Here is a 61,498-nt window from a genome sequence, read left to right as displayed (position 1 = left end):
GAAAAGCCGGCAATTCAGTGTGCGATACAGTAAAATCACGCTGACAGGTTTAATAACACAAACGAAAGAATAGATATAGACACATAGAATACACATATATATATATATATATAAACAACGACAAAGCAAAGTCCAGCAATAACGTGAGCAATCCAGGATGCTGTTAAAAATTTTTTTCTTTTTATTCATAAATCCATTAAAATGCAATGGTCCAAGCAGTTCAAAACAGCAATAACGCAGGAAAGTCGTGCAGATAGGACTACGCGTTTCAGCGGTAGAACCCGCCTTCTTCACGGTCCAGAATCTAATCTGCTTTCCAAACATGGAACCTTATATACATCCCACTCCCATCAGGGTAATTATAAACATGTGTGAGAGACTTAAAAACATGTGCTATAAAAGCAGATCAAACATATAAACTATCCACATATTGATCAGTATACAACATGCATAAAGATTATAAGGAAAGAATTCAACATATTGGAGAAAAATACATTAGGAATGTCCAATAACCTGACCATAAGATTTAAGGCCCTGTGCACACAGTGCAGACTCCGTGCAGTTCCGCAGCAGATTTGGCCCTGCAGAACCGCAGCAGAAAAGCAACAGAACAGCACGTGATGCACAGTACCATTTAAGGCTATGTAAAACAAAAAAGGCTGTGCACATGCTGCAGATTTTTCCGCGCAGATCTGGTGCAGAATAAAAGAAGCAGCATATCGCTTCTCCTGTGCGGCTCTGCTGCAGCTCTCCACCTGCTCCATTATAGAAATCTGCAGGCGGAAACTGCAGGGGAAATCCGCACAAAGACTGCACCAAATCTGCAACAAATCTGCAGGCAAAACGCAGATCATCTTACCTAAAGATTTAGCAAAATCTACGCGGAAAATTCCACAGCAGAATCGGCATCATTTATTGATGATCTGATATTTGTCTGGAGGGGTAGTCTCTCGTCTGCAAAAAGTTTATTTTCTTATTTGGATTTGAATGATTTCAATCTAAAATTTACTAGTAGTGGTCATGAGGTATCAATTAACTTCTTGGATTTGAAACTGACCGCAGATCTGGACAATGATGGGGTTCTGATATCTCCCTATAAAAAATCCATTGCATGCAATAGTATTTTAATGGCTTCCTCTAATCACCCCAAACATGTCATTCAGAATATTCCTGTGGGGGAGCTTATTAGACTAAAAAGGAATACCACATCTAGTGATAAATTGGAGGAAGGAATTGAAATGACCTGTAATAATTTAAAAAAAAGGGGGTATCCTAATTGGTCCTTGGACAGAGCCAGGAAAATGGTAGCAGGCATGGATAGGGTTAAGCTGTTGGAATCTACTGAGAAAAAAAAAGACAGTTTGACTCTAAAAAATCTAGGGTGGTTTTCAGTACCAATTATAGTCCTCAGTTTAATTCTATTGTTAAAATCATCAGAAAATATCTTCCCTTGTTATCTCAGAATGATATTTTGAAAAATATTGTGGAAAATAATGATATTGCCTTTGTGGCAAGAAGAGCCCCGACTTTAGCTACATTATTATCACCCAGCATGTTCAAAGATCCGGATAAAATTTCCCCTAGCAATTGGTTAAAAACAACAGGATTTTTTAAATGCGGTGCCAATATCTGTAAGTGCTGCGGTTTTGCTAATAAACCTAAAATATTTACATCTATCTCCAATAAAAAACAGTTTAATGTTTGTTCTTTTATAAACTGTAATACGGAGAATGTAGTGTATCTAATTAATTGCAATATATGCCGTATGCAATATGTAGGTTGTGCGATGAACCCCCTTAAAACTAGAATCCGCAAACACCTATCAGACGCTAGTAATTTGCCTATGGTTGGTGCATCAGTAGTATCCCGACATTTTTCAAAAAAACATAATAGGGATTTACGCGGTTTCTCCTTTATGGGCATAGAGCATGTAAAAAAACCATTGAGGGGGGAAGATTTTCATAAAAAAGTGCTTGCAAGAGAAAGTAGGTGGATATTTGAGCTGGGGTCTCGCATGCCACAGGGCTTTAATAACCGCCTGGATATCATTATGCACTATTGATATATTTGTATTATATAATGCTGGTTAATATTATTTTTCTATGTTTTTGTACCACTGGGGCTATGTGCACACGGTGCCGATTCTGCTGTGGAATTTTCCGCGTAGATTTTGCTAAATCTTTAGGTAAGATGATCTGCGTTTTGCCTGCAGATTTGGTGCAGTTTTTGTGCGGATTTCCCCTGCAGTTTCCGCCTGCAGATTTCTATAATGGAGCAGGTGGAGAGCTGCAGCAGAGCCGCACAGGAGAAGCGATATGCTGCTTCTTTTATTCTGCTCCAGATCTGCGCAGAAAAATCTGCAGCATGTGCACAGCCTTTTTTGTTTTACATAGCCTTAAATGGTACTGTGCATCACGTGCTGTTCTGTTGCTTTTCTGCTGCGGTTCTGCAGGGCCAAATCTGCTGGGGAACTGCACGGAGTCTGCACTGTGTGCACAGGGCCTTAAATCTTATGGTCAGGTTATCGGACATTCCTAATGTATTTTTCTCCAATATGTTGAATCCTTTCCTTATCTTTATGCATGTTGTATACTGATCAATATGTGGATAGTTTATATGTTTGATCTGCTTTTATAGCATATGTTTTTAAGTCTCTCACATATGTTTATAATTACCCTGATGGGAGTGGGATGTATATAAGGTTCCATGTTTGGAAAGCAGATTAGATTCTGGACCGTGAAGAAGGCGGGTTCTACCGCTGAAACGCGTAGTCCTATCTGCACAACTTTCCTGCGTTATTGCTGTTTTGAACTGCTTGGACCATTGCATTTTAATGGATTTATGAATAAAAAGAAAAAATTTTTTAACAGCATCCTGGATTGCTCACGTTATTGCTGGACTTTGCTTTGTCGTTGTTCACATTTGTATGGATGGACTCCTGCATCCAGATCCGGGCACAACGGAGTTAACCAGGTCAGCTGAGGTTCCAGGTGGTTCACAGGAGTGAGCTGGTCTACATTGTTGGAGATTATATATATATATATATATATATATATATATATATATATATATATACACACACACACATACATATACACACACACACACGTCATTGAGACACATTATATATATATATATTTATATTTCACAGAGTTCTTCATAGCAGAATAGCCGCTAATTCAATTGCCGGCTTTTGTGAAATCATTCCCCAACCCGACATGAAATGACACATGGTTTACATACAGTAAACCATTTCATTTCATGTTTTGCATGTCTTTCATTAGTAATTAGATGAGGGTTGACGTATAAAATTTGGGAGGTGTAGGTTGTTAATTTAAGGGGTTAATTCGTTGTAAAAAAATGTGTGGGCTCCCGCATTGACAAATTACTGACAAATGATATCATTCAATTGTGTGTCACATAAGGATTCTCTTAGTACTTTTGCTTCCCCCTGACCCCGCACCTTTCATGCATAAATACCTTTTTTATATCGGTTCAGATGTATGCAAACTGCCGCTGTCCGGTCCGATGGGCGGGGCTTAGTCAACTGCTCCCCCCTCCCTGTCTTGCTCTACAAAAGAAGAAATGTGTAGAGCAAGACAGGGAGGGGGAGCAGGTGAATAAGCCCCGCCCAGCGGACCGGACCGTGGCAGTTTACATACATCTGAACCGATATAAAAAAGGTATTTATGCATGAAAGGTGCGGGGTCAGGGGGAAGCAAAAGTACTAAGAGAATCCTTATGTGACACACAATTGAATGATATCATTATATGATATCTCAAAAAAGGGGTGACAGATTCCCTTTAATAGAGATTCTGGGGTAGAGTGGATTTATGATATACGTATTTCAGAGTCAATCTGACACATTTGTGGTGGTCTTGACGAAGCAGTCAGATAGACTCTGAAGCGCATTGACATTAAACCACTTTTTCCTGAGATGATTTGGTCCCCGAACCCCCGGTAGATAAGATGCAAACTTTCCTTTAAGCCAACTTGGTGTATACAACAAAACGTCTATGGGCATTTGCCTTTTCTCCTCTGCTACTGGTCAATTAAAAAAAACAACACTAAAGTTCTGTGGTATACACCCAGTTGGTTGAACGGAAAATTAGTATTATTACCAGGTGACATAGGATTGGAATGGAGGATCGTAAGGGGGAAAAGAAAACCGGTTCCAGAATGAGTGTAAGGGCGCAGACAGCCAGATATATACGGTAACTCATGCGATGATCGCATTGCACGGACTGGCCCGGTACCTCTCCTGACCTAATACAGCATGATGTATTACAATGCAGCTGTCACGCTCCGAGATCAGGAGGGGATTGTGATGTGATCCTCCCACAAGTTATATGGCGGTCTTTCTGTGCCCAAATAGTGGTAATTGGAGGTACTCCACACAATTAAAAGTGTTGTTTTGTTTTTAAATGGAATGCCAGTACGTTTGACCCCCCCTAAATAGTTTATATGCACTTGGAGCCCAGTGAAAGATTAACAAATTGGAGACTGTGCCCTGAGGAAGGCAGGTTAACGCACAGAAGCGAGGAGACCACTGCGTGCACACAATTTCCTGACCCCGATGCATGACACCAAAAAATGGTCAACAGAAAGAAGGAGGTGGCCAGAATGTTAACCCAAGGAGGCATTGTTTTGTTAAGTGCATTCTGCCGCCCACTGCACTTACCACTTTGATAACCGTAAAAAAAAGTGTATTCATCCAGATTCGGACAACAGATCGACAATGTGAATATACCAGCGAGTTCACCTTTCACTGGTCTACATGAGCATATACACAATTTATGGCGTTGAACTTAGATTTCCTTTACTCATGAATGTAAACTGCATTATTTTAGTAATACAATATGTCTCATGGCTTTCAATGTTGGAAAGCGATATATAAAGTGGGTGTAGCCTCCAAGGGAAAGTTTACGCTAGGTTACCTATAATAAGTGGAAGTGCAAAATTTCAATGTACTCATAGCAGCCGTAGCTTGTAAGTCTGATGGATTTTCATATAATGAAGTTAAAAGTGCAGTGTCCCTTTTAGGGAAGTTTCACACGTCCAGATAATTCCGGTACCGGAAAAACCGGTACCGGAGCTATCCGTGTCCGTGTGCATACGGAGGTCATCCGTGTGCTATCCGTATGTCCGTGTGCTGTCCGCATGTTTGAAAAATTGTTTAATGTAACCCTTTGACTTTTAAAAACGCACACGGACAGCATCCGAGTGCGGTACGTGTTTACACGGACCCATTGACTTGTATGGGTCCGTGTGATCCGTGCTGTTGCACAAAAACGGACATGTCAGCGTGTTTTGCACACGGACACACGGTCCGTGAAAACACGCTGACATCTGCATAGACACATTCATGAGAATGTGTCTACGTGTCAGTGTCTCCGGTATGTGAGAAAACTGTCACTACACGTACGAAACTGCCCTTAATGCAATTGGAGAAAATGGTCTATCCCCTCTTAGTGGTGTCAGAAGAGGGACAATTGTTCACTTTCTAAATGGACGGACACATTGGTGCAATAACCACATTAATGCTGCAGTAATAGGAATTCTGAAGACATCATTTTATACACTCACCATTTGTACAATGCCATTTCTTCAAAAAAGCACATTCATTTTGGAGAAATAAATGCAATGAAATCATAGATCTCAGTAAACGATTTATTAATCATGATCACATTGGAGGACATTACAATACCACAAAAGGTCAGATCAAGTATTCATTAATAAATCATTATACATTTATAATGTTTGAGGATATAGCGCCAACATATTCTGTAGCAAAGATTTTTTCATCACTGTCCCCATTGGGGCTCAAAATCTAAATTCTTAATTGGTATTTTAATTGGCGCATGGGAGGAAAAATGGAGTACCCAAAGGAAACCCACACAAACCTGGGGAGAACATACAAACTCATTGACAGTAATGTATAGTATAGAGTACAGAAAAATATACTTCTGATGTGTAATGCAGTCACATCTACACGGAATGAGATAATCACATTTTTATCAGTTAGCGCTGAAAAGTGCCATTGTAGGATGCAGAAAAATAGTTGCTTGTATATAGTTAATCAAGTTTGTGCTAATTGAATTTGCCTGAATACACAGACAGTGCTGGTGGGGAGAAAGCATATCAGAGCCCATAATCACTCACATGGTCCAAGAGTCAAGCTGTAGGTATAGAACCTTACATAACATAGGATTTCTGAGGAAAACTCTCTATAGACCTATATTCTCAGCTCATCAGTATAAAAGAGGACCTTAAATGTTGTGCTTGTATTAGCGATGATAAACCCCAACACTTCCAATGAGGATTCTATGTATAGACGATATACAGCATTACATAAACACACATCTGTTCACACTGTAGGCACGAGGGAGACCGTCATATGGAATATAATACTATTGGGCATGGGACGGAGCTCAACTTACTGCACGTTGTAGTACTCCAATGTATCAGAAAATGAGGTCCAGCTTTTCAGTTTCTAATGTCAGCCATAACGGTGACCTGCTTCACTGTCCACGATTGCCAAGCACCTGGCTGACTTTTGTGGACCGTCAGATGTCGACTGCCATAAGTCCCAATGACGAGCAAGGACCACATAAATCTGGCTGGTGATAAGTTCTATTGTTTCGGGCTAAATATGGTCTATTTTAGATCTATAGACCACCACTAACATCTCCATGTTGATCATGTCACTGCACTTTTTTGAAAAAATTTGCTTTTCTTTAAACCAATCCAAATTTTTTGGGAAACAGACAAGCATTGATAGCTTTTTTTTGTATTAAGATAAGCATTAAAGGGGTTTAGACTTTTAGAAGAGAGGAAATCTGGACTCCAAATGCTTGCTGTAATGTAAAATACAGACTGATATTATGAGCCCACTCTCCTCAATTGGCTCCTCACCACTGCCTAGGGCCTTGGACTTTAAACAGACAACCCGCACCACTTTGGCAGCTAATCCCTGAGCTCAGGGGCTCATGCGATCTACACCTGCATAGCCACTAAGCTCATTGATTGGCTGCAGCAGTGATCTGCACAATCAACATGATGTCATCCCTGCAGCCAAAACACAGACACCAGAGCAGCAGGGAGCTGGCAGGTACTAGCCGCATCTCTTATTTTAGATTACAGAACGTGTTAAGTGGAAACCCCATTTAATTGACTTTATATTGAATCTGTCACCAAGTTTAGGCCCCTCAATATGATGGCAGTTTAAAGTAATAGACTGATCTGATTCCAGTGATGTTTCACTTACTGGGCTTCTGGCTGTAGTTTTGATAACCCTGGAATCAGAGTTTCAGTCCCTATTTTATGTGGATCTCAAATAGTGCAGAATATATTGTTTAATGCTGAGCATTAGTGTTAACATCAAATTTGAAGTGATGAGTAGTTTTCACAGTATGCCAGCGTTTTCCAGATAAGATGGGATTAGAGATTTCAACAGAATTTCTAGTCATCTAACTCTTATTTACACTCATGCAACATGTCAATTAATCAGGTTAAATACCATTGCAGTCAATAAACCTTATATATTGCACTGGAAAAGTGGTGTTGGTTGTAGAAACTAGAGCTTGGCTCCTTCTCAGATCACATGAGGTAAGATCAATCTCTATTAATACAGGACCGACATGCAGTCAGGTTTAGAAGTCAAATGTATTCACCAGCTTTCCATGTGGCACAAGGACACCGAATATATTGTCTAGAATGGTCACATCATATCTTGCTAGAGACCTCCAAAGCAAACGTATTTAGTTTCCAAATACTCATCAATGCCATATTTGGATCCTTCTCTTCCAAGACCTGACTGTTTCACTCCACCAAATGGGCACTCAACAGATGACAACAATCCTTCATTAACCCCCACCATACCAACTTCTAGATGTTCAGCCACTCTCCATATTTGTGCGGGGTCCTGGGAATAGAAGTAACCTGCAAAGACAGACAAGTCTGTGTGTCAAGATCTGCATCGTATCATACCTAGATCCAGGAGTGGACATATCATTGGTGCAGCGACACAGGAGCCAAGAGGAAAGGGGGACCCACTAAGGCCTGTTTCACACTTCAGTTTTTCCTGTCAGTCCGAATCCGCCAAAATAGCGGAAAACGGATCCGCAGGCGGACTGACAGGAATGGGTGGCATCGGATCGGCGGACGTACGGATCCGCCGAAGTTGAAAAATGAAAGGAACCGCGCCAGTGAAAAAAAAAAAAGTAAAAATACCGGCGATGTAGCGTTGTCCGGGAGCGGGCATGGTGACGCGGGAGCTGTGGGCACGGTGGGCTCAGTGGCGGTGGTCGCGGCATCAGTAGGTGCGCTGTCGTGGAGGAGAGATCTCGCGGGACAGCATCGGCGATGTGAGGGAGAGAATATTTTATCCAGCAGCCAGACAGAAATGCGGGTTAATTTAGTAAATAGCGGATCCGGAGAACAAAATAACGTTACATGCTCCGTCCGGGCCGCTGAGCGGACGCCAAAATCTTGGCGGATCCGTACAAAAGCGGATCAAACGGACGACCATCCGTCAAGATCCGCCGATAATGCAAGTCTATGAGGAAAAAAACGGATCCGCCAAGAAAAATGGCGGATCCGTTTTTTTTTCAAATTGGCGGATCTTGACTGATGGTCACAAACGGAAGTGTGAAACAGGCCTAAGGCTGTGTGCCCACGTTGTGGATTTATTGCGGATCCACAGTGGATTTTCCGCTGCGGATCCGCAATTAATCCGCAAGTGTGTATCAAAACAATGTTAATCTATGGAAAAAAAAAATTTGCTGTGCACATGCTGCGGAAAAATCCATGCGGAAAGGCAGCATTTTTTTTCCCCACAGCATGTCAATTCTTTGTGCGGATTCCGCAGAATTTTACATCCATTCCATTATAGGAATCCGCAGGTGTAGAAGCGCAGGCCTAATCCGCACAAAACCGCATAAAAAACACGCAGATTTTGACCTGCCAAGAGTTGCAGAAAATTCCACACAGCAGTTCGGCACGTGTGCACATACCCCAACACCTCCAAAACAGCAAGGAGTTTCTATAATAGCAGAACGATTGGATTGCAAATGGCCCATACAATGTTCATGCACAAGGGCCCTTTTGTTTCTCTATCCCATCACTACATCCTTCCACTGGATAAAACCCCCATGTAGAAGGTCCTCCAGCTGCATTATAATGGCCACGGAACTTTTAGGCTGTGTGCCCACGTTGCTTTTTTTATGCGTTTCTGCTACAGCGGAAACGCTTAAAAACGCTAATAAAACGAATCCCAATGCAATACTACGGGATTACGCTGGTGTGCCCATGCTGCGGATTTTTCCGCTGCGGAATCGCATAGCGGTAAAATCCACAGCATGTCCATTACTTATGCAAAATTGCGGCGATTCCCGCCATAGGATTGCACTGAAACGATCACTTTACACATGTGGCTATGCCCACCATGCCCTGGGTACCATATTCCTGTAAAAAATAGAATTAAAATAAAAAATAGGGATATACTCACCCTCTGTCGGTCCCCGGAGTCCTGCCGCCTCTCAGCCACGCTGCCAGCATCTTCCGTACCCAGGGATGCATTATGCGAATGACCTCTGATGACGTAGCGGTCTCGCGTGATGCTACGTCATCAGAGGTCATTGTCGCAAGGCATCCCTGGGAACGGAAGATGCCGGCAGCGTCGCTGAGAGGCGGCAGGACTCTGGGGGCCAACAGAGGGCAAGTTATCTGTTTTTTATTTTTTTTAAATTATTTTTAACATTCTTTTACTATTCATGCTGCTATGCTTGATAAGTGTGACCAACCTGTTAATCACTTCTCCAAGCGATGCTTCAAAACGCCTGGAAAAGCGCAAGCATTCTGCAAGCTAAAAACGCTTGCAAAACCCTTTGATTTTTACCCTCGGCGGGGAGTTGCGGAAACGCTGCGGACATTTCCGCAGCATTTCTGAAACGTGGGCACATAGCCTAATAGTATATTTAATATAAAAAGAAATAAAATGACTGATCAGTGTAGATGTAGACTATAACTTTATCTATCAATATCTACATCAAAACTCTTTCACTATGAGCGATATCATACCTGCCAAGCCTACATTGGCTGAATTTGCAATTGCAACAGCTTCCTCTTCTGTGTCAAACCTAGCAATAGGAAAAAAAAAAAAAAAAAAGATACGACATTTATCATTGACAACAGCCCATTTCTGTTACGGTAAGCAAGTGACAGACATTTCTGCTATTTTCACTTAAGGATATTTTCCACATGTATGGTGCTTCATGCTGGCGTTTCCACCAGTTTATTGGCATAAAATACGTTCTGATGTCAGAAAGTTTGAAGTTGAGGCATATAGCATTTTTACACTAGTACTGGCCAACTTCAACAAAATGGGTGGATGAGGCACAGGGAAGCCCGTCCATCTAATTCATTAGGATTTACGACACTTTGGTGATATAAATTTGGCTAATAATTTATTTCAGTCGCTGACTAAGTAAAATTTCTGTCAGAGGTGTACAAAAGTTGTAAAAGGTGCATCAAATTCATTAATTCAGTCACGTGTGCCTCAATGGATTAAGCGCTCCCTACTCGAGCGGAACCTCCTTCCTTAGGACAGGCATGTACAGTCTTGGTCTTAAAGTGAACCTGTCAGCAGGATTGTGCCGAGTAACCTACAGAGTGTCAGGTTGGCACCGTTATATTGATTACAATGTTATCTTGGGTGATGAAATCGTTGTTGTTTATGCTCGTGCTCAGGTGCGGCCTGTGGGGGGGTCTTCACGTGGTTCTCTGCTTCTGTGTTCACTAGATGGAGGCCCGGATGCTATCGCATCGGGAGGGCGGTTATGTCACGATGGGGGCAGGCTTTGCAGAGTTGAGAATCTCTCCCCCCCATGTGCTCACCCACCTATCCATTCTCTCTTTCCCCATGTGCTGACTTCTCCAGTCTGTGCTCTCTTGTTTGACCCGTCTACCCCATGTGAGTGTGTGAGTACTGTCTCTCTCCTTCCTGTGCTGTGTTCTCCCCTCTTGTGCTATCCTCGTTTTAGCCGTCTCCCCCGTGTCTGACTGTGTACAGAACATACCACAGCTCCTGGGCATGGGAGGAAGCAAAAGACAATACTGACATTACAGCAGGAGATTGCAGAGGATACATTTTGTGAGGTAAAATATTGTTTAAAAACAGTCAGTGAAATATTTTACGTCACAAAATGAATCCTCTGTGATCCCCTGCTCTAATGTCAGTATTGTCTTTTACTTCCTCCCCTGCCCAGGAGATGTGGTATGCTCCGTACACGGTCAGACACAGACAATTTTTAAAATTAACTTTCGTTCGTGGGAAAGCCTCTTTAATGTGACCGGCTTCCTCCGCAGTACGACGGTGTTCCACTGGTGGTACTGCGCAAGAGGCTGCGTGAGTCTGAGAGTGTGTGTGCCTGAGTTTGAGTGTGACTGAGTGTTTGAGAGTGTGCGAGTCTGAGTGTGAATGTACTTGTGTTAGTCTGAGTGTCAATGTGTGTGTGTGTGTGAGTGTAAGAGTGTGTGAGTGTAAGAGTGAGTGAGTGTGAGAGTGAGTGTGAGAGTGAGTGAGTGTGAGAGTGAGTGAGTGTTTGCCTGTGTGGTGCGTACGGCGTATAGTGTGTGTTGCGACGGTGTTCCGCTGGTGGCACCGCGCAATAGGTTGGTACCAGCATCAGTTTCCATATTGAGACACCCATCACTTGAGTGTCCCAATATGGCGGTCGGTGAACTTCCTCCGCTAGGAATTCTGGGATACAGTGACATACGGACAGAACAGGAAATTAAAACATTGCAAGGCAATTATATAAATAGATGTGTATGGCTTCCGACAGGTCACTGATCCCTCATTGACCTGCACCCTAGTTTGCATAATGAATATTATACGGTATATATTGTAAAAAAAAAAACCCACAAAAACAAAAAAAAAAAAAATACACCTTTAACAGGCGACACCTGCAATGCAGCATGATCACATGTATAGTATACATTTAATTCTTTTATTTGGTGATATACCGTATATACTCGCGTATAAGCCGAGATTTTCAGCCCATTTTTTTGGGCTGAAAGTCCCCCTCTCGGCTTATACGCGAGTTATATACCGGGGGTCGGCGAGGGAGGGGGACCGCAGGTGTTAGAGATCATACCTACCCCCCGGCGCGTCTCTGCAGCCCCCCATGCCTTCCTTGAGTGGTCACGTGGTACCGCTCATTAAAGTAATGAGAATATGCACATATTCATGACTTTAATGAGCGTTACCACGTGACCGCTGAAAGGAAGGAAGAGCTGCCGGAGACGCAGGGGCTGCAGAGACCGCGCCAGGAGGGGGTAAGTATATGCGATAATCACCTGTCCATCACTGCGAGCCACTCTGTCCTCCGCGTCCTCTGTCAGCGACGTTCAGGCAGCAGAGGGTGCGATGACATGGTTAGTGCGTGCCGCGCCCTCTGCTGCCTGTACGTCATTGACAGAGGACCCGGAAGACAGCGCGGGCACAGCGATGGACCGGGGACAGGTGAATATACTCACCCCCTCCTGGCACGGTCTCTGCAGCCCCTGCGTCTTCCGGCAGCTCTTCCTTCCTTCAGCTGTCACGTGGTACTGCTCATTAAAGTCATGAATATGCGCGTACCACATGACCGTTGAAGGAAGGCGTGGGAGAGGCAGGGAGGCTGCAGAGACGCGCCAGGGGTGACGGAGACTGTAATTTTTTTATTTGCAGCAGCAGCAGCTGCAGCATATGGGGAATAATCTAAGGACCATTTTATGGGGCAGCATATGAGGGCATAATCTATGGAACATCTTATAGGGCATAATCTATGGAGCATTTTATGGGGCCATAAGCTTTATGGAGCAGCATATGGGGCATATCATTCTAAGGCGCATCTTATGGGGCCATTATTAACCTTTGTGCAGCATTATATGGGGTGTATTTTGTATGGAGCATCTTATGGAGCCATCATGAACTGTATGGGGCATTAGATTGGGATCCTGATTTAATATGGATATTCAAAAACATTTAACTTACTGATGTCTCAGTTAATTTTATTGGTATCTATTTTATTTTTGAAATTTACCAGTAGCTGCTGCATTATCCACCCTAGGCTTATACGCAAGTCAATAAGTTTTCCCAGTTTTTTGTGGCAAAATAAAGGGGGGGGGGGGGGGTCGGCTTATACACAAGTACCGTATTTTTCCGACCATAAGACGCACTTTTTCCCCAAAAAAATTTTTGGGGAAAGTGGGGGGTGCGTATTATGGTCGTAATATACTCACCTCCGGAGCTCTGCGGTGCGGTGGTGGCAGCGGGTGGGCCTCTGGTGCAGGGGCGGCGGCTCCGCCGGCATTTCCTCGCAGCCCGGAGGCCCCCGCACATCCCTTGCTGGCCGCCGCCATGTTGCGGTGGCCTCCGGGAACATGGACGCCGGAAAGATGGCCGCCGGTCCGGGGACGGCGCATGCGCGGGTTCAGATCTCGTCTGCACAGCTGCCCCTGCCCCAGCACAGCTGCCCCTGCCCAAGCGCAGCTGCCCCAGCACAACGCCGCCACCGCACGAGCCTGGACCACTGAATGACCCCTGTGACTACTCCTCCACCTGTGCCGCATCCCTTCCCAGGTAAGCTGAATTCGAACTGTAAGATGGACCTCCATTTGACACATTATTATTTTTTTCCCTATTTTCCTTCTGAAAATTGGGGTGAGTCTTATGGTCCGGTGCGTCTTATAGTCCGAAAAATACGGTATATACGGTACATAAATTCATAAAAAAAAAAAAAAAAAGCAGCTATTGGCGATTCAATAGATATTACTGTGCAGGTGGTGCCATCTTGGAGAAGGCAATTTCTTTCTCTAGCAAGATGGCGCCGCAGGCTCCTGTGCAGTAGCACCTATTGGATTTCCGATAGGTGCTATTGCGCAGATGCAGCCGGCGCCATTTTGAGACTTTTTTTTATTGAATTTATACAAGCAAATAAAAGAAATGCACATTATACATGCGATCATGCTGCAGCGTAGTCGCCGCCTGCCTGCTGAAGGTGATTTTTGTTCCCCCCAATATAATATATATATATATATATATATATATATATATATATATATATATATATATATATTATTCATTATGTAAACTAGGGGGAAGGCCACTGAGGGATCAGTGACCTGTCAGAAGCCATACTGGAGCCTCTAAACTAGAAAGAAGAATTAAATGCTTTCTTACTTGATGACGGGAGCTAGAGGTCCAAATGTTTCCTCTCTAGCACAAAGCATCTGCGTGGTAACACTGCTCAGCAAGGTTGGCTCATAGAAGTTCTTTCCAACACTGGATCGCTTGCCTCCAGCTACAATTTGTGCCCCTTGAGAAACCGCATCTTGTACATGGTGCTCAACCTACAGTTACATCAATATAGATTTGAGTTTGTTCCTAAGATCTAAAGTTTAGATTTTAAATATACCTATAGTAAGAAAAAGATGGGCGCCAAAGACTGTCAGGGCCCCTTCTACACTCCCTGACAGAAGTTATGTCGCTTATCCATGTTATGTAAATAAAAGCTTATAACCTGACATTAAATTCATCCATTGGTTGTATAAATTATTCTTTTGAAAGCTGAAACCCTCCGAAATATGGTTTAGGTTAAGAAAATAATTGATCGTTTAATGGACACAGAATGGTCAGATTTTGGCAAGACAAAAGTTTTGTCACCTGGTCATATAATGCACCCAATCCTAGTTTACATCCTCACCTGTGCTCAGTAAATGATCAGTTAATTAGTGGGTGTGTATAAAAAGAAACCCAGCACCCCAGACCTTCACTTGAGCTGCAACTTGAGCTCTGCCAACATGCCAAAAATCCACCCTGCGACCAAAGCCTGGATTATCAAGAGGCTGAAGACCAGATCCACTGCAGAGGTGGATGGCACCTTTAATGTGTCTCAGCGTCAAGTACAAAGAATTAAAAAAAGATTCGAAGAGACTGGAGATGTGTTTGACAAGCCCAGGTCTGGCAGACCCCCGCAAGACAACTGCTCAGGAGGAACATTTGTTGGTTAGAAAATCCAAAGCAAGCCCCTCTTCCACTGCAGCAGAACTCCAACAGGCCTGGTCACCTCAAGTCCCTGTGTCAACTAGAACAGTTTGTAGGATTCTGTCTCGAAATGGCCTCCATGGTCGAATCAGTGCCCAGAAGCCAGCACTAAACAAAAGGCAAATAAAAAACCATGTGGCATTTGCAAAGTCTCACAGCCTGCTAACAGATGGATGCTGGAAAAGTGGCAGAAGGTGGATTTCTCTGATGAATCTTCAGTAGAATTACACCACAGCCGCCGCAAATACTGCAAGAGACCTACTGGAGGCCGGTATGGATCCAAAATACACCTAGAAAACAGTTACATTTGGCGATGGAAAGATCATGGTCTGGGGTTACATTCAGTTTGAGGGTGTGCAAAACATTTGCAAGGTGGAAGGCAATATCAATAGCCTAACATATCAAGAAGTATTAGCTGCTACTTATATTCCAAATCATAAAAGGGGTCAAATTCTGCAGCAGGATGGTGCTCCATCTCATACATCCATCTCTACAACAAAGTTCCTCCAGGCAAAAAAGATCAAGGTGCTCAAAGACTGGCCAGCCCAGTCACCAGACATGAACATCATTGAGCATGTTTGGGGTAGGATGAAAGAGGAAGCTTGGAAGACAAAACCAAAGAATCTAGATGAACTCTGGGAGGCATGTAAGACTGCATTCTTTGCTATTCCTGATGTCTTCATTGATAAATTGTATGAGTCATTGTTGAACCGCATGGATGCAGTCCTTCAAGCTCATGGAAGTCACACAAAATAAATATGACTCTAATAGCACCACAACTTCATTCACCAATGTTATGCAACATATATTTGTATTTTAAGTTAATTATTTCTTTGAATATCACTTTCTGTGGGTGACAAAACTTTTGTGTTGCCAAAATCTGACCATTCTGTGTCCATTAAAATGATCAATATTTCTGCATTGATGGCAATTTATTTTCTTAACCTAAACCACATTTCGGAGGGTTTCAGCTTTCAAAAGAATAATTTATACAACCAATGGATGAATTTAACGTCAGGTTATAAGCTTTTATTTACATAACAAGGATAAGCAACATAACTTCTGTCAGGGAGTGTATAGTCCTACAAACATCATGTGGCCAAATAAATTCAAGACATTACCCTGTACACCATTACCTTTTCCACAGCTCGCGCATTAATGAGGGGTCCTTGGGTCACACCTTCTTCAAATCCATTTCCAATACGTAGCTCCTTTCCCATTAGTGTCGACAGCTTTTTCACAAAGGCATCGTGTATTCCTTTCTGAACCAGGAATCTGTTTGTACATACACAAGTCTGGAAAGAAGACATACAGAGTCAGTAACACACCGCTATTGTGGCTTAAAGGAAGTCTGCACAGAATGACTGCTCAAACCAAGCATGGCGGCTCAGGGTACACTTGGTGTGGCCAAACATTTAAGTGCGTATCTCACCCCCATTCTCCTTTTTTGATTGACAGCTCTGGTTTTAGAGCAAGAGAATGGTGGAGAAAGGTGGAAAACAAACAGGTGAGAAGGTGCAAACTAAGGAGAACCTGTATCATGTAGAAGTGAATGAGATAATCCCAAAGGTTAATATTGGAGGCTTAGGGTTTGCTTCCCAGGTTATAGTGTGGCAGTAACTACCAATCTAATTACTCCTCATGACACATCTGAGTATATGAAAAAGAGACTGTCCAAAAAGAGCACCAAATGTAATAACATTAAATAATTAAGAAAAATATGAAAAGCTCAAAAAAGACACACTCCAAACATATGCTGATGATTAAAAAAAAGTAAAGAAAAAACATCTTTAAATAAATGGTTTTTAGCTTCAATGTTAAGGTTAGAGCACACAATGTCGTTTTTGTGCAGATTGTGCATTGAAAATAGCCCCCCAAAAAGAAAAAACAAACAAACAAAAAAACAAAACAAAACAGAAAATGCTTCAAAGAATGAACACCGTATATACTTGTGTATAAGCCGACCTGAGTATAAGTCAAACCCCCTAATTTTGCCACAAAAACTGGGAAAACTTATTGACTCACGTATAAGCCAAGGGTGGAAAATGCAGCAGCTACTGGTAAACTTCAAAAATAAAAATAGATACCAATAAAAGTAAAATTAATTTAGACATCAATAGGTTAAATGTTTTTGAATATCCATATTGAATCAGGAGCCCCATATAATGCTCCATACAGTTCATGATGGCCCCATAAGATGCTCCATACAAAATACACCCCATATAATGCTGCACAAAGGTTAATAATGGCCCCATAAGATGCTCCATAGAATATGCCCCATATGCTGCTCCATAAAGGTATGGCCCCATAAGATGCTCCATAGATTATGCCCCCATAAAATGCCCCATATGCTTCCCCATAAGATGCTGCATAGATTATGCCCCATATGCTGCTCCATAGATTATGTCCCCATAAAATGCTCCATATATTATGCCTCATAAGATGCTCCATAGATTATGCACCATATGCTGCTCCATAGATTATGCCTCATATGCTGACCCATAAGATGCTCCATAGATTATGCCCCCATAAAAAAAAAAAAAAAAAAAAGACATACCGCTCCGTTGTTGGGGTCCTGAGCAGGCAGGGACACAGGCGCGCTATGGAGGACAGGTGCCGGTGTCGCCGCTTGCTCAGGACCCAACACCTAAGATATTCACCTGTCCCCCCCGGTCCATCGCTGCTCGCCGTTCTCTGCTGGGTCCTCTGTCAGTGACGTTCAGCACTAACCAAGTCATCGCGCCCTCTGCTGCCTTAACGTCACTGACAGAGGACGCGTCAGACAGCAGCGAGCAGCGATGGACCGGGGACAAGTGAATACTGCATATACTTACCCCCTCCCTGGCACGGTCTCTACAGCCCCCCTCCCGCCTCTCCCACGGTCTACCTTCCTTCCTTCATGCCCATATTCATGACTTTAATGAGTGGTACCACTGAAGGGAGACTGTAGGCGAAGCGGGGGGGGGCTGCAGAGACGTGCCAGGGGGGTAAGTACGATCTGACACCCTCGTCCCCCCCTCCCCCGCCGACCCCCTGGCGTATATGACTCCCGTATTACCCGAGAGGGGGGACTTTCAGGCCCAAAAAATGGGCTGAAAATCTCGGCTTATACGCGAGTATATACATTTCTATGTAAAAACGACTTGCTGTACACATGTTCACACTATTAAAAATCTTTTAACCGCTTCATGTTTCTAAAAACGCCAAACAGCAAGAAGGAGTGTGACATTTCCATTCTTCTATTCTCTGCACCAAAAATGTAAAGATGTTCTGTATTTTACAATACAAATCAATGGAAATGTCAAAATACACCCGGAGGACACCCAGACGTCTTTTGAAGTGTTTCATCATTGTTTTTGCTTGAAAAATAGCCACCAAAAAAATAAAAATAAAAAAAAAACCTTTAGTAGTTTCTTCATCATAAAGTGAAACAAAACAAAAGTAAAAAAGGAGAACAAAGTCAAAAACCTCCCCCAAAAAAACAAACAATACCAGAGTTTCCCGGAGAGCCTTCTGCTTCAAAATTTGATGGGTTTGCCTGTGTTTACAATTTTAACAAAACCAATTACACAGCTTAAAAAGTAAACTACAGGATATACTTTTTTTTGTGCTGAAAAAGCCCCCTTGGCTTATACTCGAATGATGGTCCCAGAAGATGGAGGGGGAGCGGCAGAGCAGTGGGTCACAGAAAGCAGGAGCCGGCGGCTGCGGCTAAGTCCTGCGCCTGCTGCTAAAGAGATATAAATATTCACTGCGCTGGCAATGAATATTCATTTCTCTTCACTAGCGGGCGAATTAGGGACGGTAAGTGGGATGTTTTTTTTTTTTTTTTTTTAACGTTTTTTCTGCTGGGGGCCGTGCACACCCAGACGGCGGATGAGGATGCCGAGCTTACCAGGACAGGGATGAGGATGCCGTGCAGGCTTATATTCAAGTCAATAAGTTTTCTCAGTTTTTTTGTGGTAAAATTAGGTGCCTTGGCTTATAATCGGGTCTATAAAAGGTACATAAAAAATAAGTCAATTGAGTTGGGGTTCTTAAAATAATAATTTCTGAGCATTTCTAGCTTTAGGCCTGGCACGTTATTCTCTGCTAGATTTCTTATTTAACCCCTTAACGACCGCTGATACACCTTTTAACAGCGGCAGTTAAGGGTACTTAAACCACAACGCCGTTAATTAATGGCGCTGAGGAATAAGGGTATCGCGCCCCCCCAGAGTCTGAATTACTCCGGGGGTCTCCGCTACCGGGGGTAGAGAACATGATTTGGGTCAGTTTCCATTTAATTTCTCTCTCCTCTGATGTGATCGCACACATCAGAGGATACCTCCGTTGTCCCTGGATCCTTCTGCATCCCCCCGTCCCCGGTGAAGTCCCCTGGGCCACCGGTGTCTTCTTCCAGGAGAAAATGTCGGGCGCATGCGCAGTACGCCCGCTGAGATTTACCGGCCAGCACCCGGTTACAATAGGAAATTTTTCCTATCACAGTTCTCAAAATAAAAAAAAAATGGTAAAAATCAAACCCCCCTTTATCACCCCCTTAGTAAGGCAAAAATAATAAAATTAATAAAAATGTATTTATTTACATTTTCACATTAGGGTTAGAGTTGGTCTAAAGTTAGGGTTGGGATTAGGGTTGGAGTTAGAATTGGGGGGTGTCCACTATTTAGGTACCTCAGGGGGTCTCCGAAAGCGACATGGCTCCACCATTGATTCCAGCCAATTTTGCGTCCAAAAAGTCAAATGGTACTCCCTCCCTTCTGAGCCCTGCCATGCACCCAAACAGTGGCTTTTCCTCACATATGAGGTATCGGTGTACTCATGAGAAATTGCACAACAAATTTTGTGGTCCATTTTCTCCTGATTCCCTTGTGAAAAAAAAAATTGGTTCCAAAGTAAATTTTTTGTGAAAAAAGTAAAAATGTTCATTTTTTCCTTCCACATTGCTTTACTGGTCCCTAAAAAAAAGTTTTTTTTAAATTTTGTTGGAAAAAATGAGAAATTATGGTTTCCAAAATTGTGCTGATGTAAAGTTGACATGTGGGAAATGTTATTAACCATTTTGTGTGCCACCACTCTCTGAAGGTACAAAAATTTGAAGTTTGAAAATTTCAAAATTTTCAAAATTTTTGCCAAATTTCAGTTTTTTCATAAATAAAGTTTTACCACTAACATGAAGTACAATATGTCACGAAAAAAAACAATCTCAGAAGCAGTTGGATATGTTGAAGCGTTCCAGAGTTGTAACCTCATAAAGTGACAGTGGTCAGAATTGTAAAAACTGGCCTGGTCATTAGATACCAAATTGGCTCACTAAGGGGTTAAAGAAGTTTTCCAGGATTTTGATATTGATGGCTTATGTTAAGGATAGGTCATCAATATTAGATTAGTGGGAGTTTGACTTCCGGCAATCCCCGTGATCAGCAGACTGAAATCAGTCACTGTTCACTAGGCACAATCCCATACATTTAGTAGTGGCTGTGACTGGAATTGCAGGTCAGACTCATTCATTTGAACAGGGCTTAAAGAAGCCCTCCTCCTCCCATCAAAGTTTTTATCCTCTTATTATATTGCAATCATCATATTATACAGCACTGTGTACTTACAATTGCTCATTTTGCTTTTCTACCCAGCTAATTCTTTTCTTCTCCATTAGGTCTGACAACACGTGATTAAAAACTGAATAGCTGAATCCTTCTAAGCTCTATGTAGAAACAGGAGTGCAATTTTCCCTGCATGACTCATAAGTCACTGCAAAAGTCCCGTGTGTGTGTGTGTGTGTGTGTGTGTGTGTGTGTGTGTGTGTGTGTGTGTGTGTGTGTGTGGGGGGGGGGGGGGAGCAGCTGAGTCAGGAGGTGAAGAGGCGGATAATAAACGCAATAAAAGAGACTTCCTGTTTCTGCATAAAGCAGAGAAAAACAGAAGAATTAGCTTGGTAAGGCGTGTTTCACACTTCCGTTTTTTTGTGTTAGTTAAAATCCACCAAAATGGCGGAAAGCGGATCCGTTGCTAACTGATGTGAACGGATGCCACCGGACCGTTTTTTTGACGGATCTGATGAATGAAGAATTTTAAAGGAACCGCTGCTAACTGATGCCACCGGACCGTTTTTTTGACGGATCCGATGAATGAAGAATTTTAAGGGAGAGGGAGAGGGAGAGGGAGAGAGAGAGAGAGAGAGAATTTTTTTTTTTTTTTTTTCTCCAGGCACCAGAACAGACTTTAGGGTTAAATTTCAGGCTGAGTGAAGTCTTTTGGGCATGCGCAGTGTGAAAAAACGTTACATGCTCCGTTCGGGCATGTCGGCGGACGACAAAATTTTGGCTGATCCGCAAAAAAAACGGATCCAACGGATGGCCGTCCGTCAAGATCCGCCGGTAATGCAACTCAATGGGAAAAAAACCGATCCGCCAAACAAAATAGCGGATCCGTTTTTTTTGCAAAACGGAGGATCTTGACTGATGGACAAAAACTGAAGTGTGAAACAGGCCTAAAAAGTGTCTAATAATAACCGTCTATTTCACCATTTCCTACACTGGATGACCAGAGTCATGAGGCAATTAGTCTGACATGTGCTACAATGCGGATTACCTCCGGAAAGCCGGGTCAGGAAAAGTAGGTGAAAGATGACAGATTCTAACATATTCCCCTTCATCGGCCTTCTATAACAGGCCCTTGGGCCAATGGACCGGGGCTCACAACTATGGATGTGATTGGAAGGCTATAACAATGAATCCTCCTTAGTTTTGATGCACAGGGTTAATCACTATTAATGCAGAGACATACAACTAGTTGATGCTACATAACTTTAGTACCTGCCCAGAGTTGCGAAATTTAGAAGCAAGAGCTCCTGCAGCGGCTTTGTCAACGTCTGCACTGTCAAAAACGATGAATGGGGCATGTCCACCCAGCTCCATAGACACCCTCTTCACCGAATCAGCCGCATATCGAAGCAGAATCTGCACATGGGAATAAGCCGTCAGTCACACCGGAAGAAAGATACATCTGTGCCACATGCACCATCTCATATAACAAGTTACATGTGCAAGGGCAGGAATTTGGGTCTAATAACAGTGAAATCTGCAAAATTATGTTATTTCGGATGCACAATTGATGACGCCAGTGTTGACCCATGTACGAAAACCTGCACCAGACATTTTACAATAATGATTAATTAAATGATAGCGGATCACTACAGATCAGAGATCGGCTACACTGGCACATTAGATATTCCAGAGACAATGGCAGCCACATCTGTTCATGGACTTGTACATGGGACTGCAGCTCATCCTGCACTGCGATATATGTAGTGGATGGACAGACATGCTGCGGATTCTGAAAATAAATAAAACATCGACCCAGATTCATCATTTGCGGGGTTTTGTAAGTCACTTTCCGTTTTTGTCCTTTGGTGTTAGTTGATGTTTTAGGCACCAACTCCAATTACTCAAAATGGCGCATGCAAGGCAATAGAGGCGCAAGTAGAATAATGAATTAATGAATTGGGCGCAAAGGAGGAAAACTAGACAAAAAACAGGTGCAAAAGAATTAACATTTTTTCTAATTCTGGACAAACCCTTTAAGAACTTAAGAAATATTAAAAAAAAACCCTCGAAACCAGTAAACCTTGCATTTTCATCCTCAGTTTCTAGTGTATTGGGTGACTGCAAGAAAATCTATTCAGTTAGCAGAACAATTTCTCTTGAGGCGAGCGAACCAGCAAAACTGATCATTCATTGAATGCAATGATTTTTAAGCCGGTTTATAAAAAAAAAAAAAATCGTTCTAATAATTGGCAGCAAAAGTGTAAACGATAAAATGATACTTTATGCACACAGACCGATCGTATTGACAACTGTTCTGTAAGCACAGAATTGTGCATGACCGGTCTAAACAGATATAAGTGACTGCAGAGTAACAATCAAGCAGAGGTCACCAGACCCCCCCATTCTGGCTACTGATGTTGGTTTTGGCAAACAGTCATCAAATAACCTGTGGATAGATCCTACCCCTTTAAGAAGCTGTATGCTGATTAATATATGGCAGCAATTGGATTTTATAAGTAAGCAATGAGTGCAATGTAAGAGTGGGTCGAGGAAGGTCCTGATGAGAGGACCCCCTAGCGTTTTTAATGGAGACACATTGTCGAGATTAATTGCTGGGTGTAAACACTGGCCTATTTATATACTGCTTATTCCTAATGTTTGAGGCATAATCCCAATCATGGCAGGTGCCTATATGACAGACGTAGGGAAACTCTTTACCTTTCCTGTTGCAGTGGACCCAGTAAAAGAGATTTTAGCTACAGATGGATCTGTGCAGAGAACTTCTCCAACCGCTGGAGCCTTCTCCCGGGAACACGGCACAACGTTATATACTCCTGCCGGGATCCCTGCCTGGTGAGCGAGCTACAAAACACATCAAAGAGAAGGACGGCAGCATTACTACACTGGAGATTTATTACATAATACAGATAATAAACCTTTCCATGAGATAGTTACCTCTGCAAGCGCCAGGGCAGACAATGGGGTGTCTTCTGCTGGCTTCACCACTACGGTGCACCCGGCAGCTAGTGCAGCACCCACCTTCCTGGTGATCATGGCACTGGGGAAATTCCACTGGGATGGAGAAAGAGCGAGTCAGCTGGATGGATCAAGCACAAAGGCTTTTATGGCCAAGTTAATGTCTCCTTCCATTAATCTACTTCTCTGAATTCCATATAAAGTAAAAATTACCAATCTTGACTCTCCTGAGATCTTGGTGCCGTGACCTCCATCTGCGCATGCGCCGCCCCACGGCGGCCATTTTCCCGGAGTCCACCGCACAGGAAACCACAGAACTGCGGGGACTCTGGCCTTTCACAAAATGTCGGCAGAGCCTCTAGCAGCACTGACGTACACAGCGCAGCAGCATCGGACACCCCCTCATCCCAGCCTGCGGCAACGCGTCACTCTTGCCTCCTCCAGCAGTGACTCTGGGACCCCGCACCACCACAGCCACCACCTCCGGTAAGCAATAAAACACATGGATTATAAGAAGCACCACCATTTTATTAAAAAAAAAGTTTTTGCTCCTATTTTTCTCCTCAAAATTTAGGGTGAGTCTTATAACCCAGAGCATCTTATAATCCAAAAAAATTTCTGAAATCTGCAGCATAATACGGTACCAGCTCACACACTGCTGAAATATTCCGTGCACATTTTCTCTCTGCAGAATTCACTAATGATTTCACCCATCGCACTGGTGCAAACCCACAACAAAACCTGCACGTGTCTTTGGCCCACCGCATGTGCACATGGCCGAAAGGTGGCCATACACATCAGACTAAAGCCATCAATCCAGCTGACTCCATCAGTAAAGCCGACCACGTAGTATCTGATGCTCAGCCGCTAATCTTATTCCAAGGAGCTGATGTAACAAGAATCAATGCACACAGATTATATTAACTTAGATGTTCTGACACATAGTTTACCACTCACTGGTGTTATAATGGAGGCCACGCCAACAGGTTGCTTGAGGATTACTGCCCTGCGGTCTTTCATGGGAACAGAAATCACATCTCCATATATGCGACGTGCCTCTTCTGAGAACCACTCAAGGAATCCTGCTGCGTAGACTATTTCTCCAAGTGCTTCTTTAGTAGGCTTTCCCTATAAGAGGAAAAAAATATTATAATAACATAAAAGATACAAAGGGCAACAGGAATCAGAACTCCTCATGGTAGAAAACTAAAAGCAGGACATACCAGAGAGTTCTATCATTCTGCTTCTGTAAAGTATAAAAATGCCAAGAGAAACCACTTAAAGAAGATCTTTTACCAAATGTGGAGCTGGACACATGACGTAATAGCGGCTGCAGAACAAAATATATATTTTTTACATTTCATCTCTCCGTTGCAGAGATATTAGCAATCTAAGTATTGGCATCTACTGAGATCACACCCATTCGTACTTACTAATTAACTCCACAAGGGAGAGGCGAAAAAAAAAAAAAAAACGACAACCCTACACCAAGGACGTTTTATTCCATCCTGCAGCCACATTTACCTTGTGTCCACCTCAACATGAAAAATTTGATCAAAGGTGACATTTCAATTTTAATTGTTTCTAAAGTGCCCTGCTCACACTCAGGCGGTGGCTATACCTTTCATCACGTTTGCCAGAATAACAAAACACATGTTCCTGGCATATAAGTTAATGGGTCCGTCAGGCAATGCTCATACCTGTTACATGACTGATTTGCACCGCATTTTGATGCCTTTTTATTAGCACAAGGACAACAAGCTGCAGATAAAAATACAACTCTTTTTGCTTGATGAATAAGCTGTATGCTGTGTGTGTCGTCAGGAGTCCATAGCTGGGTAGGAAACTGATGCGTATGTAGCCATTGACAAAACACGTAATATAACTCATTTCTAAAAATGTAAATTTTGGGGGTGAAAAACTGCTCTAATGTCACGACAACTAAGTCAGTCTTCAAATCAACTTGCTGTCAAGACAAATCTACCTACAGTTACAGACAAGCAGAACGGATTACGGGAAGCAGAATCATGTTCTTACAAGCCTGATGCTGCTCCAGCACTTATACAGTGTTACAGGCCCTACTTCTGTGTAGAGCCTCAGCACACCTGCACTTCCATCATGCCTACATCTATGAGTATTTGTCTATGTCTGTTCTGATCAGTCATTAACTTATTATTTTCAATTGCCTGCTTATTTTTATAAAATACACCAACCACCAATCAAAAGACCTCTATCCCAAAGAAAACCAGACAGTGTAATTATTAAATTTTTTATTATATTTGCATTATACAAGTGGTTATATTAAAAACCAATTAAAACAGTGCACGTATAGGGACAATATAACAATGTTCAAAAAAAGAATAATAGGACCCGATTGTTATATCAGAATAAGTATACCACTTATATTATAAAATTACCATTTTCCAAAGGGATAATAAAAAGTGCAAAAATTACATGAAATTATAATATAATATTAAATAATTACCACACATAAAAAAAGCCAAGTGCAATGTGCAAAATTGTCACATAACAATATTATACAAAATCACAAGAAATTATATATATGTGCATTTTAAATACATGTGCCTCTTAAAAACACATTTATATGTATCAATAAAGATTTCTTTACAAATCCAAAATAAAGTGCAAGGTGCCTGTGCAACAAAAGAGGTATACACATGTGAACAAACAGTGCCACTTATAGCTCTGGAAATAGGCAATTATTCATATATAGCGCGGTGTAACAAACAATTCATTACCTAAAGGGGGTCACCACGTCCCTATCACGAGCTCCCCGGTGCCTATTTCCAGAGCTATAAGTGGCACTGTTTGTTCACATGTGTATACCTCTTTTGTTGCACAGGCACCTTGCACTTTATTTTGGATATGTAAAGAAATCTTTTTTGATACATATAAATGTGTTTTTAAGAGGCACATGTATTTAAAATGCACATATATATATAATTTCTTGTGATTTTGTATAATATTGTTATGTGACAATTTTGCACATTGCACTTGGCTTTTTTTATGTGTGGTAATTATTTAATATTATATTATAATTTCATGTAATTTTTGCACTTTTTATTATCCCTTTGGAAAATGGTCATTTTATAATATATGTGGTATACTTATTCTGATATAACAATCGGGTCCTATTATTCTTTTTTTGAACATTGTTATATTGTCCCTATACGTGCACTTTTTTTGTTTTAATTGGTTTTTAATATAACCACTTGTATAATGCAAATATAATAAAAAATTTAATAATTACACTCTGTCTGGTTTTCTTTGGGATAGAGGTCTTGATTGGTGGTTGGTGTATTTTATTCTAAACAGTGTGTTATCACTGATTTCACTGGACACTGGTGATATATTTTAATAATTTTAGTATTAACTATTATTGCTATTATTTTTAATTGAACAATATATTGTATCCAGTGTCGGTGTGTTCTGTTCTGCTTATTTTTATAGAAGATAAGCTGTGCAATTCTAACCTTCGCTCCTCTCCCCCTGGCTTGCTTCCAAAGTCTTCAGCTTTCCTTTTCATCCTTATTTTGGTTACTTATTTGTTACAAAATGTTACAAAAGCATATTTTTTTTTAAATCAGATTATTTTTTATTAAACAGTTTTAACTTGCAAAATTAAGACAAGGCACGCACAGTTTTAACATACATATTTGAGACATACCTCTTATACACAACCCAACCCCCCATTATCAAATTATAACTAATATAAGTCTAAGAAGCATCTTATGAAGTCAGCTGTATTTGAGCATTTCACAGCGATTCAAGATAAAAAACATTTTGTGTGTCAGCGTTTAAGTGACCCAGATGAAAACAAATGCTGTGATGACAAAATCAGTGCATACTCAGGCAGTGATAAAAATACTCCTTCAAGAGCTTTCAATCTAAAAAGACTTTTACAAGGCTGCTACCCAGAAGTTTACAAAGCTGTGATTGAAAAAGATCACAGCTGCACCAAGAAACCAGAGACCAGCACTTCCCACCAGGCAAAGGAGGAAAGAGCGTCTCAAACATCAGTTACAAGATATTTTGTAAGTGACAAAGTTACTGTAACAATGACAGCAGATATGTTTAAAAGACAGCTCATACAGCTTGTTGTGAAGGACAGTGTGCCATTATTATTTGCACCACCAGCTTTTACAGCTCTTAATGGAGAAATGGCCCGCAAACTTGGTGTTTCTCTGGAAAGAGAAAGCATTGTTTCTTAAAATGGATGCCTGCACACGTCACAGAGTGAACTATTTTGCCATCAACGTTCGATATGTTTGTGACAACAAAAAAATTGTTACTAAGACGCTGGCAGTAAAAGATACTAAAGCTCATCACAGCAGCCAGCTTCTCCAGGCCTTAGTGGAAAAAGTTCTGCAAGATTATAACCTCAAAAAAAGAACAGGTTCTTGCTATTGTAACTGACAATGCTTCAAACATAAGTACAATTATACTGATGAATGAGAATAATAAAAGGTGAACAGCAGCTAGAAGAACATTTCACATTCAGTATGTTGGGAGATGGAAGGCCACAGCCCTGTTCCCATAATGGAGAAACAAACCGATATTAATACATAACAATTGCAAAATCGTTCTTTACAATTACAACCCCTGGCAAAAATTATGGAATCACCGTCCTTGGAGGATGTTCATTCAGTTGTTTAATTTTGTAGAAAAAAGCAGATCACAGACATGGCACAAAACTAAAGTCAATTCAAATGGCAACTTCTGGCTTTAAGAAACACTAAAAGAAATCAAGAACAAAAAAATGTGGTAGTCAGTAATGGTTAGTTTTTTAGACGATGCAGAGGGGAAAAATTATGGAATCACTCAATTCTGTGGGAAAAAAAATTATGGAATCATGAAAAAAACAAACAAAAAAAACATTCCAACACATCACTAGTATTTTGTTGCACCACCTCTGACTTTTATAACAGCTTGCAGTCTCAGAGGCATGGACATAATGAGTGTCAAACAGTACTCTTCATCAGTCTGGCTCCAACTTTCTCTGACTGCAGTTGCCAGATCAGCTTTGCAGGTTGTCATGGACCATTTTCTTCAACTTCCAACGATTTTCAATTGGATTGAGATCGGGACTATTTGCAGGCCATGACATTGACCTTATGTGTCTTTGTTCAAGGAATGTTTTCACAGTTTTTGCTCTATAGCAGGATGCATTATCATCTTGAAAAAAAATGATATCATCCCCAAACATCCTTTCAATTGATGGGATAAGAAAAGTGTCCAAAATATCAACATAAACTTGTGCATTTATTGAAGATGTAATGACAGCCATCTCCCCCAGTGCCTTTACCTGACATACAGCCCCATATCATCAATGACTGTGGAAATTTACATGTTCTCGTCAGGCAGTCATCTCTATAAATCTCATTGGAACGGCACCAAACAAAAGTTTCAGCATCATCACCTTGCTCAATGCAGATTTGTGATTCATCACTGAATATGACTTTCATCCAGTCATCCACAGTCCACGCTTGCTTTTCCTTAGCTCATTGTAACCTTGTTTTTTTTCTGTTTAGGTGTTAATGATGGCTTTCGCTTAGCTTTTCTGTATGTAAATCCCATTTCCTTTAGGCGGTTTCTTACAGTTCGGTCACAGACATTGACTCCAGTTTCCTCCCATTCGTTACTCATTTGTTTTGTTGTGCATTTTTTCTTTTTTTAAATTCATTTATTAAACTTCAAACAAGAAAAGGATATAATGTACAACATACATATTTGCCTGTGAACATTGTGCAGAGCATACATATTATCGTCTCTTTGTTGAATACTAAACAAGGATTAAACACTCTTATTAATATATGAGTGATCAATGCATAATCCAACAAGCATATATAATGAACACTAGGCTATACATTATGAGCATGTGCATCAATCATATCTCACAGGCCTTTATTGTATCATTCATATAACATAGATTAATTATGGGTTTCTGAACTAAACTACAACTACGTCAACTATCTATTAAGTCGCAGCCTACTACCTTGCACTATATAGTCTCACATGCTATGTCTCCATTTCACAAAGTGAGAGGGGAAGAATTCCACTTCTCCCAGATTTTTTCAAATTTAATGTGCGCTCGTATGGGACAATCGTATTTACCAAATCAATCCAAGTTCTATCAATCCACCGTAATGCCAATACTTTCCATGCCAGAAACAGTGTCTCACGTAGAAAGATCCCAACATGGTGACCCCAAATCTCTTCCTCTCATACCCCAAACAAGCAGACCAGTGGTTCAAGAGGGACAGGAGTTTGCACCAGTGATGACAAGAATAACGTCTCCTCTTTCCAGTACTGTAGGGTAATGGGACATTGCCATATCATGTGAATAAAATCTGCATCTGGTGAGTGACATCGTAAGCATTCTGATGATTGGAATCGACCCATCCTGGAAAGTCGTATCGGAGTCAAGTATGATTGGTTTATTATATACAACTGTATCATTCTATTATTAGCAGATGGTGACTCCAGGATCTCTTCCCACTCCTCTCCCTGAGTATTAGGGATGAGTCGTTCCCACTTCCCTTTAAACAGAACTTATGGCAGATTCCGCTCCCACCGACAGCATGTACATATATAAAGAGGAGATAAGGCCCTGGGGATCCTGTGAATTAAGTATTCCTATCAATGGTAGGGATGAAATGGCACGGCCCCCACCTGTACTCCTTATGTGCGACTGGAGAGCAGATCTTAGTTGCAAATAGCGGAAAAATTGAGATCTCGGAACCTCATGTCTAGCCTGTATCTGCTCAAAAGACATTAAGGTCCCATGATCATACAAGTCTCCTATCAAGGAGACATTATGTTGAGTCCAAAAATCAGTGGATGGGTGACTTAGTAATACTGAAAAATATGCATTTTCCCATAGGGGCATTTCAGCTATAATGTCCCCATATCCAATCACTTTCTCAATTTGCCTCCATACTAATCGTGCCAGACGGAGTAGGGGCAGTAAACGAGGGACACCAGGCCTCTCCAACTCCAGGAAACCCAGTGGACAATCAGTTCTTGCAGCGTGAAGCAAGTGACTTTCAGAATTAGGAAGATAATTACCCGGCATCCATTTACTTAAGGCTCTAGCCTGCCCAGCCAAATAATATAAGAAGAAATCTGGCAGCGCCGCCCCACCTCCCTTTTTAGGCCTCTGCAGAGTGGACAACTTGAGTTTAGGCCTAAGTTTAGGCCTACTTTTCGCCCATATAAATGACGTGACCTGGGAATTAAGGTTCACAAAAAAGGACTTGGGTACCGTTACGGCACTGTGCTGAAGGGAATAGCTACGTTTGGGAAGTAATATCATTTTAATCAGGTTGATGCGTCCGGCCACAGACAACGGTAATTTGCTTCAGGTTGCAAATTTAACTTTGACCAGTTTCCAACAGTGGGCAAATATTAAGTTGTAAGTCGAGCGTGCTGTTTTGGGATACATGAACCCCCAGGTATTTAAAGCTAGATACAATAGGCAACGAGGAGAGAGCCGCTAGTCGAGACATCGGGGCATGGGACAGGGGTAACAAGGCAGACTTTTCCCAATTTATATATAAGCCCGAATATGTACTGAATCCATCTATGGCGGCAATCACTTGAGGCAAAGTTTCCTCCGCCTCATCCATAAATATCACCATATCATCTGCGTATAAACCTATGGTATCTACCCGACCCGCTATATCTATACCTTTAATGCCAGGGGGAAGACCTTATGCGTATTGCCAGTGCCTCAATCGCAAGGGCAAAGAGGGCCGGGGAAAGGGGGCACCCCTGACGGGTTCCCCTATGTAATGAAAAGGACTCAGACATGGATTTATTCACAATAATACGGGCCTTGCCTTGGGTTTCATATATAATAGTTTAACCCATTTTATAAACTTATCACCAAAGCCATACCTCTGTAGGCATGTGGAGAGGAAAGGCCACTCAAGAGAGTCAAAAGCCTTGGCGGCATCTAACGATGCCAGTTCCCATTTGTTATCTGGCATTAGAGAACTATATTGGACTATTGACTGAACCCGTCTGATATTAATTGAAGTGCTCTCACCAGGCATAAAGCCTGTCTGGTCAGGATGTATAAGGTTCAGTATAATCGAATTTAATCTGGTGGCAAGAATTTTAGTAAAGATTTTATAGTCCACATTTACTAACGATATAGGACGATAGGAACCACATTCCAAAGGGTCCTTCCCCTCCTTCCTAAGTACTATGATATTAGCCTCATAAAAGTATTCAGGTATAGATTCCCCCTCCCATACTCCCCGAATCACCTTTATCAGAAGTGGCGTTAATATATCTCGGTATTTTCTATACAATTCAATAGGGAACCCATCCGGCCCAGGGGCCTTCCCAGAGGCCATGTCCGCTATAGCATTCTCTATCTCCTCCACGGTAAATTCAGCGTCCATAAAGGCTTGCTGATCAGGATCTAAGGTAGGGAATATTACATCTGACAAGTAATCCAAACACTCCAAATTATCAAAGCCACTTTTAGATTCATATAAAGACTTATAATAATCATAGAAGCAGCCAAGAATCTCCTCAGTTGAAGACACCAACGAATCATCCGGCTTTCGGATCTGTAATATAGTATTAGGCTGGGGTCACACTGGCGAGGAATACGGCCGAGTGAGAGGCGCTAAAAGCACGCATTAGACACGGACCAATGATTCTCTATGGGGTCCCTCGCACCAGCCGTATATTTCTCATCCGTATTCTACGCTCCGTGCCAATCGCAGCATGCTGCGATTGTCAGCGTACTACGCCAATGCAAGTCTATGGGTGCGCAAAAAATACGGATTACACACGGACCACACATGTGACTTGCGAGAAATATGCACCCGGTGTCTTTTAGCAAAGCCGGCAATTCAGTAAACTCATACTGACAGGTTTAATAAAGAAACCAAAGAATAGTTATATACACATAGAATACACATACATATATATATCTATATCTATTCTTTGGTTTCTGTTAGAAACCCTGTCATAGGGCTCCATTATATGTCCATTTTGCAAGCCTGCGAGAAAATCTCGCCATACGGATGCCATACGGATTACATACGGATGCTTACATGCGCAAAATACGCGACCACACCTTGATTACGGATGACATACGGAGCACTGTTTAGGGGCCATTCATCCGTATTACGTATGTAAAATACTGACCGTATTTTGCGTCGGTTAGTGTGACCCCGGCCTTAGAAGTATTATGTTGGCGCACCAGATAGGCCAATAGCTTACTTGCCTGGTTCCCCAGTTCAAAATAAGACTGGCGAGCAAAGAATAATTTACGCTTAGACTTAGTGTCTATATGGTGGGTATATAATCGCTGGGCAGCCAACCACTCAATCCTATTGCCATTAGTTTGGTTAGATATGTACGCAGACTCTGAATCCGTGGAGGACAGGCAAACCCTCAGATATGCCTTAAGGGCATCCCAAAATAAATTAATATCCTGAGGTTCCTGATGGGACAAAATGAAACAATGCAGTTGGTCGATTGTTCTATCAGGGGTTACTATTAGTTTCAGCCAGAAAGGGTTCAACTTCCAAATTATCCTGTTATTCAATTGCCCATACTTAAGTTTGAGGATGACCGGGCTGTGGTCTGAGATCCCTCTACTACCATGCTCCACACTATCCACCCACATTGCCAGACCACTGGTACCGAATATGTAATCTATGCGCGACAGGGAGCGCCTAGTGGATGAGTGGCAGGTATACTCTCTCAGCTCAGGATGCCGCACTCTCCACAAATCCAGCCACCCGCTACCCCCCATAAATAGCGACAGTTGGGTTGCCGAAGGAACCCCCCCCCCATCCATGCCATCCTCCAGTCTCAATTTGTCAAGGTGATTGTTCATAACCATATTGAAGACCCCCAAATAACATCCGCATAATTTAGGGCGAAGCTCAACGCCTTCTGGAGAATGGACATATTGGCCAGAGGTGGATTATACACAATCACAATTTTCCGGTATTTATTAATGCATAGACAAAGACAAAACGACCCTCAGGATCCCTCCGGGTCTCCCTGGCCTCCCATCTAACATCTCTATGCACCAACAGTGAGACCCCCCTCGAGTAACTAGCATGGAATACGTGAACAGACCATTGTACCCAGGGCTTCTGCACGCATCGAGTTGTATCCCTGGTCAGGTGCGTCTCCAAGGCCACAATTTGAGGGCGGTAATGTCTAATCTGCGAGAAGACCTTGATCTTTTTCCGGGGAGTTTTTATACCTCTCACATTCCATGTCATACATATCATCTCAGACCCAATCTTTACTCCGCTGGATATGGCCTACATCAGTACCCGGGGAAAGTTTAGAGACACCACACGTACATTGAAATTGCTGCTGGCTGTGAATTATACCTGAAAAAAATAAAACCAAAACCACTATGAAAAGACATCAAAGTAGAGAAACAAACAATATGGGAGCAAAGTCCTGCTCTCCCATCACGGAATAAACACGGGGATACCATCACTGAGCTCAGTGTCCGGTATTGTTGGTAATCCGGGCGTCCGTGGAAAAAGCTCCATTCAAACCATCAATGGAAAAGAAAATTTTTTTTCTGATTAACAGTAGAAACATTAGGATGCCTTCTCAGCAGACCCCTTGCGGGACCGCAGTCACTCAGCCGCCTCCGCCGGATCCGCAAAGAATAGGGAAGGACCCCTGTGAACCACCCGGAGTCTGGCCGGATAAATCATTGAATACACAATATTTCTCTCCCGAAGCCGCTTCTTGACTTCCATGAATTGTGCCCGTTGTTTCTTAAGTTCCATGGAAAAGTCTGGAAAAATTGAGATCGTGGCTTTGTTGAACTTAATGGGACTCTTGTCGAGCTAGGCGTAGAATCGCGTCCCTGTTCCTGCAGTTGAGGAGACGTGCCAAAAGAGGTCTGGGTGGGGCTCCAGGAGGTAGAGGTCTTGTAGGAACCCTATGGGCCCTTTCCACAGCAAATGTTGGGGAGAATTCATCTCCCAGAGAGGTTTTGAGCCAATCTTCTAGAAACTGATCCGGATGTTGACCTTCCGTGCGTTCCGGCAGACCAATGACTCTGATGTTATTCCGACGCATTCTATTCTCCAAGTCATCTGCTTTTTGCTTCCATGCGTTTATCGAGCCCGCCGCTCTTGTAAGCTTGGCTTCCATGGGTGCGATGGTATCCTCCACCTTGGAGACCCTTGCCTCCACCTCCGTAATGCGCCCTCTCATGGCCTGCATATCTTGGCGAAGACGCCCCACCTCGGTATACACGTCCTCTATTTTCCCCGTCAGCGATGTTCTGGTTAAAGAGATGGCCTGCATCAGTTGCTCAGATGCCTGCTTGAGGGTTAATTCTTCCTGCTCACTCTCAGAGGGGCGGTTTTTACGCTGAACCTGCGAGGGGTTATTTCTGAGGGAACGTGCAGTATCAGAATGGTCAGGTCTAGCGTACTCTTAATTTTTCAGCTGCGCTTGCCCCCTTGGAGCGATTCATTTCTAATAGCAATATGGCACAGCCGAGCAAATGAAGTGATATATCCAGGAGATTCTCAAGTCCAGATTATAAGTGCAGCAGCGCTATAATATAAAGATGACAAGTGTCTCGGGGGCAACGCAGATCAGAAGGGTCACCCGGGAGGGTAAAATTCGGCTCTGTATAGTAGCCGAGAGGCCTTATGGCTAGGGAGGGACCAGAGCACCCACAGGCACAGCAGCCCGGGATGAGTCCAGAGGACCTAAAGTTCTAATAGCACCGACCAGCCGGTAACTTAGAGGGGAGTGCGGGGCCCAATTTTCCAGAGCACTCACCGCTTCTCCCTGCCAGATCCACAGAGTAGGCGCTCACCGTCCTGTCAGCGCTGTGAGGAGGGAGCCAGCGCCGCGTCTCTAAGCCAGAGCGCGTGCTTGTGAAAATGGCCGCCGACTCCTGCAGGCCCCGCCGGCCGCCGCAGCCTTTACCGCCGTCTGCGGCTGAAACTAGCCTCCCAGGGGTTCTAGAGGTGCTCCACGGTCCAGTACCGCCAGGTATGTCACGGCACGGCGGGCCCGCTGACAGGGTTAATATCAGGATGTGAGGAGCTCTCCCTGAACGCGTCTTCTCACGACCGCTACACAGCCACACCCCCTTTGTTGTGCATTTTCTGTTTTGTAGACATATTGCTTTAAGTTTCCGGTCTTGATGCTTTGATGTCTTCCTTGGTCTACCAGCATGTTTGCCTTTAACAACCTTCCCATGTTGTTTGTATTTGGTCCAGATTTTAGACACAGCTGACTGTGAACAACCAACATCTTTTGCAACATTGCGTGATGATTTACCCTCTTTTAGGAGTTTGATAATCCTCTCCTTTGTTTCAATTGACATCTCTCGTGTTGGAGCCATGATTCATATCAGTCCACTTGGTGCAACAGCTCTCCAAGATGTTATCACTCCTTTTTAGATACAGACTAACGAGCAGATCTAATTTGATGCAGATGTTAGTTTTGGGGAGGAAAATTTACAGGGTGATTCCATATTTTTTTTTCCTACAGAATTGAGGGATTCCATAATTTTTCCCCTCTGCATGGTCTAAAAAAACTTACCATTACTGACTACCACATTTTTTTTTTTTATCCAATAAATTTTTATTGAAATTTTCAAAGACAGAATTGATCTTACAGAAAGAAAACCAAAGATCATAATATAGACAGACAAAAATGCAAACAACAATAACAATAACAGACAATGAGACCGTAGGAACAGGAAGGGGGGGGGGGGATCCGGTAAGACTCAAGAAATCCTAATCCGATCCGATGTATAGACTAAGTACTAAACTTTATGGGAGATGCCAAGGGGTGGGAAACCCAACCCGCCCAGTTCTTCATTACCCTGTCTCTGACCCCTGCATCTAGTGAAAGAAAGTACTCATGATGAAATGTTGAATTAAGTCTGACCACCAACTCTGCGAGGGTAGGCAGGAGCGGGGCCTTCCATTTAGCAGCGAGGCTAATCCTAGCAGCCATCAATATATTCGAGACCAAGGGTACGAATTCTAGTGGAAGTGTTTCGATCCCAATGTATAGAACTGCCAGTTGAGGAGATAGAGGGAAATCAATACCCGTCACAGATTTAAGTAAGTTTGAGACAACTAACCAAAAGGGAGTCAAACTAGGACATTTCCACCACATGTGAGCCAAAGTACCTCTTCCTCCACACTGTCTCCAGCACAAAGGGGAGAAACTCTTTCCAAATTTAGATAAAGTAATCGGGGCATAGTACCATCTAAGATGAATCTTTTTTAGTGTCTCAAGGTGGTTGATACATTTAGATGCCCGCTGTATTGCTTTTATTCCCGCTCTCCACTCTTCATCCGAGGAGTGAAAAGATAAATCCTCCTCCCAACGCGACATATAAGTTGGTCTTATAGGAAATAAAAGGTTATTACAAGCTTTATATATAGCAGATAAGCCCTTGTACTGGTGAGGGTTGGATAGGAGAAATTTTTGAAAAGAGGGGCATACAGGTAATAAGGGGAAGGAGAGGCGGTGTATTGATGATAATAAATGTTTAACTTGGAAGTGTTGGAAAACCGTTTTCTCTATACCAGAGAAGTTCGAGCATAATTTGGAAAAGGACGAGAAGGTACCCTCCCACAACATATCTCCCAGTGAGTGGATACCAGCCTTCATCCAGGGAAGAAGATCAATATAGGGTATGTGAAAGGACAGGGCCTTGATATTTATCAGGCTCGGCGGCAGTGAGATCCAATCCCCCACCACTCGCCTCCAACCTACAAGGGTGGCCTGCATTGTAATTAGCGGAGGGGAATAAGGCGTCGGCCGGAGCGATTCTGCCTCTAGTAGGCACCGTAATGAGGACCCTTCGACAAAGCTCGATTCTATCTGTATCCAGCCCAAATTCTCAAGCGGGGTTGACCACCACTTTTTCACCGCTTCTAAAACAGCAGCCTTATAATACCCGGCTATGTAGGGAACTCCCATGCCACCTTACGTATATGGAAGATACATAATTTTACCCGCTACTCTAGGTTTTTTATTAGCCCAGATATATCGGTTAGTAATATTTTGGAGTTTAGTGAGGAATTTGGAAGGAATTACAATAGGGAGGGAACTAAAATAATAAAGAATTTTAGGGAGAAGAAACATTTTAAAGGCTTGGACGCGGGCTATCCACGAAAAACCATGTAAAGGGTGTCTAGAGATTTCGGAATTTAGAGCTGAGACCAAGTTTCCCATGTTAGTTGAGGCGATATATTTTGAGCGGGTAAGGGTTATTCCTAAGTATGGAATTCCGTCATCCCGCCATGTAATGGGGAGTTCTGTTTTCAGTCTCTCTTGAAGCGGCGAAGGGACTGCTATGGGAAAAATAAGAGACTTAGTCGCATTAAGTTTATAAAAGGAAATTGCTGAGAATAAGGACAGAGAAGTCATAACAGCCGGTAAAGATTTATGCAAGTCAGTACAAGTAATAATAATGTCATCTGCATATAAGCCAATCAAATGGTGGTGTGAACCTATATGATAACCTGAAATATTTTTGTTAGATCTTATGGACTCAGCCAGGGGTTCTATAGCCAAAGAAAATATAATCGGTGACAGGGGGCAACCCTGACGGGTTCCGTTAGTGATCTGGAAGGGGGAGGACAAAAAAACCTGAAGATAGCACCCTAGCATTAGGGTTAGAGTATAACGACAGAATAGCCGACAATATTGGGCCATCAAAACCGAACTTTTTAAGGACAGAGCTAAGGTATCCTCAATGTACCCTGTCAAAAGCCTTCTCTGCGTCCAATGAGAGAAGCACACCGGGGACACCCATCTTTTCAGCCACATCAATAACGTCAATCATACGTCTAGTGCCATCTCCAGCCCTCCTACCAGCCACAAAACCCACCTGGTCTGGATGAACCAGGGACGGGGTAATTACATTCAATCTAGATGCCAATAATTTAGAAAAAATTTTTACATCACAGTTCAGTAATGAGCTGGGACGATAATTTCCCGGGTCCTCTGTAGATTTACCTGGCTTGGGTATAGTGACAATGGTAGCCTGAAGGGAGATAGCAGAGACCGACCCAGACCTTTGCCACGAGGAGAAAGTACGGAGGAGGTATGGGGCAAGAACAGAAGAAAAACGTCTATAATAATCGTTAGGAAGTCCATCTGGACCTGGGGCGGAATGAAGTTTAGTAGTTTTTATAACCTGCTTTATTTCAGATAAAGAGAAAGGAGAGTTAAGGGCCTCAAGTTGGGTCTGCGACAATTTTGGGAGAGAGATGGAATCTAGATAGGTTTGGATATCTGTCTGTGATGGAAGCGGGGTATTCACATCTCCCTCTAAGTTATATAATTTAGAATAAAATTGTGCAAATACCTCAGCTATAGCGATGGGGTTACGTATAAGGGTTCCGGAATGATCTCGCAAGGCCTCAATATGAGCTAACCTTTCCCTCTTTTTGATACGTTTAGCAAGTAATGAACCCGCTCTGTCCCCCATTGCATAAAAAGAAGTTTTCATTTTCCTCAAATACTTCTCATGCTGATCTAATAGAAAGGACCTGAGTTGTGAACGGGTTAAGGCCAGTTGTTTAGAGACCAAAGGGGACGGGTTAAGCTTGTTAATGCGTTCCAACCGTTGCAAATCAGCCACTAAGGTCGCTCTAGTGTGCTCGCGCTCTCTTATAAGTTGGGGTGCTCTTTGTATAAAAAGGCCTCTAACAAAAGCCTTGTGGGCTTCCCATATAGTTTCATCAGAAACTGACTGATTATCATTGATGGAGAAGTATTCCACCAGCTGCGCCTCCACATCCGTCCCCACCTCCTGCCTATTTAAAAGAGCAGGATTTAGTTTCCATTGCCAGGGAGTCCGTGGCCGAAACCCCACAGATATTTCCAAACTGACAGGAGCATAGTCTGACCAGGAGATTGTTCCCACCTCCGCCGAAACACATGCCGGGAGAGTTCCGCTGTCAACTAGGAAGTAGTCAATTCTGGAGTAGGAGCTGTGTCTATGGGAAAAGAAAGAGAAATCCCTCTCTGTAGCATGTAAGTATCTCCAGACATCATGTAAATGTTTTTCCAAACAGAGAGAGCTCAGTTCACCTCGACCCACTTTTGAGCGCGGTGAACAGTCTAAAGCCCTTGAAGGGACAACATTAAAGTCAAAAGTCGAACGTATGAAATATATATCTCATAGGAATCAGAAATAGTGCGAACATATAAATCCCTTAAAACGAATTATTTATTTAATACATTAAAAAACACACCTATCCCAGTGAAAAAATGGTCAATGCCAAAATTAACCAGACCTAGGCTGGGATGCTACATAGCCCTACTATAAGGCTCACTGATACCTTCCTAGCCGTGGAGGTTGGCACCCTAAAAACGAGAGCTGGCGCCCCCACTCAACGTGGACTATCCCTCACTCCCCTACCAGTCCCTATTCAGACAGGAGGGAAAACAATAATCTGATAGTGCAGAAATGAAACTTCAGAATGCCCTAAGCTCGAGCAAAACCTCAAACAATTGATATTGTCCCAATAGAACCCCCACATAGGGGTACATTAACCAATAAATTGCTTGTCATGTGTAGGTATGCCCATCTGATATTATAGCAATGAACATTAGAGTTGCCTCAGGCTAAAGTAGGACCCCAGGATACTATAAACGATAAAAAATCTAATACCTCCACATCATGATCATATGTGACAAACTGATATGTCCAATGGACAGATAATACAAACTAACCCCTCTCAAGGGTATACGCTGAATCATAATATAATAAACAAAGTCACTTATCATGTGTAGGTCAACCCCGACGCGTTTCCCCGCCTGTAGCGGTTCATCAGGAGGAATCAATAAACGTCATATCCATATATGATACCCAGATGATGCATGATAGTACCGGTGGTCAAGAATGAGTGGATTTAAATAACCCCCATGATACAAAGCCACAAATCAGCCCCACCCATTATCAGGTGGGCAAATCACATATGAGAAGGTAGTGATAGCCCAAATATCTCCACATGATACCGTAAATAGTAGCCGCCCTCAGCGTCAAACCATCACAACCGCCTACGATACATAGCGGGTGAATAAAGGCCCCACGTGTGCTCCAGGATGGCGCCAGCGTCCCACGTCATCAAAACGCCTCAGATATATAACAGGTAGATGAAGCCCCGGCGTGCTCTCCACACTGGAGCGCATCCAAAATGGCGCCGGGGACTTCCGGTTTGGGCGCATCCAAAATGGCGCCGGGACTTCCGGTTTGGGCGCATCCAAAATGGCGCCGGGACTTCCGGTTTGGGCGCATCCAAAATGGCGCCGGGACTTCCGGTTTCGGCAGATTTAGTTAAGCTCCAATACCAGCATTCATTTTACCCTCAAAGGGAGGGAGGAGCAAAGGGTATATGTATCAAATGGCGGGGCACAATGAAAAAGAGCAAATGGTACAGAGTATTCAAAAGTATAGAGTTTATGATTCTATCACTCATATATACTAGAATACCGCCAAGTGACTATTTATTAGGAAGACAATATTGGGGATGAAAAATTCTATATAAAGATAAACATCAGAAACAAATAGATATATACCGCTTTTCAATGCAGTGTATGCCTAAAAGGCATCCTCAGATATGCCCTTTAAAATAAAAAACCCCCATTAATCCAGGGTACCCCCCACAGATATTGGACAGACCGCAACATGAGGCGTTACTAAGTGATAGACATTCTTTGCTTCAGAAAAAAGGACCCAGGAATGATACAAATGAAAATATTGTAAGGCTTATTGGAACTTATGATGCTCAAGCGGATAAAGTATATCATGTCCTTAAAAAACATTGGGGTATCTTACTAGCTGACCCCAATTTGAGAGGTCTTGTAACACAGAAACCAAGTGTTACATATAGAAAGGGGAGGTCTGTTGGAGATAGAAACTATGGACAAGCCTATCAAAGGCCAAAAGGGGTGGCTACATGGCTAGATAGGAGACCCCTTGGTTTTTTTAAATGCGGTAATTGCTCCAGGTGTAAATATATGTTGCAATGTAAGACCTTTACAAGCTCATACAATGGGAGAACCTTCTGCATTAGAGATTTTGGCAATTGTAGATCTACAGGTCTGGTTTATAAAGCCACATGCACATGTCCCAGGGACTATGTGGGTAAGACCACTAGGGAATTCAGGGTTAGGGTGGGGGAGCATTTGGGGGATATAAAAAATAAGAGAGATACCCCGGTCGCAAGACACATGAATTCAGTACACCAAGGTTGTGTGAGCGACATCTCCTTCACTATGATTGAACTAATAAAGCCGAAAGTGAGGGGAGGTAACCTGGATAATATAATCCTGAGAAGAGAATGTGAGTGGATTTTCAGGTTACAGTCCCTCTTCCCAGATGGGATGAATGAGTGCATGTCATATACCTGCTTTATATAATGGACAAAAAGTATACCTGATATGGTGACTGTTCTCTAATAATATATATATATATATATATATATATATGTATTCTGGATTAATGGGGTTTTTTTTATTTTAAAGGGCATATCTGAGGATGCCTTTTAGGCATACACTGCATTGAAAAGCGGTATATATCTATTATTTGTTTCTGATGTTTATCTTTATATAGAATTTTTCATCCCCAATATTGTCTTCCTAATAAATAGTCACTTGGCGGTATTCTAGTATATATGAGTGATAGAATCATAAACTCTATACTTTTGAATACTCTGTACCATTTGCTCTTTTTCATTGTTCCCCGCCATTTGATACATATACCCTTTGCTCCTCCCTCCCTTTGAGGGTAAAATGAATGCTGGTATTGGAGCTTAACTAAATCTGCCGAAACCGGAAGTCCCGGCGCCATTTTGGATGCGCCCAAACCGGAAGTCCCGGAGCCATATTGGATGCGCCCAAACCGGAAGTCCCAGCGCCATTTTGGATGCGCCCAAACCGGAAGTCCCGGAGCCATATTGGATGCGCCCAAACCGGAAGTCCCCGGCGCCATTTTGGATGCGCTCCAGTGTGGAGCGCACGCCGGGGCTTCATCTACCTGTTATATATCTGAGGCGTTTTGATGACGTGGGACGCTGGCGCCATCCTGGAGCACACGTGGGGCCTTTATTCACCCGCTATGTATCGTAGGCGGTTGTGATGGTTTGACGCTGAGGGCGGCTACTATTTACGGTATCATGTGGAGATATTTGGGCTATCACTACCTTCTCATATGTGATTTGCCCACCTGATAATGGGTGGGGCTGATTTGTGGCTTTGTATCATGGGGGTTATTTAAATCCACTCATTCTTGACCACCGGTACTATCATGCATCATCTGGGTATCATATATGGATATGACGTTTATTGATTCCTCCTGATGAACCGCTACAGGCGGGGAAACGCGTCGGGGTTGACCTACACATAAGTGACTTTGTTTATTATATTATGATTCAGAGTATACCCTTGAGAGGGGTTAGTTTGTATTATCTGTCCATTGGACATATCAGTTTGTCACATATGATCATGATGTGGAGGTATTAGATTTTTTATCGTTTATAGTATCCTGGGGTCCTACTTTAGCCTGAGGCAACTCTAATGTTCATTGCTATAATATCAGATGGGCATACCTACACATGACAAGCAATTTATTGGTTAATGTACCCCTATGTGGGGGTTCTATTGGGACAATATCAATTGTTTGAGGTTTTGCTCGAGCTTAGGGCATTCTGAAGTTTCATTTCTGCACTATCAGATTATTGTTTTCCCTCCTGTCTGAATAGGGACTGGTAGGGGAGTGAGGGATAGTCCACGTTGAGTGGGGGCGCCATCTCTTGTTTTTAGGGTGCCAACCTCCACGGCTAGGAAGGTATCAGTGAGCCTTATAGTAGGGCTATGTAGCATCCCAGCCTAGGTCTGGTTAATTTTGGCATTGACCATTTTTTCACTGGGATAGGTGTGTTTTTTAATGTATTAAATAAATAATTCGTTTTAAGGGATTTATATGTTCGCACAACATTAAAGTCACCACATATAATAACTCCGCCTCTAGCCTCCACCTCCACAACTTTTAACAATTCTCTCATAAATTTCACATGGGAGAGGTTAGGGGCATACACATTAACAATAGAATATGCTGAACCATCTATAACACAATTCAGAATAATAAATCTCCCTCCCGGGTCCGCAATCTCATTGAGGAGTTGAAAAGGAGTATCCTTTTTAACAAAGATACAGACACCAGCTTTTTTTGAAGTATTATTGGCAAAGAAGGCCGTGGGATACATGAGACTACGGACCCGGTGGTTGTCCCCTTCGAGCATATGGGACTCCTGTATACACAATACATCTGCTTTATTTCGGCGAGCCTCCTCCCACAACATAGAGCGTTTAAACGGCGAGTTAAGCCCCCTGACATTTAAAGAAACAAGTTTCACTGTCATGTGTAAAAAAGGTTTAGAAACTGTGGAGAACACGTCTCACCAGACACACCCAGGGACGACAAAAGGGGATACACATCAAAATGAGGGAAACAAGTAAACAGACAATAAAAAGAACATCTATGTAAACGTAACAGGCAGTATGAATACTGCAATGGGGCAGATAAACAGCATCAGGAGAGGGGAAAAAAGGGAAAACCAGGTCCCTTGGAATACACCATTCTCCCACGCTGTGTCTTGGAAAGAAAAGCCATCTGCAGACAGAGGCCACAAGAAGAATTTAAGGCTGTGTGCCACCTAGAGTAGTTTTAGGAAGGCCAACCTGCCGTCTCCCAGTCCGCTCTTACTCTTCTCGAAGGCTGTACTCGGCCAGGTTGTGGACTACCCCTCTCTGGGGAGACCAGTAGGTTCCAATCACGAAGCGCTTGTTCCAGCTTTTTAGGTGAGTGAAAAACCTATCTTGTCTCCATATGCACAAATCGGATCTTCACTGGAAAACCCCAGTTATAAGGAATGCTATTTTCTCTTAACACCTTACACAGGGACGCAAACTCTCTTCTTCTGGCTAAGGTCCCTGCCGAGAGATCCGGAAAAACAGCAATTTTTGAAAAGGGCTCCGGAAGGGTTCTCTGATCTCTCATTGCATGCATGAAATCTTCCTTTACCCTAAAAGAGTGGAGACAGGCAAGCACATCCCTGGGAAGAGATTGATTAATGTGGGAGGGTTTGGGCACCCGGTGAATCCTTTCTATTCCCAGGGGCCTGGATTGAGCATCAGGGAGAACCTCTTTGAGAAAGGCCGTAAAGTGATCAGACAGATCAGCCTCTTTAACAGTCTCAGGAATACCACGAAGTCTTATGTTACATCTGCGGGATCTGTGCTCCAAATCCCAGTTTAAGTTGCTGGGTCGAAAACCGTTCCTCTAGGGCAGAGTAATCATCAGCCAGGACATTATGAGCGGTCGCATATTCCACCATTTTCTGCTCAATATGGTCTGTGCGGTCACCCAGGAAAACAATGTCTTGCCTAAGCTCCCCAATCATACCTTTCATATCGTCATGGAGAGCCTTCCTGAGGGAGGACAAGAGGCACTGCATAGTGGCCTGGGTAAGAGGAATATCTTCTGTTTCCATCGCCACTGTCTCTCTGATGTCCCTAGAGGAGGGATGGGAGGATGCAGAGCCCGAGTGAGATGCCGGTGCCATCTTGGATTGCTGCAGCCCTTCCCTGCTGTAGAAATCTGTAAGCTTTGCCGGGTTACTGCCAGGGCTGTGGAGTCGGTAAGCCAAACCTGCGACTCCGACTCAGACTCCGAAATTTCCCTTACACCGACTCCGACTCCACGACTCCGACTCCCACACATATTGCTTATATTTAAGTGAAAAATTTATTGTAGTACAATGTGAACCTCAGACATTTAATCATTTTTATGATCCAATAATCAAGATATTTAGATAGAACAGAATATATATTGGTGTACTACCTGGTTTTCATTCTTTTTGGTACAGATACGATATGGATAGACAGATATGGATAAATGGATATATAGATAGAGCAGATTTCTAATCTGCTTTTGCTATTGAAAACATCTATGAGCTCAAAAACCTTTCAGGTGATGCAGTTTTTTTAAAAAGATGATCAGCTTTTGCAGCTGAAAAACGTATCCTCAAAAAACACAGGAAAAACGCTGTGTGTGAATGTAGCCTTAGATCAGGAATATAACAGCCATTTATAGGACATTTCATAACTTTCCCAAACTCCTATGAAAAAATATTCAGCACATCCTGCATTGAATTACTGTACTCAATTTATTATATATTTTAGGAGTCGGTCCATTTTATACCGACTCCAACTCCACCAAAATGAGCACCGACTCCGACTCCACGACTCCGACTCCACAGCCCTGGTTACTGAGCAGTTTCGGGGGTCCTCGCGGCATGCTATGTGCTCCCTGGGTCCTCTAGTAGACAAAGGTGACAAAATCAGCCTCTTTGAGCCGCTTGAAGCCGAGTGGTAGCTCGTGTCTGCAGGAGCTCCCTGACTATGCAGCCTGCACCATGAGCTTCCAGGCCACACCCGACTACCACATTTTTTGATCTTGATTTCTTTCAGTGTTTCTTAAAGCCAGAAAGTTGCCATTTGAAAGGACTAGTTTTGTGCCATGTCTGTGATCTGCTTTTTTTCTACAAAATTAAACAACTGAATGAACATCCTCCAAGGCCGGTAATTCCATAATTTTTGCCAGGGGTTGTAGATGATCTTGTTGAAGCTGCTCACACTTCTTTCCTATTCATCACATGCGCTGTGTTGTGCACACGCTGCAGCCGACAATAAGAGATAGTCTGCAAGAGGGACATGCTGGAACTCTGATTAGCAAAGTGAGGAAATTGGCTATTGCTGCCTGAACCGCTAAAATTGATTCCATCATGAAAAGATGTGCTGGAAAAAGGGGCAATTGTGGATCAAGCCACTCGGTGGGGCAGCACTTACACCGTTCCGACATACTCACCCGGCCATCGCTCCCACGCCGCAGCCTCTCGCCGCCCGACAGCCACGGCGGTCATCTCTGACAGGCGCGCGGCAGACGGCGTCATTGCATGCAATGCGCATGTGCCATAGTCCGCGCCTCCCTTCTGCTTCTTGTGCTCCGGCGATGCCCTGACCCGGAAGCGCCCCCTGACCAATGGCAGACCAGACAGGGACATATCAGGCCGCTTCGCCCTGCGGGAGGCGCCTGATCGTTTTGTTTCCTAGCACACTGCACCTCGCTTCTTTGTGTGCTCTGCAGCAGCCTCGCAGTACTGCTATCCGTGTCCCCTGCTGTACTCCACCGTCCTACTCCAGTACTGCCTCCGGTGTTTCTGTTCCATCCAGCTCCAGTCGTTCCGTCCTACTCCAGTCCTGCCTCCGGTGTTCCTGTTCCAGTCCTTCCGTCCTACTCCAGTCCTGCCTCCAGTGTTCCTGCTCCAACCATCCCTCCATGTTCCAGTCTACAGTCTTATTCCACTCCTGTGTTCCAGCTCTGTCCTGTCATCTACACTTCAGTCCCACACTCCTACTCCAGTCCATCCTGAGCCGCCCTTCTCGGTACCGGCTACCGTGGTACTCGAACCCCTGGGACTGCTCCTAACGGTCCCTGTATAGGGGTCGGTTCCACCTGGCAGCTCGTCCGGGGCCCCACGGTGCCACGGCCCAGAGGGTCCACTCCTGGAGATTCTGGCTCCAGACCAGCCATGCTAACAACTTATTTAATGATTGAGCGATCGCTTGAGCTGAAAACCTTCCTTGTAGATATGGCCAACCCTCAGGTAACACTACAAGGTCAATGGACACAGGTGGCTGAATTGAAGGAATTGCTTCATCACCCATTTACAGTGACTAAAAAATTACAAGCTAAGGATTTAACTCCTGGCATTTTTATAAAGGAGTGGAAGCACTTGTTGTTTTGCCTGTCTCACAGAGGTGGTTTAATCGCAGATGGCATTGCTGCTTCAATGAAAAGGAGAGAGACACTGCTATTAGAAAAAATTCTTCTGGCTGCTGTTTATGTGGACCCGAGTCATCGTATATTGCTGGATGATCAATAGCTTACTAAAGGAAAAGAAGCTCTGACTGAGGTAGCAGTTAGGATGAGTGGGCTACAGGATGGCCAAGAGAAAGAGGACTCGGGTCTTGCCAGTGCTGCTGCCGTTCCTTCACCTCATCAGATGAGGAGTTTGATTTTGCAAAGTATTTGGACAACATGGAGCAGGCAAAGCGTCGCTGCAGGGAAAAACAGATTGACCATATTTCAGCAACATTTTTCACTTGCTCTCAAAGAAGTAGAAGAGTTCAATTGTTCATCAAAACTGACTGTGCATGAGGCAATTCTTTACACCCTGAAATTGTTAGAGATGTTGCCTATGTGGTTGCGGCTTTGCCTCCAACCCAAGTTAGTGTAGAGAGGCTGTTCTCTGGCCTTAAAATTATTACGTCAGATTTGAGTCTATAAAGGAGGATCTGATGGAGGTTATACTATTTCTAAGAACAAATTCATAGACTGCACAAATGTTATTCAGTATGTTTTTGTTGAAAACGTTTCCCCCCCCCACTTACTGCATAGTGTATAATAAATTGTAAATATGCACAAGTTTTTTTGCTCTAAAGCTATATTCCAATAAATATATTTTATGTTCTATCTAAATGGCTTGATTATTGTATTATAATTATTAAACGCCTGATGTTACCATTTTATTACAGTAAATGTATCACTTAAACTTAGACATGAGCCATGCATGAGGGAGTCGGAGTTGAGGAAATTGAGGAGTCGGTGGTTTGGCTTACCGACCTCACAGCCCTGACTGACACAGCCAACACACAGGCAGTGCAATAGGGAGAATATTCCCACTCACCAAGTGACAGGCGTGATCATACTGAAAAAAGAATATTGCTCCTCGTCTTCTAAGCTGTGAACCTAAGAAACAATTGTGCTAGTGTCATAGCATGCAAACCCCACCGGCCAGGAAATTAGAACGGATACTCACATTTTCTGCTGTAATAATTCGAGCAAGGTCATCTTTATTCTGGATCATTAGGTCATACCACCTCCGTAAGAGGTTGCTTCGTTCCTAAGGAAATGAGAAGAAGTGGCAGAAGATGAACACAAAAGTAATAATGTCTGGAAAGGTACAATATTAGATTAGGAGAATCAGAGCCATTTAAGAACAATGGTGCCCAATTTGTATGGTAGGAGAATGGAGGGGTGCCTGGCTCGTACAGCCAAGGAGGGGGAAGGATGGAGGGGTGCCTGGCTCTAACAATCAATGGGGAGGGGGGAGGACAGAGGGGCGCCTGGCTCTAACAATCAATGGGGAGGGTGGTGAGGGGGGAGGACAGAGGGGTGCCTGGCTCTAACAATCAATGGGGAGGGTGGTGAGGGGGGAGGACAGAGGGGTGCCTGGCTCTAACAATCAATGGGGAGGGTGGTGAGGACAGAGGGGTGCCCGGCTCTAACAATCAATGGGGAGGGTGGTGAGGGGGGAGGACAGAGAGGTGCCTGGCTCATACGGCCGAGGTAGGTGGGTGATGAGAGGCAGGACGGAGGGGTGCCCGGCTTGTACGGCTGGGGGGACAGAGGGGTACCCGGCTTGTAGAGCTGAGGACGATGGGGGGGATAGAGGGGTGCCCGGCTCATATGGCCGAGGATTGGGGGGGGCTGGCAGGATGGAGCAGTACCTGGCTTGAGGAAGATGGAGAGGTACCTGGCTTGTAAAAAGCCAGGGGCAGGGGGGCCCAGCTCATATAGACGAAGAGGGGGGGATGGAGGGGTGCCCAGCTCATACCAACAGTGAGGAGGGGATGGAGGGGTGCTCAGTACATACAGTTGAGGGGATTAGTTACTTGCATGTACAGCTGAGGAGGATGGCAAGAATGCTGGGTGCCCGAGGAGGGATGGAGGGGTGCGTGGCACATACAGCCGAGGGGGGTAAAGGGGTGCCGGACTGATGAAAAGTTACCAAATGTACAGCATCATCATTCAGAACCGGGCACTCCTGCCCCCACTGATTGCGCCTCCTACATAACCGGATTATTGGGGGGGCTGGTTTGCCCATATGGAAGTTTGTCATTATTTGACGGGTGCAGAAAAGTATGTTTCAAGCTTCCAATATGTTCTCAGCACTGGATATGTGACAACCAGATTTTTGAGAAGGGAAATTATTTCCTGTGCCATCACAGATCCCGTGCAATATGGAGACGTCTCATCGGCCCCGGGTTCTGGTCCCCCCTCCGCCTGTGGCTCCAGCACTCACCTTGCTGGACACCTCCTTCCAGGAGGGGAACGCTGTGGCGGCTGCCCGCACGGCCTCCCTGCATTCTCTGGGGCCGCAGTCCGCCACCTGAGCCAGTTCTGTGCCAGTGGCCGGATCCAACACGGGGAAGGTGGTGGAGTCAGAGGACTGCAGCCAGGAGCCCCCCACATAGGCGGCGGAGCGCAGCAGAGAGGCGGGCAGCGCCGAGGCACAGGCGGACGCCATCCTACACGGGAGCCTGAGGATGCCTGACATCACCCCGCTGCACTGCTGGCTGCACGGCGGTAGTCGGTGACCTACGCGGAGGCAGGGCGGCCACTCATCAGCACCGCGCACCAATCACACAAGGTGCAGAGGTAAAACCGTCACTGCTGCAAATATGGCACGTAAAGCGAGCCGGTGCAATGAAAAGAGCAGAGCCGATCTCAGTGCAGCCAGTAATAGATCCCGGGACAAGACACAGTGCAGAAATACCGAGCGGGACCGTGACACAGGGGTGTTAATAGCTTTATCCAATCAGCAGTCCTCGATAGATTCTACCAATCACGAGTCACCTGTCAGCGCTCTCCTCCAATAGTCATTCTCCAGCGATCACGTTCTTCCAATCATCGCCCGTCTCCCGTCATGTCCATCCAATCATAGCCCTTCTCTGATCACTCCCTTCCAATCAACAGTCGTTATAGTCATTCGCGTCTGTTCTCTGCTCTTTTGCTGCCGAAGAGAAGATTAAGGAATTGTCGCCCTCTGGTGGTGGGAGTCTGTAATGTCCTTAAAATGGTCAAGAGAGACTACCAGGCTGAAACGATGCTGAAGTTGGTTTCTTAGGCCTCTTTCACACATCAGGTTTTCGCCGTCAGGCGCGATCCGGCGCTTTTGACAGAAACCGGATCCGGCGAAATGCAATGCCGGATCCGGTTTCCCCCCCATTGACTTGCATTTGCGCCGGATCGCGCCGGATGGCCATGCGTTTCATCCGGTTTTCGCCGGATCCGGCAATGTGTCGCAATGTGTCGCGATCCGGCGTCTGGAAAAAACGTCTACTGTAACGTTTTTTGTCTCCGGCGAAAAAGCCGTACCCGCCGGATCCGGCGCGTCCGGCTTTTTCACACAATGAAAGCCTATGAGCGCCGCAATGCGCCGGATCCGGCGAAAGCCGGATCCGGTTTTTTTGGTCTGAGCATGCTCAGTAGCTCTGCCCACAGGAGATATATAAAAGCAAGACAATGGGACCCTCAGCCACACCCAACATGCCACCCAAGCCAAGAACCAGGAGCAGGAGAAGGCAGCAGACATCTGCAGCAGCAGCACCATCAGCACCACCCCAAATGGAGCAGCATGCTGAACGGGAGGGGAGTCCAGAAGCAGATGAGAGACGGTAATTATCAAATCCCCCATTCCTCCAAACTAGGGCCATGGAATATCAAGATATTCATTGGCCCTTTGTTTCTCTTTATTCAACAGCCGCCAAAGAGATGCAGCAGCAGCAGCAGAAATGGCATCACTGGCAGCAGCAATACCCACGGCCATGGAGTCTGGCCATCAACAGGACAGCACATCTTCTTCTGGGAGCCCTCCCTCGCATCGTCAGCGTTTGACGGTAAGTTTTTATTTCCAAAATCCATCATCTCTGTAATATATGTCTATTCATTGCCTTTTATTTCAAAACAGGAATCACAAGATGAAGAGGAGCTCCCAGAAGAAGAAGGAAGGGGTGGACAGACACCTGGAGTGGGCTCACAATTGGTAAGTGTTTTGCATCAAACGCAGAAACACAACATCACACTACACACAACACATAGAAAACAATGTTCTGCAGACCACACAGCAAACAAATGCCTACATCCAAAGACATAACATTTTTTGTTTTCTTCTCTAGTCTTCCCAATCTGGTGCTCGGCCAAGAGGTCCTCGCAGTGCCTCCCAGGGTCGTCGGCGACAGCAACGCGGCGGTCACCAGTGTGTAAGTATAAATATTTTTGCTTTGTTTTTTTGCACTTTTTATTTCATTTCTTTTGTGGAGGCTAATTATGTTATTTTTGTCTTTTTCTTTAACAGCCTTCACAGCGTGCTCCCGACTCTGACGGTGAGGATGGAGGGATTGATGTGGACCACCTCATCGATCTCGTCAGAGAAAGGGAGCCGCTCTGGAATATGGCTGACCGCCGCCACGCTGACCTGATCATTACCCGACGACTCTGGGAGGAAATCTGTTCTCTCCTTGTGGGCCGCTGGGAGGACCTCGAAGCTCGGGCCCAGATTAAAGAGCGTAAGTATATACAGTACCGGTTGCTTGATGTAAACCAGTGTTTCCCGAACTCCAGTCCTCGTGGTCCCCACGGATCATGTGTTCAGGATTTCTATTTACTATGGAAATCCTGAAAACATGACCCCTGGGGACCATGAGGACTGGAGTTTGGGAAACACTGATGTTGTATACTAACCACTTTGTCCTTTCTCGTTTCAGGGAACAGAATTGTGAATCGGTGGCGGTCTGTGAGAGATCGTTTCAAGAAGGAGTTCAATAAAGAGATGCGGGCCCCGAGTGGATCTGGAGGACGCAGGAGCAAGTACAAGTACGCACAAGCCCTGTCGTTCCTCCGGGAAACAATGGTCACTAGAAGGTAAATATTACACACCACATGTGAACAAAAATGTTAGATGTAACTTTTTTTTTTTCAGCCAGGGCCATACCATGTCAGTATTTTAATTGTTTTTTTTTCTCTTTATTCCACAGCACGGTGAGCAGCACTCGGGAGCCTGCACGATTGGACCCTTCTGAGGCGATCCCTGAGGAGACCGGCACCGAGGGACACTTCGACCGCCCCGGTACATCTGCACCTTCCCAGCCTTCCCACACATTCGACCCATCTGTCCCATCCACCAGCACAGGAGCATCGTGGCCGCCTACATTACATGAAGCTGCTGGTGAGGAGATCGCTTTCCCTTTACCCCACCCTTCTGCCCCTGCCGCCTCTAGTACACCTGCGGGTACTGGGCGGCAGCGGCAGAGGGGTCAGGAAAAGAGTTATGCGCAAGAGTTATTGCATCTGAATGCATCTTTCCAGAACTGTCTCAAAGTCTTGTCAGAGCAAATCTCAGCAGGCTTTCAGCAGATCAACTCCAGCATTCTGGAGGTGAAGACACTTCTGCAAACCATGCATTCAGAAGCAAGATCTTCGCCAAACCACACCTTTTTCAGGTCTGTTGTGGAGCGCATGGCAACACTATCTCCTACCCAGCAGATGCATGTAATGCATTCGTGCCACGGTGCTCTACAGCAGGTTACCTCCCAACCTCCACCTCCCACCACTGTAGTTCCTCCACCTGCACCCCCTCCAGCCACTTTCCATCCTCCCCCTCCTATTACATCTGCACTCCCTCCAGCCACTTTCCATCCTCCCCCTCCTACTACATATCAGCAACCTGCCCAGTACCAGCAACCTCCCCAGTACTAGTCATCTCCCCACTTCCAGCAACCTGCCCCGTACCAAACTCCTTCCCCGTACCAAACTCCTTCCCCATACAACTTTCCATCAACATCATCTGCTCCTACAGTCCCTGCCCAACCCTCCACTCCACCACCCACCACCTCTTCTGCTTCCCACATGTCCACCCATTCTGTAGCTTTTTCCACACCTTCACCTCTAACTGTTCCTTCCCCACCACGATCCCAGTCCTCTCTCCACACTCCCAGTGTCGAAGTGTCCCGCAGCCCCTCCAGCAGTATTTCCACCCCACAGTACACAGAATTGTAATGTGTGTTTTTTGTAATAAAAATGCCCATTGGGTTTAAAACCTTTATTAAAAAAGTTTTTTGCACTTTAAAAACATTTTACAAAAAAAAAAAAATTTAAATAAAAGTTAAATTATTGTTTCACAATGGTTGTCTGTCATTTCTTTCTGCGGCGAACTATGTTTTAAAAAAAGGTTAAATACAGGGTATTTCAAAGGTAAAAAGGTATTCAAAACCAGGTATATAACTGTGGGTAAATTTTAGCTTTTTGCCACAGTTGTGTTCCTGGTTGTGTTTGAAGCAAAGTATTTCACCGAAAAAGTTGTGTTTATTGTTGGTGATTTCCTACCAATGTACACAACTTTTGTTAAAAGGTGAAATACTTTGCATAAAACACAACCAGGTACACACCTGTGGCCTAAAGGTAAAAATAGTAAGACCATGACAAGATAGTCAACTTTGGTTGGCAAAGGTATATACTGTTGGTCCAGAAGGTACACAAGTTTAGGGCAAAAATCTCTCACACTCTGTCATCCCAGTGTACTCTGCCTTGAGGTGACATAAAGTATAGTGGAAAATTGTCCCTGAAACCGTCACAGAACTTCTAGTGGTAATATTTCCAATGACAACATCCATCTTCGAGAGTAACTTGCTCTTCTCTCCAACCTGCACTTTCTTCTCTACAACCTGTCAAAGAAGGGCTGTAGGAACACGCTATATCTAGTTTTCCAGTAGCCAATCCCGTTCGGAAGGCCACAAGGGTCAATTTTAAAAACCGGATCCGGCGTAATCCGTCGAAAAACGGATAGAAAAACGGATGAACCGGATGAGACGGATCCGGTTTTGTCTGTCAAGAACAAGACTGATCCGGCAGAAAACCGGATCCGGCACTTCAGGTTTTACAAAACATTTGCCGGATCCGGCATTCCGGCACGACGACGGATCGCGCCTGACGCCGAAAACCTGATGTGTGAAAGTAGCCTTATTCGTTCAGTTTCTTATTCGGCAATTTTGTCTTTTCCTTTTCTTTTTATAGGTTTAACAACAAAAAATAAACATCACAATAATAAAACACAATGTCCTGATGTGAATACACTGAAAAACAACTACAAAAACTATAAAACTGGCACAAAAATGGGTATCAAAGTAGGCACCAAAGAGCGTTGAAGAAAGGGTTAAATGACTTTGGGCCACTGATCTCACACTAAGAATACATAGAAAGTGATACCCTGCATCAAACCCAGGTCTCTCCTGCCTGGCCCAAATGGGTTCTGGGCATCAGAATTGGCATCAAAGTGGGCAAACAGCTGATTTTCACCGATTTGAATAAGTAACTGATGTTTTTAAGGGGTTCTGGGCATCAGAAATAGGCCGTTTGCCCACTTTGATGCCAGTTCTGATGCCCAGAACCCATTTGGGCCAGACTGGAGAGACCTGGTTTTGATGTGGGTCTCTCTGTTCTATACGTCTGCAGTGTGAGATCAGTGGCCCAAAGTCATTAACCCTTTCTTCAACGCTCTTTGGTGCCCACTTTGATGCCCATTTTTGTGCCAGTTTTATAGTTTTTGTAGCTGTTTGTGTATTCACATCAGGACATTGTATTTTATTATTTTGATGTTTATTTTTTGTTGTTAAACCTATAAAAAAAACAAAAGAAAAAACTGCAGAATGAGAAACTGACGAATAAGAAACCAACTTCAGCCTCGTTGGCAGCCCTGACCGCACAACACAGCGCCACCTACTGTATAGTGACCAGGTACTGCACATTCATCACCTATTCAAATCAAAGGGCGGATGTGCAGAACCCGGTTGAAGCCGCTATAGTATAGACAGAGCTGTGCTGTGCAGTTCTGTAACTTACCAGTTCCTGCTGTTACTTAGAACAGCTGAACTGGTGGTGCCAGGTGTAGGACCAACTCCGATCAGACATCATCAATTCATATTCATGTTTCTCTCCTCTAGTACAGAATTGGCTGGTAGCTGACTTTTGGGGTTGATTATAATTATGTTTTGTCCTTTCTAAAACAGCCAGTCCTTCAGCCAGATCTGCACAAGGAGCTTATTTGGCCAAGAATATATGATTTCTATAAGTGCTGGACCATTAGTCCCTACATAAATCAGATCTGTTTGGCCAAATAAGCTCCTGGTGCAAAACTAGCTGTAGGACTGGATGTTTTTAGTAGCGGGACAACCCCTTTATTTTTTCTTTATGTGGTTAAAACATTAAGGGCTCGTTCACACAACTTGTCACACTCTGATCTGAGCCACCCCCCAGTCCCCATAGAATATAATGTAGCCACCCCCCACCAGTCCCCATAGAATATAATGTAGCCCCACACCAGTCCCCATAGATAATGTAGCCCCACACCAGTCCCCATAGATAATGTTACCCCACACCAGTCCCCATAGAATATAATGTAGCCCCACACCAGTCCCCATAGAATATAATGTAGCCCCACACCAGTCCCCATAGAATATAATGTAACCACCCCCCCACCAGTCCCCATAGAATATAATGTATCCCCACACCAGTCCCCATAGAATATAATGTAGCCCCACACCAGTCCCCATAGAATATAATGTAGCCCCACACCAGTCCCCATAGAATATAATGTAGCCCCACACCAGTCCCCTTAGAATATAATGTAGCCCCACACCAGTCCCCATAGAATATAATGTAGCCACCCCCCCACCAGTCCCCATAGAATATAATGTAGCCACCCCCCCACCAGTCCCCATAGAATATAATGTAGCCCCACACCAGTCCCCATAGAATATAATGTAGCCCCACACCAGTCCCCATAGAATATAATGTAGCCCCACACCAGTCCCCATAGAATATAATGTAGCCCCACACCAGTCCCCATAGAATATAATGTAGCCCCACACCAGTCCCCATAGAATATAATGTAGCCACCCCCCACCAGTCCCCATAGAATATAATGTAGCCCCCCCCCACCAGTCCCCATAGAATATAATGTAGCCCCACACCAGTCCCCATAGAATATAATGTAGCCCCACACCAGTCCCCATAGAATATAATGTAGCCACCCCCCACCAGTCCCCATAGAATATAATGTAGCCCCCACCAGTCCCCATAGAATATAATGTAGCCCCACACCAGTCATAGTAACATACATAGTTTTGGGAGACCTTATGTCCATCTAGTTCAGCCTATTTTTAGTGCAGCTGTTCTGCATTGTTGATCCTGGGGAAGGCAAAAAACCCACAGAGTAGAAGCCAATTTTCTCCATAGGATCCATAGGGAAAAAAATTCCTTCCCGACTCCTAAGCTGGGTCAACCATCTACCTATAATATAATGTAGCCCCACACCAGTCCCCATAGAATATAATGTAGCCACCCATACATGGCACACACTGATATGGTACACACACATGTACATGGCCCACACATGCTGCACAACAAATGCTCATTTGATACATGTGATTTATATAAACACATATACATAGCTCACAGGCAGTACACACTACATATACCACACACCTCAGATACACACAAGCCTCAGATACACACACCACACACAGCAGATACACACTGCTTTATGTTTGATTGAATGAGATGTTCCAGACGATCAGCTGCAACTTCTTCTGCAAAACTTACTTCTCCCTGTTCATCCGCTGCAGTGTCTTCCACGTCTTCTCATTCTGTGGTGTTTCAGGTCAGATGGCGCGATGACGTGAATAGTGTGCGCCCTCTGCTCTGAACAGTCACATTGCAAAAAGCCGGACGACTGCGACGCTGAGGAGTCTGGAGCAGAGCAGCGCACAGCGAGGAGAGGAGAGCATTTCATTTTTTATTTTATTTTTTTACACTTGGCGCAATATATGGGACTCATTATATACTGGAGCATTATATGGGGCCCATCATATACTAGAGCATTATATGGGGCCCATCATATACTGGAGCATTAAAGTTATTAGGGTCACAATACATCCCCTGGGTACCGCGACAAGCAGATTGAAATAAATAAATAAATAAATAAGAACTTGTCACACAACTGCAGGGGTCGCAATGTGACCCTCCACACCTGTAACAGCGGCATGAAGAGAAGTTTGGCAGCTTAATCTATGTTGTGACCAAACATTATGTTACCTCAGCATGTGTTTATGGGATAATGTTCCTGCCGTGCAACCACACTGCCATGCACGCCGAAGTCAGCTGCTGTCCTGATTAGCGGTATGTATTGCAGTGCAGGAACCCGTTGCGTCTCCGCGCTGCAACACACTTGGACGCACATACAGCTGAAGTGGGGGGTCCCACTCCAGTATGGACCTGACTGCACCCTCTGTAATTGCAATCATTACGTCCAAGGATAATAGAGGACATTTGACAGCGCTATCAGATACTAACAGCCAATGATTGTGTAGTGGGTGGGAACAGGGCAGAGCTGGACATGTAATCAAACTCTATGCAGGCAATGAAGTGAACTTCAAGGTGTCATAAATTCAACAAACTAGTTTAATTAAAATATTTAATTCAGGTGGTAGCTCTCATGTGGTATCTGGTGGTATCTGATGTTATCTCTCTGGTGGTATCTGGTGGCAACTGGTGGTATCTCTCAGGTGGTATCTCTCAGGTGGTAGCTCTCAGGTGGTATTCGGTGGTATCTAGTGGTATCTCTCTGGTAGTATCTGGTGGCAACTGGTGGTATCTCTCAGGTGGTAACTGGTGGTATCTGGTGGCAACTGGTGGTATCTCTCAGGTGGTATCTGGTGGCAACTGGTGGTATCTCTCAGGTGGTAACTGGTGGTATCTGGTGATAACTGGTAGTATCTGGTGACAACTGGTGGTATCTCTCAGGTGGTAACTGGTGGTATCTGGTGGTATTTATCTGGTGGTATCTGGTTGGTGGTATCTGGTGGCAACTTGTGGTATCTCTCAGGTGGTAACTGGTGGTATCTCTCAGGTGGTAACTGGTGGTATCTGGTGGTAACTGGTGGTATCTGGTGACAACTGGTGGTATCTCTCAGGTGGTACCTGGTGGAATCTGGTAGTAACTGGTGGTATCTCTCAGGTGGTATCTGGTGGTAACTGGTGGTAACTGGTGGTATCTCTCAGGTGGTAACTGGTGGTAACTGCTGGTATCTCTCAGGTGGTATCTAGTGGTAACTGGTGGTATCTGGGGGCAACTGGTGGTATCTCTCAGGTGGTAACTGGTGGTATCTGGTGGTATTTATCTGGTGGTATCTGGTTGGTGGTATCTGGTGGCAACTTGTGGTATCTCTCAGGTGGTAACTGGTGGTATCTCTCAGGTGGTAACTGGTGGTATCTGGTGGTAACTGGTGGTATCTGGTGACAACTGGTGGTATCTCTCAGGTGGTACCTGGTGGTATCTGGTAGTAACTGGTGGTATCTCTCAGGTGGTATCTGGTGGTAACTGGTGGTAACTGGTGGCAACTGGTGGTATATCTCAGGTGGTAACTGGTGGTAACTGCTGGTATCTCTCAGGTGGTATCTAGTGGTAACTGGTGGTATCTGGGGGCAACTGGTGGTATCTCTCAGGTGGTAACTGGTGGTATTTATCTGGTGGTATCTTTTGGCTACTGGTGGTATCTGTCAGGTGGTATCTGGTGGTATCTGTTGGTAACAGGTGGCAACTGGTGGTATCTCAGGTGGTAACTGGTGGTATCTGGTGGTATTTATTTGGTGGTATCTGGTGGCAACTGGTGGTATCTGGTGGTATCTCTCAGGTGGTAACTGGTGGTATCTGGTGGTAACTGGTGGTATCTCTCAGGTGGTATCTGGTGGTAACTGGTGTTAACTGGTGGTATCTGGTGACAACTGGTGGTATCTCTCAGGTGGTAACTGGTGGTATCTGGTGGTAACTGGTGGTATCTCTCAGGTGGTAACTGGTGGTAACTGGTGGTATCTCTCAGGTGGTAACTGGTGGTAACTGGTGGTATCTCTCAGGTGGTATCTAGTGGTAACTGGTGTTAACTGGTGGTATCTGGGGGCAACTGGTGGTATCTCTCAGGTGGTAACTGGTGGTATCTGGTGGTATTTATCTGGTGGTATCTTTTGGCAACTGGTGGTATCTGTCAGGTGGTATCTGGTGGTAACTGGTGGCAACTGGTGGTATCTCAGGTGGTAGCTGGTGGTATCTGGTGGTATTTATCTGGTAGTATCTGGTAGCAACTGGTGGTATCTCTCAGGTGGTAACTGGTGGTATCTCTCAGGTGGTATCTGGTGGTAACTGGTGGTATCTGGTGGCAACTGGTGGTATCTCTCAGGAGGTAACTGGTGGTATCTCTCAGGTGGTATCTGGTGGTAACTGGTGGTATCTGGTGGCAACTGGTGGTATCTCTCAGGTGGTAACTGGTGGTATCTGGTGGTAACTGGTGGTATCTCTCAGGTGGCAACTGATGGTAACTGGTGGTATCTCTCAGGTGGTATCTGTTGGTACATCTCAGGTGGTATCTCTCTTTTTTTTCCTATATAGAGTGGAGATATAACAAGCAATGTTAAAGCGCATTCCAGCTACAAGATATTGATGTGCTATACTCAGGACCTACAGTATATCACAAATGTGAGTACACTTCTCACATTTATGTAAATACTTCATTTTCATCGGACAACACTGTATCAAAGTGTCACATCTTCAATTTAGTATCCCCCCCCCCCCCGGATTCACGTGACTCATTAGTGTTATAAGATCTCATGAGTGAATGGGGAGCAGGTGGGTTAAATTTGGTGTTATCGCTCTCACACTCTCTCATACTGGTAAGTGGAAGTTAAACATGGTCCCTCAGGGCAAAGAACTCTCTGAGGATCTGTAAAAAAGAATTGTTGCTCTACATAAAGATGCCCTAGACTGTAAGAAGATTGCCAACACCCTGAAACTGAGCTGCAGCATCGTGGGCAAAACCATACAGTGGTTTAACAAGACATGTTCCACTCAGAACTGTCTTCGTCATAGTTGACCAAACGAGTTGAGTACACGTGCTCAACGTCATATTCAGAGCTTGTCCTTTCAAAATAGACGTATTAGTGCTGCCAGCATTACTGCAGAGGTTACAGGGGTGGGGGGTCAGCCTTTCAGTGCTCAAACCATATGACGCACACTGCATCAAATTGGTCTGCATGGCTGTCATCCCATAAGGAAGCTTCTTCTAAAGATGATGCACAAGAAAGCCCAAAAACACTTTGCTAAAGACAAGGAGACTAAAACATGGATAATTGGAATTAAGTCCTGTGGGCTGAGACCAAGATAAACATATTTTGTTCAGATGGTGTCAAGTGTGTGTGCGGCAGCAACCAGGTGAGGAGTACAAAGACAAGTGTGCCTTACCTACAGTCAAGCATGGTGGTGGGAGTGTCATGGTTTGGGGCTGCATGAATGCTGCCAGCTGTGGGCAGCTACAGTTCATTATGGGAACCATGAATGTCAACATGGTTTGCTTCAGTATGTCACAGTACATGATCCCCTCTCTTCGTAAACTGGGCCGCAGGGCAGTATTTCAACATAATAATGACCCCAAACACACCTCTAACATGACCACTGCCTTGCTAAAGAAACTGAGGTTAAAGAAGCTGGATGGCCAAGCATGTCACCAGACCAAAACCCTATTGAACATCGGCGTGGCATCTTCAAACGGAAGGTGGTTGAGCGCAAGGTCTCCAACATCCACCAGCTCCGTTATGTTATCATAGAGAAGTGGAAGAGGATTCCAGTGACAACCTGTGAAGCTCTAGTGAACTCCATGCCCAAGAGAGTAAAAGCAATGCTTGAAAATAATGGTGGCCACACAAAATATTGACACTTTGGGCACAATTTGGCCATTTTCACTTAGAGGTGTACTCACTATTGTTGCCAGTGGTTTAGACATTAATGGATGTGTGTTTGGTTGTTTAGAGGGCACACCGAACTTACACTGTTATACAAGCTGTACCCTAAC

General features: G+C 44.0%; 1 protein-coding gene across 1 annotated transcript; it reads right to left on the bottom strand.

Moving 5' to 3' along the window:
• Positions 1 to 5,657: 5,657 nt before the first annotated feature.
• On the bottom strand, positions 5,658 to 50,356 carry ALDH5A1 (aldehyde dehydrogenase 5 family member A1). The gene is made up of 10 exons (XM_073566130.1): positions 49,849 to 50,356; positions 48,583 to 48,666; positions 24,572 to 24,742; positions 23,594 to 23,710; positions 23,357 to 23,500; positions 21,908 to 22,051; positions 16,229 to 16,387; positions 14,229 to 14,398; positions 10,082 to 10,140; positions 5,658 to 7,942 (listed from the first exon to the last, which is right to left on the bottom strand). Exons 1-10 carry the CDS (start codon positions 50,101 to 50,103, stop codon positions 7,737 to 7,739), a joined length of 1,509 nt encoding a protein of 502 aa, XP_073422231.1. The 5' UTR covers positions 50,104 to 50,356; the 3' UTR covers positions 5,658 to 7,736.
• Positions 50,357 to 61,498: the final 11,142 nt, after the last annotated feature.

This window comes from Dendrobates tinctorius, unplaced genomic scaffold (assembly GCF_039654945.1).
Source record: "Dendrobates tinctorius isolate UK_male_01 unplaced genomic scaffold, ASM3965494v1 ptg000004l, whole genome shotgun sequence".
NCBI classification, from domain to species: Eukaryota; Metazoa; Chordata; class Amphibia; order Anura; family Dendrobatidae; genus Dendrobates; species Dendrobates tinctorius.
Note: the sequence above shows the minus strand (reverse complement) of the source record. Positions and strands in the feature narration are given on the sequence as shown.

What these genes read in the sequence shown, in the direction of transcription:
- ALDH5A1 (XM_073566130.1), bottom strand. Translation starts at nt 50,103, where the DNA reads ATGTCAGGCATCCTCAGGCTCCCGTGTAGGATGGCGTCCGCCTGTGCC. An exon ending in GGTCCACTGCAACAGGAAAG is followed by an intron (nt 22,052 to 23,356) that starts GTAAAGAGTTTC and finishes TCCCATGTGCAG; the next exon opens with ATTCTGCTTCGATATGCGGC. An exon ending in AGCCAATGTAGGCTTGGCAG is followed by an intron (nt 7,943 to 10,081) that starts GTATGATATCGC and finishes CTGTCTTTGCAG; the next exon opens with GTTACTTCTATTCCCAGGAC.